Source organism: Hordeum vulgare, chromosome 7H (genome assembly GCF_904849725.1).
Source record: "Hordeum vulgare subsp. vulgare chromosome 7H, MorexV3_pseudomolecules_assembly, whole genome shotgun sequence".
NCBI classification, from domain to species: domain Eukaryota; kingdom Viridiplantae; phylum Streptophyta; class Magnoliopsida; order Poales; family Poaceae; genus Hordeum; species Hordeum vulgare.
In genome coordinates, this window is record NC_058524.1 from 138,712,014 (window position 1) to 138,784,102 (window position 72,089).

General features: G+C 44.0%; 2 protein-coding genes across 2 annotated transcripts; both read right to left on the minus strand.

Annotated features, from left to right (window-relative positions):
* Nucleotides 1-15,172: 15,172 nt before the first annotated feature.
* On the minus strand, nucleotides 15,173-18,012 carry LOC123412412 (aspartyl protease family protein At5g10770-like). The gene is made up of 3 exons (XM_045105352.1): nucleotides 17,841-18,012; nucleotides 16,182-16,726; nucleotides 15,173-16,067 (listed from the first exon to the last, which is right to left on the minus strand). Exons 1-3 carry the CDS (start codon nucleotides 18,010-18,012, stop codon nucleotides 15,327-15,329), a joined length of 1,458 nt encoding a protein of 485 aa, XP_044961287.1. The 3' UTR covers nucleotides 15,173-15,326.
* A 13,895-nt stretch (nucleotides 18,013-31,907) lies between these two features.
* On the minus strand, nucleotides 31,908-33,408 carry LOC123413272 (aspartyl protease family protein At5g10770-like). Its single transcript, XM_045106212.1, has 2 exons — nucleotides 33,300-33,408; nucleotides 31,908-33,157 (listed from the first exon to the last, which is right to left on the minus strand). The coding sequence occupies exons 1-2, from the start codon at nucleotides 33,406-33,408 to the stop codon at nucleotides 31,908-31,910; spliced, it is 1,359 nt and encodes a 452-aa protein (XP_044962147.1).
* Nucleotides 33,409-72,089: the final 38,681 nt, after the last annotated feature.

Below are 72,089 nucleotides of genomic sequence, written 5' to 3' on the forward strand. Positions count from 1 at the left end.
CCGGCGACGAGCGGCAGCGGCGGTCCTCGTCGGGCTCCGGTGAAACTAGAGCTAGAAGAGGGGATCGACGGGGGAAACTTAGGGGAAATGACCGCATGCTCACGGGGAGTGCAGAGCAGAGCTTAGACGGCTCGGGGAAGGCATGGGGGCGACGAATCGACAGGAGAGGTCCGGCGGCCGGAGGTGGAAGACGACGGCGTTGCGGGCGTTGCAGGGCTCGAGGAAGCTTCGGCTTCTGCAGAGATGACCAGGGCGATGAGGCGGAGCTAATGGCGTGCTCTGGGAGGGAAACCTATGGCCAGGGGCATGGGCAGCTCGAGCTCGAGCTCGGCTCTAATGGCGGCAGCAAGGAGGAGGAGGAGATCCGGGAGGAGGAAGAGAACCGAGGCGGGGAATGGATAGGGGAGGCTCTGGGGAGCTTATCCCCGTCGTCGCCAGCGCGAGGCGGCGGCCAGGCAGGCACGCAGGTGCGTGGCCGTGCCGGAGGGGGCGGCGGCCACCTCCTGCTGCCTACTGGCGCGAGGGAGGGGACGAGCGGGGAGATGGGCCGGGCCAGGCTTGGCGACACGTAAGTTTTTTTCCATTTTCTCTGTTTTTTTGTTTTTCTGTTTTGCTAATTATTGTTTTGCCAATTAAATCAGCTCCAAAATAAAAAGTAAAAACTATTTTAGACCTCCTGAAATATTTGTTATAATATCCCCAACCATTTCCAAGGTTTTCAACATTTTTGGAAAATTATAGTTTCTGATTTCAATTTTTAAATTTGAAACCAGTGGCTTTTTGCATTAATTTAAAATGCTTAAAGTGTCAAGAAAATAGTTTTCTCCAATGCTCATTTACTTTCATGATTTATCAGAAAGTTTGAACATTTCTTGAGGCCATTTTGGGTTCATTGATTTTGAACTAGTTTGAAATTTCCTTTAATTGAAATGGTGGCTAGGGTTTTGAGTTTTTCCTTTGCCACTTTGTTGTTTTTGTTGAAACTTCTTAGATGCAAATGCAAAGAAGACATGAGCACAATGCTATCTTGCTTGAGGGTTAGGGATGTGACAGGAGGACTCTTCCTAGGATAGAAATTAAAGCTTTGCACGAAAATATTAGTGAGGAGGAGGTATTTTGGACACTTATCTTCAACAAATGCGGTAAGGCCTGCGTTCTCCACCAAGTATTAAAAATCCTCATAAATACCGGCGGCACGTAAGAACACATTGCTTGGCCACTCGCACGCTCGAACTTCTGCAGCTCGGGGGACCGGATACTTGGGTTTCTTCTTCTCATTTTCATCTTCCTTGGGGTCATGGCTTGAAGAGCTGATACGTCTCCAACGTATCTACTTTTCCAAACTCTTTTGCCCTTATTTTGGACTATAATTTGCATGATTTGAATGGAACTAACCTGGACTTATGCTGTTTTCAACAGAATTGCCTTGGTGTTATTTTTGTGCAGAAATCAAAGTTCTCCAAACGTCCTAAAAATTTACGGGGAGCAGTTTTGGAAAATATCAAAAATATCTGCGCCAGAATCCACCTGAGGGGGTGGGCCAGTGGGCCACAAGCCCCTGCTCCGCCACCACCCCCCTGGTGGCGGTGTGCAGGCTTGTGGGGCCCACAGGCACCTGCCGCCCCCAATTCCAGCTCTATAAGTTGTCTTTCGTCCCAGAAAAAATAGAAAGAGAAGTTTTCGTTGTGTTTTCGATACGGAGGCGCTGCCACCACCTGTTCTTCATCAGGAGGGCAGATGTGGAGTCTGTCTTGATCTCCGGAGAGGGGAAATCGTCGCCATCGTCATCATAAACCTTCTTCCCTCTCCAATTCCTTGAAGCTCTTTGTCGTTCGTGAGTAATCTATTCGTAGGCTCGCTGGACGGTGATGAGTAGGATGAGATCTATCATGTAATCGAGTTAGTTTTGATGGGGATTGATCCCTAGTATCCACTATGTTCTGAGATTTGATGTTGCTACTACTTTGCCATGCTTAATGCTTGTCACTAGGGCCCGAGTGCCATGATTTCAGATCTGAAATTATTATGTTGCCACCAATATATGTGTGTTTTAGATCTGATCTTGCAAGTTGTAGTTACCTACTATGTGTTATGATCCGACAACCTCAGAGTGAAAATAACCGGAACCACTCCCTGTGATGACCATAGTTTGAGGAGTTCATGTGTTCACCAAGTGCTAATGCGTTGGTCCGATTCTTTATTAAAAGGAGAACCTAAATATCTCATAGTTTCCTTTTGGACCCCGCTGCCACGGGAGGGATGGACAATAGATGTCATGCAAGTTCTTTTCCCTAAGCACGTATGACGACACACGGAATGCATGCCTACATCACATTGACGAACGGGAGCTAGCCACATATCTCTTCATGTTATAGTTGTTGCACGATGAATATCATCCAAACAAATCACCGACCCAATGCCTACGAGTTTGTCCTACTGTTGCTACTGACGTTACTTGTCTTGCTCTGCTGCTACTACTGTTTCTACTGCTGTTACTTGTCTTGCTCTGCTGCTACTACTATTGCTACTGCTGTCACTTGTCTTGCTCTGCTGCTACTTTTGCTACTACTGTCGCTTGCTACTGTTTCTACTTGCTACTGCTGTCACTACTATTGTTCCTTGCCACTGCTATTGCTTGTTACACTCCCGATACCCGCTACTTCGTTGTCACTATTGTGCTTGCAGATACTAATCTTTCAGGTGTGGTTGAATCTGACACATTCAGCTGCTAATACTTGGGAGTATAGTCTCACCTCCTAAGGCTTACTTACAAATTTGGGTCGAATACTCTACCCTCGAAAACTGCTGCGAACCCACGCGCTGGTGGGCCATCAACAAGATTCTTCCAGTTTCATTGTCGGGGAGTGCTAGCAGCATTCTTGTGGTGCCGTTGCAGGAGAAGGTTAGTTGTTATAAGCATTCGTCTAGCTAACACTAGAGATTGGAGGATCATCACTTTTCTGGAGCCATTGCCAGGAAAGCACAGCTGACGTCATGAGCCTCTTAGGAACCTCCTCATCTTTTCCCTTTTCTTTCTCTGAAAAGTTCTGAAATTTTTAGTGACTCAAAAGAAAAGTGAACAAGGCTCAGCAAAACTCATAGCAACTACTCCTACAAGTTCCTAGAAGCCATATCATGCATCAAAACTACTTGGGACCAACTAAAATTAACATGCAAAGCTCAAGAACAAGGTCACTAAGACAACAAAAATATGCAACGAATAAAGACCTAGAGAAAAAACTAATTGGACCAACGGAGGAGTCACATACCAAGGAACAATTCCCCAAAACAGTTTGGTGAATGGGGCTTTGCACAAGGAGATCGAAAAACGCAGCAAGAAGACAAAGAACACGGTTTTGAGCTGTGGAATGATTTTTTCTGGAGGTAGGAGAAGGAGATGGGAGCTAGAATAAGTGGAGGGGGCCACGTGGGTCCCACAAGCCTCGAAGGCGCGGCCAGGGGGTTGCCCGCGCCTCCTGGGCTTGTGGCCCACTTGTGCATCCCCGTGACTAGCTCTCTATCTCAGAATTTTTAAAAAATTCCTGAAAAAATCATACTTGAATCTCAGGGCATTTGGAGAACTTTTATTTTCGGGACACTTTTCTAAGGGACGGAAAAAGCAGAAAACAGGAAAAACTAAAGCTAAATTTAGCACGTTTCTTCTAAAGAACACAAAATAAAAGAATGGGAAGAGAAGGTTGTGACTCCTAGATTCGTCCATCTCATGGTCAACAAAAGAAATCTGTCAATGAGGTTGATCAAGTCTCCTTGACAAACTTTTTTTGAATCACATAATCCCGGAGAATTTTTGAATAATCACTAGGTTACCTCAATGGGGATTTGCATATCCCCAACAAGTAAATCATACTTCATCTTGACAGTAGGTATAGGGCATTCAAAGCTTCCAATAAGAATGATGAAGATTTCTCATTACCATTGATACAATGAACTCGATATTGTTTCTTCGGAAAGTGCACCGTATGCTTATTACCATTAACATGGAAAGTGACATTGCCTTTGTTGCAATCAATAACAGCCCCTGCAGTGTTTAAAAAGGGTCTTCAAAGGATGACCGCCATGGCATCATCCTCGAGAATATCCAGAATAAAAAAGTCCGTTAAGATAGTAACGTTAGCAACCACAACAGGCACATCCTTGAAAATGCCGATAGGGAAATCAGTTGATTTGTCGGCGATTTGCAAAGACATTTCAGTAGGTGTCAACTTATCCAATTCAAATCTACGGTATAAAGAGAGAGGCATAACACTAACACCGGCTCCCAGATCGCATAAAGCAGTTCTAACGTAGTTTCCTTTAATGGAGCAAGGTATAGTGGGCACTCCGGGATCACCTAGTTTCTTGGGAGTTCGACCCTTGAACGTGTAATTAGCGAGCATGGTGGAAATCTCAACCTCAGGTATCCTCCTTTTATTAGTCACGATATCTTTCATGTACTTAGCATAAGGAGACATTTTGAGCATATCTGTCGAACGCATTTCCAAAAAGACAGGTTTAATCATTTCAACAAAGCTCTCAAAATCCTCATCATCCTTTTTCTTGGATGGTTTGAGAGGAAAGGGCATGGGTTTCTGAACCCATGGTTTTCTTTCTTTACCATGCTTCCTAGCAATAAAGTCGTTCTTATCATATCTCCTATTCTTAGGTTGTGGGTTATCAAGATCAACAAGTTCAATCTCCACATCCTTATCATTGCTAGGTTGAGCATCAACATGAACACCACTATCAATATTATCACTAGGCTCATGTTCATCACCAGATTGTGTTTCGGCATGAGAAACAGAGACATCGTTTGGATTCTCGGGTGTAACTGCAGCAGGTTTGCTAGCATGCAAGTTCCTATCATCTTTATTTTTCTTCCTAATACCAGGATGACTATGTGCATCAGTGTTAACTCCTTGAGGATCTTGTTCAATTCTTAGGATGACCCTCAGGATACAAAGGTTCCTGGGTCATTCTACCACCTCTAGTGACAACTCTAACAGACTTATCATTCAACTCATTGAGCAAGTCATTTTGAGCCTTAAGTACTTGTTCTACTTGAGTAGTGACCATAGAGGCATGTTTACTCAGAAGCTTAAGGTCATTGACATTTCTATCCACACAAGCACTTATATGATCAATCATATGATCATTTTGCCTCAATTGTCTGCTAACATAATCATTGAAACTTTGTTGTTTGGCAACAAAGTTATCAAATTCATCTAAGCATAAGCTAGCAGGTTTATCATAAGGAATATCACTCTCATTGAATCTACGAAGAGAATTTAACTCTACTACCTGTGTCGGGTTATCAAGACCATGTATTTCTTTGATACGTGGTAGATTCTTAACATCTTCAGATTTAATACCTTTCTCTTGCATAGATTTCTTGGCTTCTTTCATATCTTCAGGACTGAGGAATAGAATACCTCTTTTCTTCGGAGTTGGCTTCAGAGGTGGTTCGGGAATAGTCCAAGCATTATCATTGCTCAAGATATTATTCAATAGAATTTCAGCTTGTTCCACAGTTTATTCCCTGAAAACACAACCAACACAACTATCTAGGTGGTCCCTAGAAGCATCGGTTAGTCCATTATAGAAGATATCAAGTATTTCATTTTTCTCAAGAGGGTGATCAGGCAAAGCATTAAGTAGCTGGACAAGACTCCCCCAAGCTTGTGGGAGACTCTCTTCTTCAACTTGCACAAAGTTATATATATCCTGCAAGGCAGCTTGTTTCTTATGGGCAGGAAAATATTTCTCAGAGAAGTAATAAATCATATCCTGGGGACTACGCACAGAACTAGGAGCAAGAGAAGTGAACCAAGTCTTAGCATCACCCTTTAGTGAGAAAGGAAACAACTTAAGTATATAGTAGTGGTGGATCTTTTCCTCATTCGTGAATAGGGTGGCTATATCGTGCAGTTTGGTAAGATGTGCTACAACCGTTTCAGACTCATAACCAAGAAAAGGACCAGATTCGACCAAAGTGATTAACTCAGGATCGATTGAGAATTCATAATCCTTATCAGTAAAAAAGATAGGCGAAGTAGCAAACTTAGGATCGTATTTCATTCTAGCATTTAGAGATTTTTCTTTCCACTTGCGCACTATATTCTCAAGATCATAGCTATCCTTACAATGAAGAAAGTCTTTAGCTACCTCTCCCTCCATAACATAACCCTTAGGTATATCAGGCAATTCATAGGTCTAACAGGTGAAACATCAGGTTCTACTTCAATAATTTCATCAGTTTCAGAAGTATCATCACAATCAGCAGTAACTCTAGCAATTTGTGCATCCAGAAATGCACCCAGTGGAAAATCATTATCAAGCAAAGCATCATCATAGGCATCATGGATAGCCCAAGTAGCATCATCGAGCACAGGCGACAAATCAGAATTACCAATAGGTGGTGGTGTCGAAAATTTACTCATAACTGAAGGTGAATCAAGTGCAGACCTAGATGGCAGTTCCTTACCTGTCCTCGTAGTTGAGGGCAAGACTTTAGTTTTTGGATCTCTCGGATTCCTCATAGTGATCAACAGACGTAAATCCCAAGTGACTCAGAGAATAGAGCTATGACTCCCCGGCAACGGCGCCAGAAAAAGGTCTTGATAACCCACAAGTATAGGGGATCGCAACAGTTTTCGAGGGTAGAGTATTCAACCCAAATTTGTTGATTCGACACAAGGGAAGCCAAAGAATATTCTCGAGTATTAGCAGTTGAGTTGTCAATTCAACCACACCTAAAAGACTTAGTATCTGCAGCAAAGTTTCAGTAGCAAAGTAGTGTGATAGTAACGGTAGCAGCGGTAACAGTAGCAATAGTGACAGCAGTAGCGGTAACAGTAGCAGCAGTGACAATAGTAGCGGTAAAGTACCTTAGCAAGGACCAGTAGGAAAAGACTCATATGCATTGGATCGGTGATGGATAATTATGCCGGATGACATTCATCATGTATCAGTTATAACATAGGGTGATATGTAACTAGCTCCAGTTCATCAATGTAATGCAGGCATAAATTCCGTATTTAGTCATACGTGCTTATGGAAAAGAACTTGCAGGACATCTATTGTCCATCCCTCCAGTGGCAGCGGGGTCCTAATGGAAACTCAAGGATACCATGCCAACTTTCAACCTTTTCGTAGTTCATTTGAAATGCATGTTTTAACAGACAAGTTTCTGTATGAAATCCTGATACTTCGAAAGAGATTGTCCGTTTTATACACGAAGTGCATCCAGTTTTTGCCGTAACCCTCTCAACTTTCTTGCATATGCTATGTGGATGAAATGATGATACCATGCCAAATTCTAACCTTTTCAAAGTTCATTTGAAATGCTTTTCAATTTCGGGGTCTTATAGCTCAAAATAATCAGTAAATGCAAGAAAAATAACATATGAAGTCAGAATGGGATGAAAATTAATGATGTAAGTAGAAACCAAATAAAATAAAATAAACTTTAATAAAATAAGAAGTCCGGACGAAAGGAATTATCATAAAAGAAAATAAATAAGTAATTAGAATTTTGTTACAAACTTTAATAGCAAAAATAATTATCATAAAATAAAATAAAAAAGTAATTAGAATTTTGTTACAAACTTTAATAGCAAAAATAATTATCATAAAATAAAATAAATAAGTAATTAGAATTTTGTTACAAACTTTAATAACAAAAAGAATTATCATAAAAAAAATAAGTAATTAGAATTTTGTTACAAACTTTAATAGCAAAAAGAATTATTATAAAAGAAAATAAATAAGTAATTAGAAACAAAAAAGAAAGCAAAAAAACTAGAAATAAAAAATTAAACAAAGCACCGCACCGAGCCAGCACACGGCCTTTGGTCCCGGTTGGTGCCAAAAAAAATTTAGTTGTAAGTATAAAGAAAAGAAAAAAAAATAAAGCAAAAAACGAAACAAAAATAATAGAAAAAAATCAAAAAATAGATGCGAATTTATAGAGAAAATTCAACCCAAATTCAAAGTGCTAGTTAGCTTAACTCGCCAACTAGCACTTTAAATTTAGGTTTAATTTTGTCTTTAAATTCGAGCTCGATGTTGCAGCCGTGCTGGAGCTTATAAACAGGTTCGGGAGGCCTTCGCTTGGCTTGGTGGGACTAAACATCCAACCGCACCGCGGCTGTGGCAGGCACATGCCTTTAGTCCCGGTTTGTGGCTCCAACCGGGACCAAAGGCCTGTGCTTCCCGCCCTTCGGGCTGCTGAAAGGAGACCTTTGGTCCCGGTTTGTGGCTCCAACCGAGACTAATGCCCCCTTTAGTCGCGGTGGGTGCCACTAACCGGGACCAAAGGTCTCTGTTTCCCGCCCTTTGGGCTGCTAAAAAGAGGCCTTTGGTCCCGGTTGGTGGCACTAACCGGGACCAATGCAACCCTTTAGTCTCGGTTGGTGCCACTAACCGGGACCAATGCCTTTGCTATGTAAGCCAACACTTTAGAAATTTTCAGATTTCACGGCTCCGCGAGCTCATCCACGCACGACGACGCCGTGAGCTCTTCCACGCACGACAACGCCGCGAGCTCATCCATGGCGCCGCCAGGCTGCCCCGTCGCCGTCGCCCGTCGCCCTCCGCCCCCCGAGCCCACGCCGTCGCCCGTCGCCATCGCCCAATGCCCCCCGCTACCGTCGTCGTCGCCCTCCGCCGCCCCCGAGCCGTCGCCCATCACCGTCGCCGTCGCCTTGCCCTCCGCTCCCCGCCGCCGTCGCCATCGCTCTCGCCACCCACGTCGTCGCCCCGGCCGCCGCCGCCACGGCTCTGTTCATTTTATTCATATAATTTGTATTATTTTTTAGTTCATTGCATTTTTTTCATATATATATAATGTATATATGTATGTGGTAGATATATGATGAATGGATGTGGCTATGTATGTATGATTATAATGTTCATAGCATTTTCTTTGTTTATATATGTTTTTTTCATATATGTATTAATTTTTTATTTAGGTTAGAAGATATCGATTTTAGGTTAGTCCTTAGTAGTTGAACTAGTTGATTTAATAAAACTACTTTATTAAATTTTAATATATATAGAAGTAGCTTATTTTTAGTAAAAACTACTTTATTTTTTTATTTATTGTTTTTAATTTTTGACTAGTTTAACCTCCGCGTTGCTGAAACTGGATGGCTAAAAGAATTTCCAGTTTCATCAATGTATGATCATACCGAAACTGGATGGCTAAAATAATTTATTTACAACTCGAGATAAAGATTATAAATCTTGTTTCTAATATCCATACAAATATAAGGTTACTACTTAACTTTTTCTCACAAAATTGTTTTTCAAGATCTTGTAGTGCACAATACATGATTAATTCAGTACAAATACGTTGTGGCATATGTACCGGTATGATACTAAAAGTGTTCTACGTTCAGCTTGCTGGTAAGAAAAGCACCTCCTACGGATATGAGCAGAAAGATGCTTGTGATAGGGATAAACATAGTGAAGGGTAGATATCTTTTAGTAGTTTCAAATGGTTTACCTAAAAAATATATAGATAATTAGAATTCGGTTTAAATACTTTATTGATCAAGCCATTTATTACAAGCACAACCACAAAACATAAATCTAAACATTGTTGTACTTATGCATCACAATACAATTTTGTGGAAGAATTTCAAGATAATGTGCTATTTATTCAACAAACAACAGTTTTATTAAGAAAAAGTAATATGTCACTCATTAGTAACACGTAGCTTTGTGTAGATATTGTTGGATAACGTAGCATAAATTCAAAAAAATTCCTACGCATATTCAGATCTTTCTATGGAGAGACCAGCAACGAGAGAGGGGTGAGTGCATGTTCATACCTTTGAAGATCGCTAAGCGGAAGCGTTACTAAAACACGGTTGATGGAGTCGTACTCGCGGCGATTCAGATCGCGGTGTGATTCCGATCTAGTGCCGAACTACGGCACCACCGCGTTCAACACACGTGCAGCCCGGTGACGTCTCCCGCACCTTGATCCAGCAAGGAGGAGGGAGAGGTTGGGGAACATCTCCAGCAGCACGACGACGTGGTGTCGATGAAGAGACGAGGTCTCCCGGCAGGGCTTTGCCAAGCACCGATAGTGAGGAGGAGAAAGAAGAGCAGGGCTGCGCCGAGGGAGAGGGAAAACTGTGTCTCCAAAAGCCCAAAAGTGCCCACTATATATAGGGGGAGGGAGGGTTGTGCCCCCTTGAGGGTTTCCCTCTCCTGGGAAGGGCGGCAGCCCTAGAGGGGGGGAGGTGCGGTGGCCAAGGGGGGAGGAGGGGTGGCGCACCCTTCTAGTGGGCCTTAGGCCCACCTGCGCTAGGGTTCCCCCCCCCCCTCTCCCTTCTTCTTGCGCCATGGGCTGAGTGGGGGGCGCACCAGCCCACCTAGGGGCTGGTTCCCTCCCGCACTTGGCCCATCTAGCCTCCCGGGGTCGTTGCCCCCTTCCGATGGACCCCCGGGGCCACCTCCGGTGGTCCCGGTGGTCAAGGTACGTTACCGGTGACGCCCGAAACACTTCTGATGTCCGAAACCATCCATCCTATATATCAATCTTTACCTCCGGACCATTCCGGAGCTCCTCGTGACGTCCGGGATCTCATCCGGGACTCCGAACAATTTTTGATAACCTCGTATAACGATTCCCTATAACCCTAGCGTCATCGAACCTTAAGTGTGTAGACCCTACGGGTTCGGGAGACAGGTAGACATGACCAAGACACCTCTCCGGCCAATAACCATCAGCGGGGTCTGGATACCCATGGTGGCTCTCACTTGCTCCACGATGATCTCATCGGATGAACCACGATGTCAAGGATTCAATCAATCCCGTATACAATTCCCTTTGTCTGTCGGTATAGAACTTGCCCGAGATTCGATCGTTGGTATACCTATACCTTGTTCAATCTCGTTACCGGTAAGTCTCTTTACTCGTTCCGTAGCACGTCATCGTGTGACTAACTCCTTTAGTCACATTAAGCTCATGATGATGTTCTACCAAGTGGGCCCAGAGATACCTCTCCGTCACACGGAGTGACAAATCCCAATCTCGATTCGTACCAACCCAACAGACACTTTCAGAGGTACCCGTAGTGCACCTTTATAGTCACCCAGTTATGTTGTGACGTTTGATACACCCAAAGCACTCCTACGGTATTCGGGAGTTGCACAATCTCACGGTCAACGGAAAAGACACTTGACATTAGAAAAGCTTTAGCATACGAACAATACGATCTAGTGCTACGCTTAGGATTGGGTCTTGTCCATCACATCATTCTCCCAATGATGTGATCCCGTTATCAATGACATCTAATGCCCATGACCAGGAAACCATGATCGTCTATTGACTAACGAGCTAGCCAACTAGAGGCTTGCTAGGGACACATTGTGATCTATTTATTCACACATGTATTACTGTTTCCTGTTAATACAATTATAGCATGAACAATAGACGATTATCATGAACAAGGAAATATGATAATAACCATTTTATTATTGCCTCTAGGGCATATTTCCAACAGGTATTAATACCATTTGTGCACATTCATAAGCAAACTGAATACATGCTTAAATATGCGGATGTCCATCTGAATGTAGTGACTTGCAAAGAGCATGAAAAATCCATGGCCTGTAGGACCATGGTCCAGTTTTTAGAAGCGTCACTAATACCTATATTTTATTGTTTCTATAACCAAGATCATTGTCTTATCCTTGACTTGCAAAGAGCATGAAAAATCCATGGCCCATAGGACCATAATTGTCTCATATAGTCAACACGCACTCTCTCTAAATACTGTGATGTGGTGATGTGGTAATTTGTTATTTATTTTTAGAAGCACGCTGATATAAGAAGTAGTTTATTTTTAGCAAGAAAATTAATAGAACTAGTTTATTTTTTTAGTTCATTTTATGATGCCTATCCCGCATCCTCGTCGTCGACTCGGCGGAGGACACCTGCTTGATCAGAGGGGCCCTGTCCGGGACTGGGCTCCGCCCGGCTGGTATTGGGAAGTGCTACCTTCCGGGGGGCGTAGGTTGGTGAGGAGCCAGCCCGTTGTTGACCCGATCCTTGTTTGGTGGTGGTCGCGTGGGCTAGTGACGGTGCCGAGGCTTCCGGACACCGCGGAGGTGGTACATCACCGTGTCAGCGAGGAGGACGAGCATGTCCATCGCTACATGGTTGCGTTGGAGGGGAGGTTCGACAGTACCTGGCAGGTTCTTCAGGCATCTCACTGGAGCTATGATCCTGTGATGGTTCCTTCTCTTTGGGTGTCCACCGCCCGTGACGATACCCGTCGGGCGCTACGGTTCTAGCTGTATTAGTGATGCTATATGTATGCCAAGAGATGATGTAGTTTTGCTTATAATTGAATGCATGCTAATTTGAATACTACTTTATTTTACGATTTGGTTTTCCTTATTGAATGCTCAAATTGGAAAAGTACTCCTACTTTGAATGCTAAAATTGGAGAGCACTATGCAGAAAAGTCCTACCTAATACTGATGATCATGTTGTTGTAAATGTTGTATGACAATGTTGTAAAGGGTAGTAATTGGTCTCTTCAGCTGCTTTTCAGAGATGGAGTTCTTCACGATTATACTTTAGAAATCCTCCAGCAGGCAGGTGCTGTCGGACAATTTTGTGAAGATGCTGGACGGCCATCGGCCACAGAACATGAAGCTGAGGCAGGCCGGCAACGGGCTTCACAAGCTGTGGGACGTGGAGGTGGTGTTCGACACCGATGGAAGCATGTACCTAGATCGTGGCTGTAAGCAGTTCGTCCGTGCCTACGACCTGCGGCACGGGTACTTCCTTGTCTTCAGGTACGACGGCAACGCCATGTTTGCCGTGAAGGTGTTCGACACGACTATGTCTCGGAGGCGCTACCAGGACGACGACGATGCAAGTACGCTCTGTCTCTTCTTCCTCTCCATTAGGCTATGTTCACACCCGTTTTTAAAAAAACTTTTTTGCATTTGGCAAGGCAATGGGAGCAGGAGCAGTGATAACTCAAAATGTTGTAAAGGGTAGTAATTGGTCTCTTCTGCTGCTTTTCAGAGATGGAGTTCTTCACGATTATACTTGAGAAATCCTCCAGTAGGCTAGTGCTGCCGGACAATTTTGCGAAGATGTTGGACGGCCATCGACCACAAAACATGAAGATGAGGCAGGCCGGCAACGGGCTTCGCAAGCTGTGGGACGTGGAGGTGGTGTTCGACACCGATGGAAGCATGTACCTAGATCGTGGCTGGAAGCAGTTCGTCCGTGCCTACGACCTGCGACACGGGTACTTCCTTGTCTTCAGGTACGACGACAACGCCACGTTTGCCGTGAAGGTGTTCGACACGACTATGTGTGGGAGGCGCTACCAGGACGACGATGCCAGTACACTCTGTCTCTTCTTCCTCTCCATTAGGCTATGTGTCACACCCATTTTAAAAAAACTTTTTTGCATTTGGCAAGGCAATGGGAGCAGGAGCAGCGAGTACTGCGACAGGTGCTATGTCTACGACAGCAGCGACTCTGGCTACAGCAAAAGTAGCAGTGACTCTGGTTACAACAAAAGTAGCAGCGGCGATGGCGTCGCGATGGTGATCCCACAGCTGGGCGACAGGGCCATGCCAATTGTGAGGAGTACATCCCACAACCTGGCCTGGGGCTTCGCCGCTCTAAGCGCATCAGGATGATGAAGGAGAAGGTGAAGAAGCAGGAGTGAAGATCTTAAGAACCTCATGGAGCTTTAATCTTTATAGTGTAAACCTTTTAAGTAAGATAGTGTTGAACTGCTACTGCACTTTTAAGTATGATGGTGGTGTGCCTGATGAAATTTTGTGCATGCTCATGGATGCTCATGGATGAAAGATAAAATTATTTCTTTTTGTGCTTGCTCATGGATGCTCCTTGGTTGGTTTATATAAAAACCTAAATTAACCTTTAAACCAGCCCCTTTCAAAAAAAACCTCAGCTTCAGCCAGGTGCTGACGCGGGGATGCCTTTTGGTCCCGGTTGGCGTCACCAACCGGGACTAAAGGCCCTCCTGCCTGGCCTGGCCGCAGCGACCACGTGGAGGCCCATCTATCCCGGTTGGTGTAAGAACCGGGACTAAAGGCCGAGGGCATTAGTAACGACCTTTTAGTCCCGGTTCCAAAACCGGGACAGAAGGCCCTTCCGAACTGGGACAAAAGGCCCTTTTTCTACTAGTGACATGTGGTCATACAAAGTGTGCGGGGGTGCTGAAGCAGTGTTGACGAGTACCAGATTGAAGTTGGTGAATGGGTCTATCGGTGCTAGTTGATGGACAAAAGTTGACCATGAAGAATCTGAAAAAGTGACGAAAAATCTGAAATTGTCAAAAGGGAAGGGAGTACATGGTCGTATATTTTGAGGTGTTAATAGCACATCAAAAAGTGTGGATGACAAGTACAGAAGGAGGTGGAGTGCTATAGCCGTGGGACATGTTAGAGACTATCTAGGAAAAAGGTGAGACAATTGTGAATTTGCCTCAGGGTGACACAGGGCGACGGTGAAATTCCTTCAAGTTTCACACCAATGGTCAAGAAAGAGCGAGGCTGTTGAGTATAGATAACTCTTATATGTGTCATCCAATATGCGGGTTGTTCACTTTCTCGCAGGTCGGTGATTAGTGCGTGATGGCGTTGAACGGATACTCAAGAAGTTTGGAGCTCAAAGTAAGAGTAATAAGGAACTTAACTTTGCTAGAGTGTTGACTGTGAAGAAGACGAGAAGGGACTACACTTGCGCGTGGAGTCATATGAAGACTGTGAGTAGCAGCGATGCTCATGGCGTATCTTAAGTCCAATGTACATGGATGTTTGACACATGGACGAATCCAAGGTGATGGGATATTCGCCAAGCTGGAGTTTGTTAGAATTGTGTCAGATATTGTGTAGGTTACAGTTGAACTCTGAGGAGTCTTGTGTTTAGGCAGGATATGAAGTCATGTCCTAATAAAACATGTCGACATGGGATGTAGTTTTGAAGATTTCATCGAAACAAAGTCAAAGGCGAAAATAAATCATCAATCGAATTAACGGTTTAAGATATAAAAGTTTTTGATTTCCGATCATTTAAAACTAATCCGATGACAGAAAAGAACATGCAAGCCGCCGTTTGAGATGTCCGCCATGCAGCGCTTCTAAATAGAATTTCCCAACATTTTTCATATTCAAAGTAAGCACCCATCGGCTCAACCTCTTTATTCATACTTGAAAACCGAAAACAAAAGTACACGATACTGACACATGCAGCAGGTACATATATAGAGTGACGGTACGCGTTGATAGGCTACTTTTCTATACGCGGAAGGAAATCAGCAACTGAAGGGAACAAAACCAATCTTCTCGGACGCAACATTGTAGATCACCTCGGCGGAACGCTGCTGCGTATTGCCGATGGCGGAGAAGGGGAACTCACCGGCCGCGAACGCGAGGCACCCGTAGGCGGGTTGCGCCGCGTCAGGGAACATCATGATCCCGAAGAAGTCGAGCTCGAACACTGCTCCGTCGCTGAACTTGAACGACACCCCCGGTATAAAGATCGCGCTCTGGCCAGAGAAGTCGTAGCAGGTGTCGAGTTCTTGGAAGGGCGGCGCCGGCTTGTTCCCCTTCATGGTGAACTTGAAGCGGTCGCGGAGCAAGGTGTAGGCCTGGTCGGGGATGTAGGTGAGGGTGGTGCCGGAGTCGAGCAGTGTGCCCTTGCTGGTGAACACGGACGGCGGCACCGGCAGGACGTAGCCACCGATGTTGATGGACGCGAGTTCCACGAAGTAGAAGGAAGGGTACTCCGGCTTCTTGATCATCGCCGTGTACTGGACCTTGCCGGTGTCCGGGGCGGCGCCGATGCTGAGGAACCCGGGCCTCGTCATGTTGTGAGACGGCAGACAGTAGGAGAAGGTGCCGTCGAACGAGGAGGCCGTCTGCGAGGCCAGCGAGAGCTGGCCACGGCCGAGGCCAAGCAGCCCGTCGGTGGTGCCGAAGTCACCCAGGTTGGTGGTGCCGCATCCGAACGGGAAGCTGGAGAAGGTACGCGACGAGGAGAAGGTCAGCGTCTCCTGGGAGAGCGCGCCAGACGTGGAGGATCCATCGCCATAGCCGATGGTGTAGAGGCAGGTGGTGCCGTTGCACATGCCGCCGGCCACCGAGCACTCTGGCGTGCCGCAGCGCACGACGTTGTAGGTGGAGGACTTGGTCGGGTCGAAGAGCGGGTCGCGCTGCTGGTAACAGTGGCCAGTGCACGGCTTGCACTGGACCCACGACAGGTCGCTGCCGGTGTCGAAGAGCAGAGCAGATGGCTGAGGCGGCGTGCCGAAGCCAACGACGACGATGAACTCCGTTATGTTGTAGCCGCTGGTCCCCGGGACGTCCGGGATGGTGACGGACGGCCCCTCCGCTGGCGCAGGGGCCGGCGGGAGGTATATCGGAGGAAAGGCAACCGCTGGTGCAGGAGGCATCCCCTCTGATGGAGCGGGGTTTGGCGGGAAGAACATGGGTGGGAAGGCTGACATCGGAGGCATGCCATTTGCTGGTGCTGAACCTGGCGCGGGGCTTGGCGGGAACATCGGAGGCATGGGAGGCATCGCCGAAGGGTCAGACCTTTGGCGGATGGTACTCAGCCGGGCTCTGTCGTGGCTGACGATGTCGCGATTGCTTCCAGCCTGCTCGCCCGCGCCGCAAGATGGATGGATGGCGAACTTGTTGCCAGAAGCCTCACCTACGAATCATTTACATATCACATGTTACATATACGAGTTGCTCTTCTTTTGTAATATACAGGTACAAAATACATTTGAAAAAGTAAATGTTCTTTTTATGCCCAAATGATAAGTGTCACACACGTGACACTAAACACTTCGGTCTTGACCTTTTCTAGAACTAAAATTGTCATAAAAAATTCAAAACAACTAAAACTTGCCACCCGAAAGGAAAGTTGACATCCTCATGTTAGTAAATTCAACATAAAAACATTTGAAGTTGTTATGTATTTGTGTCATATGTGTGACACTTATTAGGGTCGTTTTTATAACATTCTAGTAGGGCCTAATATTTTATCATTGATTGCAACATTTTTGTTGGTAGCTTAGTTAAATGAGGGCTTGGGCATTATCGACAGCTTAACTACCAAACTAACCGCTTGGTATTCTAAGACCTATTTGTGCCTATATTAAAACTTTGGCATGTTCACCAAATTATAGTACGTGTACTGATCTAGTGGATTGATATAGTTGTATATATATAAAAAAACAGCTGTACATATAGACTTGTTTCACACTCTAGACACAAGTTCTTCTATGCGGAGTTGTCCACGCGAAGTTGCGGCAGAAAGCCCAGCAAGTAGGGACAAGAATTGTTTTATTTCATAGTGTAACATAATGTTTAATCAATATTTCTGGTTTTAAAAGTGTATTTTCATATTTAAAATAAAAATAAAAACACGGCACAGTTCTCAAAGAAAAGATAGGTGATGAATGCATGCATGATACTCCTTCCGTTTTTAAATATAAGTTTTTTTAGAGTTTTTATTAAAAGACTACATGCGAGTATATATATAGACATATCTTAAATTATAGATTCATTAATTTTATTTTGTATGTAGTCTTCTATTAAAATATCTAAAAAAACTTATATTTAGAAACAGACGAAGTATATATTTATATCTTATGTATGGTAGGAAAAATAATTCTCCCCGAAAAAATCAACACTTCTTTTTAGAACGAGCGAAGCATCATCAGTTTGTACGGTAGTTTCATACCCGTAGTACCCCATACCTTTTCTTTCTTTTAACATGGTTTTTCTCACAGGTGTATACGTAGTACCCCGATCCATACCTGAAAACGAGGAGGGATCATAGCACTGGGCTCGAGCCTGCTTGGAGCCGAGCACCTGGTCGAGGCTGACGGAGAGGTAGCGCGTCGGCCGAGCCGCCAGAGCGATGCCGCAGAGGAGGGCCAGCACCAGCAGGCCGTAGAGGAGCGACGACGGCCATCGGGACGACGCCATTGCTTGCACAGCTCAAGGTTGGTTTCGTCTCGCACCGGTGAATGAATGGGGCTGCAGTGTATCGAATCCTTATATAGGCAGACGCGGGGTGTCGTATCAGGTCCGACACAATCACGAAAAAACAAAAAACAGGCGTCGCTGTTGCCAAGGCCTGCGCCTCGGACGCGCCGAGAAGGAGCTTGGCTGCGGCCTAGGCGCGATGCATCCGATGAGGATGATGCAACCATCTGCGTCGGATGGCCGTCGGCTGAAGTTTTTATCGCTTGTAATATTATACTGTTATGTGCTTACAAGCTGGGATCTTTTGGAGAAGGCATTGGCCAAGTGGGGATTCTCTCAGCAGTGGATCCCTCGCGTGATGGCATGCGTCTCTTCGATAAAATATTCGGTGAAGTTCAATAGAAAACTGTTGGAGTCCTCTTCCGATCTTCCCCATCCACGGAGCTCCCTCAAGGTGACCCGTTATCACCCTTTATGTTTCTTTTTGTAGCTGATGCTCTTTCATCTTTGATAAATACAAGAGGATGGTCTATAAGGGGTAAAAACTTACAGTTCTGCGCCTGAAATCTCACACCTCCTATTTGCGGACGCCTCTCTTGTGTTTTTCCATGCGTCAAAACATCAAGCTATCTTGGTTCAAGGTTTGTTGAACACTTATGCGACGACGACTGGCCAGCTGATTAACCCGTCGAAGTGTTTCATCCTTTTTTCAGATCATTGCTTACCTAGTGTGGTTGAGGAGGTTAAGAGCGTCTTGGAGATTACCCAACAGGTTTTTTAGCCCAAGTATTTGGGTCTCCCGGTCCCTAAGTGGAGGATGCACAAGGGAAATTTTGAAACACTTCAGAAACGTCTAAGAAAGAAACTCACTGATTGGAGTGAGCAATACACCTCGTGAGGAAACAAGAAGATTCTTATAAAGTAAGTGGCTCAGGCTATCCCAACTTATATATGTGATGAGTGTGTTTAGGCTCCCAGCCTCCATTTTTGATGAACTAACACACATGATTCGTCAGTATTGGTGGGGTGTTGAGAATGGGAAGAAGAAAATGACATGGATGAGTTGGGACAAGTTGCGGCTCCCTAAATCCATGGGGGGCATGGGCTTTAGGGATATGAGGGCTTTCAATGAGGCCCTACTGGCCAAACACGCCTGGAGGATTCTGGACTCGCCGAACAGTCTTTGTGCATGTTTACTGAAGGCAAAATATTTTCTGTCAGGCTATCTCCTGGACAAGGTCTTCCCTTGCACTCGCTCCGCTGTTTGCAATGGTATTCTACATGGCCTCGAGCTGTTGAAGAAGGGTATTGTATGGCGGGTGCGCAATGGCGCATCCGTTTGTACATGGAGAGACCCCTGTATTCCGCGTCCCTACTCCTTTCAGCCCATTACCCCGAAGGGTAATTGTCGGCTTAACCATGTGTCTGACTTCCTGGACTACAATGGAGGATGGTGTGTTGACCGCTTGAGACGCTTCTTCTGACCTATGGATGTTGATCACATCCTGACGATCACAACTTCACCTCGACAGCAGGCTGACTTTCTATCTTGGTTACCAGAGAAGGATGGTACATTCACAGTGAAAAGTGCCTATTGTATAGCCACACAAGATCACAACTTGACCTACTCGCCGGGTGCATCAAGCTCTAATCCATATGACAATCACACGCTTTGGAATTGTGTATGGAAGTCAGTTGTTCCCCTGAAGATGAAGATCACTGGTTGGAGGGTGATGACCAGGACGCTTCCTACACAACAATGGAAGAGATACTGGCACCTGTACACACGTTCAACATGACATGTTTGCGGTATAGAGGAGGAGAATTCCTTTCATGCGTTGGTCTCATGTTTGCAGGCTCGCATCCTGTGGGTAAACATGCGAAGGAGGTGGCATCTCGCACGCGATGATCTTGTGGTTGATAATGGCAAGGAGTGGTTCATGCATCCACTAGTGGGGACGGGGCCATTAGCCCCGGCCCGTAAGGGGCTTTAGTCCCGGTTCACCAACCGGGACTAAAGGGGCGGCACTAAAGGCCTAACCTTTAGTCCCGGCCCTGTTACAAGTCGGGACTAAAGGTGCTCCACGTGGGCGCCTCGTAGCGCCCCAGGGGCAGGACCTTTAGTCCCGGTTCGTTACACGGACCGGGACTAAAGAGTTTCAGATTTTACTTATTTTTGGGTTTTTTGAATGAATTTTTTTTTTGGGTTTTAGGGTTTTAGGGTTTAGGTGTTCAGGAGATTAACGTGATGCCTCGTTTGGTGTTCGGGAATTAGTTTTCATATAATTTAAATAGAAATAATTATGCACATATATATAAGATTAATTTATCTTACAAGCGAGCATAGATATACAATTATATGGAGATCTGAATTATCGGGACTAGAGCCCGTCTATTCGATTACATGGACGAACATTAGTAATGGCCCCTAGCTACACTAAATCGTCCTTTGTCATCTATAGCTTCCGTCCTCAGAAAGGTCGCAAGCTCCTCTGCAACAGCAATCGCGCGTTGCTCTGGTAGGACCTTCGTCCTCATGGCCGTGTACTATATAAGAAGAGGAGATGAATATGAATATCAATCATGATAACAAAGAATGACGGGTAAAAATAGAGGTGTGAATGTTCATTGCTTACGTCGAATCTGTGATCCTTGTGCTCACAGGTAAACGTGCGAATGGTCTCGCAAACATAGTATCCGCATAGATGCGTTCCCCGTGGCTGATGGTCACACTTTACGAGAATAGAATATATATAATAAAAATAATAATCTAGCATCATAAATGTATTGAAAATAGAAGTATATCATACTACTACTTACCTGAGCCGCTCTAAAGGTCAGCTTCTCAGGAAAGATACCGGGAGTCACGCACTTGAACCGCTTCCAAACCGTGCCCGACAAGGATAATGATTTGCTAAGTTTTTCATTAATTGATATATCAGAAAATCATCGAAAGAGACCGATAGAGCGCAAGAATGATTGAAATTACCCTTGGAGCATGTCCTGCAGGCTTTGGAACTGTTCCAAGGGTCTCGATAATGGGTCGAAGGCATCAACTCTTCCCTTATCAATTTCAATGTCCAACAGAATCCAATGGAAGCTGCACATGTATATATATATATATATATATATATATATGTGTGTGTGTGTGTGTGTGTGTGTGTGTGTGTGTGTGTGTGTGTGTGTGTCAGTAACTTATCAATTACACTTATAAGTGAATGGACACAACAGAGTAAAGACCCTCACCTGAAGTTGTATGGAAACAGTATATGGTCACAGAAATTTTGATCTGTTAGAAACCTTAGAAGGTTTTCCTCCGTCTCCTTGGGTTTATCAGTTAGCGTCGCTATATGTATTTTATCTGGGTCAATAGACCCAATATTTAGGATGTTCTTACTTTTACAATCCAGAATCTTCATTCTGCATAATAGAGTACAAGTTATATATAGACAATGAATTGAAATAACTAAACAAGTTATATGTAGACAAGGAATTGAAAAACTTACAGACAATAGCAACTCATAAGCGATTTGTCGAGGGCGTCGCCATTGTACATCTGGAAGAGTTCATCAAAGTCGATATGGATTTCTTCGGGGCGGCCGTAGTACTCCCGTGGGACACTCACCACGATCATGGTTCTCCCATTCTTTGATTCACTTAATTACCATGTATGCAAGTAACGCATATTTGTTGGGAGATCATCTTTGCTGACCAAAGGCTCTCCCATGACATACTGTGGCTTAGGAGCTACCACAACCTTGGGTAACATGTCGTCTTGGGAAGTCAGAACATCTTCAACCGAGACACCCCATTCAGCCGCCCACTTCTTTGCTAATTCAAAATCTTGCCCCTGCACCGGAGGGGGAACACTCTCGGTTAACACCTTGAGGGGTGGGATCGACTGTTTGGCCTGTTGTCCAAGCTGAGGAACGTCTGATTTTTTCTTGCTTGTAGTTGAACTTGATTTTCTCCCACTTGCACTTGCACGTGATCTGCTCTTTTTCACTTCCTTCTGCAATGTGCGTGTATAGTCATCAGGCTTATGGTGTAAGTCATACTGTGATGGAAGGGTCGTGAAGTCTTTTGCAAATGCTATTTGCTTCTCGGTGTATTCCGGGCGGGGTTCGGGTTCCTTCTTTTTCATCTGCGCATCATGATATTCCTTTGCTATCCTGGCGTTTTCCTCGGGGGTACGATCATAAGGTCTGATAGGAAGATTAGCATGAGGTACCTTTGGGAGGGGCGACCGTTTGCGCTTTGGGGGGCTCCGTCGCTTAGAAATCGTCGGTGGAGCGTTCTTGGTGGCACGCTCCCGCTTAGTATCCGGAGCGGGCGGCGGCGGAGACGGACGACCCAAGTCCGGCGGCGGTGATCGAGATGGACTCGTGTTGTGCTGGCCGACGTCATGTGGAGGGCTTGGAGGTAATGGAGGTGTAGGTGACCTGCGACGACTCTCAGGCGGTGTTGTCCTTGGGGCCGAGCCTGGAAGCTTGATGTAGTTCTTGTACCATAGGATGACTCCACCCAGTACTTCTCCGAGTGTCCTCTCATCTTCGGGTCCAGCTATGTCGAGCTCCATATCATGAAACCCCGCCATGATTTCATTCACCCCGACTTTAGCAAAGCCAGCTGGAATCTCACGGCCATGCCAGCGTGCATCAGGGCCAGAAGGTAAAGCTTGTCCGACGGCCAACTTCATGGATATGTTCTTGAATTTCTGATGGAGTTCACATGATGTTGACTCCTTGATTCCATCCACGGGGTAGCCGGGACCGCCCTCTATCATTCTTCGTGCATCGTCGGGCGGGGCCTCAGATTCAGCCACGCTGCTTTTCCGCTTAGATGGGGCGCCGGTAATATCAAGTGCAGGATCTTCCTGGCGCGCTACTCCTCTAAGCTCATCAATCTGCTTCTGTTGCTCGTTAATCCTGGCAAGCAACTGGTTGAACTTGTCATTCTCCTCATCCTGCTGCAGCTTCTTTGCTCTCTCTCGGCTTCTGTAAGTGTCTTGGTCTCTGGCAAACCCAAGCCACCACGGGTAAGAAGGACCGAAGCCTCGCGTTCGTCCTCCATGTTCGTCATTGCCGAGGGCCAGTGTGAGCAAATCTTTCTCTCTATCTGCAGTGAACTTTTTTTCCCTCCTTAATTTCTTTCACTATCCTTTTCCAATTCTCCCTGTGTATCCTAAGACCGTCACTGCAGATGAGGTCCCTTGTTTTTTCGTCGTACGAACCACCATGCGCAAGGAACCAATTTCTTGCTCTCAATTCCCACTCATCACGGAGTGGTTCAGGTACGATGCCTTTATCTAGCAGATCTTGCTCTTTCTTATCCCACTTTGGGATGGCAGTCTCACAGCCCCCTGGCCCCAGCTTGTGGTGATATTTCTTCTTGTCGGCATTTATCTTGTTCTTTTCTGACAATGCCTGGGCATCTTCTGACTCCTTGTACTCTTGAAATGCCTTCCAATGATTCTCCTGCTTGGCTAGATACCCCTCAAATACTGGCACTTTCTTTGTCTTCAGATAGTTTTTCCATAGCTTCTTCTTCCAGCTACGGAACAGTTTGGCCATCTTCTTTAGATTCCACTGCTTGACTTTGGCCCTCAGTTTGTCTGCGGCATCTTCATTCTCACATTCTGGCAGGTTGAAATGTGACATGAGATCATTCCAAAGATTATCTTTGTACCTTTCGGTGACATAGTCACTATCGGCTGCCCCTTTGCGCTGGTTCCACTCTCAAACGCTGATCGGGACGTGATCCCTAACGAGAACTCCGCATTGCTTCTTGAATGTGTCAGCAACATTCTTAGGAAGTTTGGGTTCGCCCGTAGGCAATATCACCTCAAAGGTGTAATGCGTTCGTGCATCCAACTTTCCAGTCGGGCCTCGTTTCGTAGCTTTGCTCGATGTGGAGGCCTAAGAGGGAGAAACATTCGTTAGATGAATGTATATGTATACAATATAGAGCTATCTCCAATATTTTTCACATATTACAAGTGATTGTCGAACTTCATATGTATACCTCGCCGGACTTTATTATTTCTTCACCGGCTTCTCCACCGGCTTCTCCATCAGTGGAGCTATCACTTTCTCCGTCATTGGACCTATCTCCTGCCCCATCGGCTTCATCTTCGTGTCGCTCGACCTCCATTCCATATCCGGAGGGGTTTATATATGACGACGGAGATTCATCTGGTTCAACGTCGGGGTTGTCTTTGATTATATCTTCGAGAAGTTCTTCCTTTTCGAGGTTCCTGATATGTGGATCCATAGTTCTGCAAAAAACGGACATTTGATTAACTAATAAACTAACAAACTATATAAGAGGGGTTGGAAACTTCGAAGTGTCGTTTTATATAGGAGGACCTTTAGTCCCGGGTCTTGGCTAGAACCTAAACTCTAAAATACCAGCCGGGCGGAGCCCAGTCCCAGACACTTAAGCATATACAATAGCAAAATTAAACTAGTTCTATTAATTTTCTTGCTAAAAATAAACTATTAACACTTAAGCATATACAATAGAAAAATTAAACTATTAACACTTAAGCATATACAATAGCAAAATTAAGCAATAATCTAAGAAACACTATTAACACTTAAGCATATACACTATACAATAGCAAAATTAAATGACAAAAAAAATATTTCTTTTGCTTGTAACCCTAAACTAATTTTTCCTCTTCTTCTATTTCTCCTCTTCTTCTACTTCTTCTTCTTCTACTACTTCTCCTCTTCTTCTACTACTTCTCCTCTTCTCTTCTCCTCCTCTTTTAATTTTTTTCTCTTCTTCTACTTCTCCTCTTCTTCTATTTTTCCTCTTCTTCTCATCTCCTCCTCTTCTTATTCTCCTTTTTCTTCTTTTCTTCTTCTCCTCTTCTTATTTTCCTTTTTCCTAATTCTACATATTACTAACCCTAATAATCTAGCACAAACCTAATAACAACAGGAATTAAATGACAAAAAAATCTTTCTTCTTCTTTTCTTCCCTTTTTCTTCCTTTCTTCTCCTTTTTCTTCCTTTCTTCTCCTTTTTCTTCCTTTATTCCCTTTTTCTTCTTTTCTTCTCCTTTTTCTTCTTTTCTTCTCCTTTTTATTATTTTCTTCTCCTTCCCTTTTTCTTCCTTTCTTCTCCTTTTTCTTCCTTTCTTCTCCTTTTTCTTCTTTTCTTCTCCTTTTTCTTCCTTTCTTCTCCTTTTTCTTCTTCTCTTCTCCTTTTTATTCTTTTCTTCTACTGGCCGGAGTGTTGGGGAGGAGGGGGAGGGGGGCTTACCGGCCGGAGGTGTCGACGGCGCGCGGCGAGGAGGACGGCGGCGCGCGGCGAGGAGGACAGCGGCGACGAGGAGGACGGCAGGCGGCGGCGAGCAGGACGGTGGGCAGCCTGACGGCGTCGTCGAGTTCGTCGCTGTGCCGCGCCGGGCACGAGAACGAGGAAGAAGGAGAGAAGGAAATGCGATTTGGGTTGAAAATTTTCTAACTCCCGCTTATATAGGTCGATCTTTAGTCCCGGTTCGGGGCTCGATCTGGGACTAAAGACCCCCTTTAGTCCCGGGTGGAGCCACGACCCGGGACTAAAGGCCCTTTTTCGGTAGACCAAAAGGCGGGAAGCAGGGGCGTGTCGTGGAGCATTAGTCCCGGTTTGTGGCAAGAACCGGGACTAAAGGTTAGGCTATTAGTCCCGCTTTTAGACAAAATCCGGGACTAAAGTGTTGCCTATATAAACCCTCGCCCCTGCCCACCCTCTCCCCTGTTTTTTGGTTGTTGAAGTGTGACCATGTCATGCTCTTGCCACTCTAGTTCATGCACATGACGTGTTCGATGAAATGCCCGAGCCACTCTACTTAAGCTTTCTCCTCTCCAAGCTCGACCTCCAAGCTCCATTTTCCTTAATATTTCTCTAGGTTTGGCCGTGCACCAACTGCACAAGTGTTTTAAAAGGTTAGCTACTTCATCCTTTCATTTGTCACTGCTAGTGTAGCTCATTTCAAATGCTCAAATTAACTTCTTAGAGTCTGCACATGCGTAGGGTGTCGTCCCATGCCCGTCCTCACCATTGTCGATCGCCCCGCGCCGATCTCATCGCGAGCACCACCGTGGTGAGCCTCTTGTTCTTATCTTATTTTTAAAATAAATAAAAAATCTTACTTGTATGATTTAGATACATACTTGTATAAATTACTCACTTTCATTATTTTTTGTTATTATATAGTGCGATGGTTTTGGTATCCGCCTCCGTCGGCCCTCGTCCTGTCTATGATTCGGATGTGGTATATATTATCTTTTATAACTATTTGTTTTATTTAGTGTTTATGACAATTATGACGACCAACATGACATATATTTTTTAATCTAGGAGGTATGTGAACCGGAAATTCCAATCCACATAGAAATTCTTGTCGAGAAGTTAAATTTGGTTGAAAAAGAAAACAAATACTTGAATAAAAAATTGAAAATAATTGAGGATAAGAATATGGAACTGGAGTTGCATGTCGCCGATGTCATCGATGATCGCAAGATGAAGATCGATGTGATGCGGTTGAAGATGGATGCAATGCGCTTGAAGATGGATGAAATGCGCTTGAAGATTAGGAATATTAGAAAATATGCCATTGATAAAGAGGCTTGGTATCATTATGTTGTTGGGTCAATTGTTACCTTAGTTGCGATTTTGATCACAGTTTTTGTTTTATTTAAATGTTTTACATAGTTGTATGTTGTTTTATGAGAGAAATTTATGTATTTATTTTTTGCAATAATAACATTTGATCACTACTGTTCTTTGGTTTTAATGTGATGATGAACTTGTATTAATTTGATCACTACTGTTCTTCGTGCATTTACTTTTTTTTTTGAGCTAGTTGACCCTGAAATTGAAAAGCACTACAAATGAACTCTGAAAATGTTGAAAGTTGGCATGCTATCATCATTTCACCCACATAGCATGTGTTCAAAAGTTGAGAGGGCTATGATAAAAACTGGATGCACTTCGTGTACAAAACGGACAATCTCTCTCGAAGTATCAGGGTTTCGAACGAGAACTCATCTCTTACAAAGGGATTCCATTTTTTGAACTTATTTGAACTCCATACTTTTTGTGTGTTCAAAATGCACCATTCAAAGGCACATCACAAAATTTCAACAATTTCTGACTTCATTTGGTATTCTTCGTGCATTTACTTATTTTTTTTGAGCTAGTTGACCCTGAAATTGAAAAGCACTACAAATGAACTCTGAAAATGTTGAAAGTTGGCATGCTATCATCATTTCACCCACATAGCATTTGTTAAAAAGTTGAGAGGGCTACGACAAAAACTGGATGCACTTCGTGTACAAAACGGACAATCTCTCTCGAAGTATCAGGGTTTCGAACGAGAACTCATCTCTTACAAAGGTTTATTAAAATAATTTTTGCGTATTTGAGAATTTGACAAAACTATGAAAATGAAAAGTGTTTGAAATTTAGTACATTCCATACATGCATTACATAAAAGGTTTAATACATTATTACATTATTGCACCAATATTCCTATCTATTATTTCTGTTTTCTTCTTGGTCGTAGCCATGGAGAATCTTCATCATTCAGTAGGATGCTTGGGTCAGTTTTCACTTTGAAGGGCGGAATTTCATGAAACTTATTATAATCTTCTGACATGTCTGTCTTGTCATCTACTCCCACGATGTTTCTTTTCCGTGAAAGAACTATGTGGCGTTTTGGCTCATCGGACGATATCTTCTTTTGCTGATTTCTTTTTCTCGTTTTTGTAGACATGTCCTTCACATAGAAAACCTGAGCGACATCATTGGCTAGGACAAATGGTTCGTCCATGTACGCAAGATTGTTGAGATCCACTGTTGTCATGTCGTACTTTTTGTCTACAACTACCCCACCTCCTGTCAGCTTCACCCATTTGCACCGAAACAAAGGGATCTTAAAAGTAGGTCCATAGTCAAGTTCCCATATCTCCTCTATGTACCCATAATATGTTTCCAAACAGTGCCCATTCTCGTCTGTTGCATCAAAGCGGACACCACTATTTTGGTTGGTGCTCTTTTTATCTTGGGCAACCGTGTAAAATGTATTCCCATTTATCTCATACCCTTGGAAAGTACATATAGTCGAAGATGGTGGCCTGGCCAAACAGTACAGCTGATCTCCAACGGTGTCGTCATTCATGAGATGTGTCTGCAACCAACTGCCGAAAGTCTTCTCGTGTTCCCCTTTAATCCAAGAGTCAGCCTTCCCTGGGTTTTCGGAGCGTAGAATATTCTTGTGACTAGCGATATACGGAGCCACCACGGTGGAATTGTGTAGAACTGTGTAGTGTGCTTGAGAGAAAGAATGCCCATCCATACATACTTTTGCTTTCCTTCCTAGTGTGCCTTTTCCTGTCAGCCTACCCTCATACCGAGATTCAGGAACACCAATCACCTTAAGGTCAGGAAGAAAGTCCACACAAAACTCAATGACCTCCTCTGTTCCATAGCCCTTGGAGATGCTTCCTTCTGGCCTAGCACGGTTACGAACATATTTCTTTAAGACTCCCATGAACCTCACGAAGGGGAACATATTGTGTAGAAACACAGGACCGAGAATTCTAATCTCTTCGACTAGGTGAACTAGGAGGTGTGTCATTATATTGAAGAAGGATGGCGGGAACAACAACTCAAAGCTGACCAGACATTGGACCACATCAATCTGTAACCCTGATAGACTTTCTCGATCGATTACCTTGTGAGAAATTGCATCGAGGAATGCACATACCTTCACAATTTCCAGGCGAACATTTTCCGGTAGAATTCCCCTCAATGCAATTGGAAGCAATTGCGTCATAAGCACGTGGCAGTCATGAGACTTTAGGTTTTGGAATTTTTTGTCTTTCATATTTACGATTCCCTTTATATTCGACGAGAAGCCAGTCGGGACCTTGATACTGAAAAGGACTTCAAAGAAGATTTCCTTCTCTTCCTTAGTAAGAGCGTAGCTGGCACGCCCTTGAAACTGCCCTGGATGCATGCCATCTCTTCCTTTATGACGTTCCTGGTCCTCCCGTGCTTCCGGTGTATCTTTTGACTTCCCATACAAGCCCAGGAAGCCTAGAATATTCACGCAGAGATTCTTCTTCAGGTGCATCACGTCGATTGCCGAGCGGACCTCATGGACTTCCCAGTAGGGTAGCTCCCAAAATATAGATTTCTTCTTCCACATGGGTACGCGCTTATCACGGCCGTTAGGAACAGGTTGGCTGCCAGGACCCTTTACAAAGATTGCTTTTAAATCTTTGACCATATCAAATACTTTAGCACCAGTACGGATGACAGGCTTCCCCCGGGGTTCTGCCTTGCCATTGAAATGCTTGCCTTTTTTCTTTAAGGGATGCTTGGGCGGAAGAAAACGATGATTGTACGGGTACACATTCTTCCTACATTTGTCCAGATATATACTTTCTGTCTGATCCAAACAGTGCGTGCATGCATTGTATCCCTTGTTTGACTGTCCTGAAATGTTACTAAGAGCAGGCCAATCATTGATGGTTACGAAAAGCAACGCACGAAGGTCAAATTCCTCTTGTTTGTGCTCGTCCCACACACGTACACCTGGTTCGCCCCACAGCTGTAAAAGTTCATCAACTAATGGCCTTAGGTACACATCAATATTGTTGCCGGGTTGCTTTGGACCTTGGATAAGCACTGGCATCATAATGAACTTCCGCTTCATGCACAACCAAGGAGGAAGGTTGTAGATACATAGAGTAACGGGCCAGGTGTTGTGACTGCAACTCTGCTCCCCAAAAGGATTCATGCCATCTATACTCAGACCTAACCATAAGTTCCTTGCGTCAGCTGCAAATCTCGGGAAATCTCTCTCGATTTTTCTCCACTGCTGATCATCAGCGGTGTGCCTCAACTTATCGTCTTTCATACGATCTTCCATGTGCCATCGCAACAACTTCGCATGATCTTTATTTCTGAACAGACGTTTCAACCGTGGTATTATAGGAGCATACCACATCACCTAGGCAGGAACCCTCTTCCTGGGTGGCTCGCCCTCAATATCACCAGGGTCATCTTTTCTGATCTTATACCGCAATGCAGTGCATACCGGGCATTTATCCATATTCTCGTACTTCTCACCGCAGTAGAGGATGCAGTCATTAGGGCATGCATGTATGTTCTGCACGTCTAATCCTAGAGGGCAGACAAGCTTCTTTGCTTCGTACGTGCTGGCGGGCAATTCGTTCTTTCTTGGAAGCATCTTCTTCATCAGTACCAGCAACTTTTCGAATGACGAGTCAATCACACCGGTCTCTGCCTTCCACTTCAGCAATTCCAGTGTGCTACCCAGCTTCTTCTGGCCATCTTCACAAGTTGGATACAACAATTTGTTGTGGTCCTGTAACATCTGCTCGAACTGCAACCTCTCCTTTTCTGTGTCACAACCTCGCCGTGCATCAGAAATGACCCGACCAAGATCATCAGCGGGCTCATCTGGTTCCCGTTCTTCATCCTGATCTTCTTCTTCATTGTCTTCCATTGCGGTATCAGCATACTCAGGGAACATAGATTGGTAGTTGTCATCATCGTTCTCTTCTTCTTCATCGTCGTCTTCCATCATAACCCCTCTTTCTCCGTGCTTGGTCCAAACATTATAGCCCGACATAAAACCGGACCGAAGCAGGTTGCTCTGAATGACTCTTGAGGAAGTGTAATCCTTCTCATTCCGACATTCAACACATGGACAAAGCATAAAGCCACCACCATGCTTGTTCGCATCGGCTGCATCTCAAAAAGAATGCACGCCTTCTCTGTAAGCGGCTGTGCGTCGATCACCGTACATCCATGGATGGCTCATCTGCGTTATACGACAGTATATCAAATACAATCACGATCCTAAAAATTAGTACCGCACGGTCTAAACGAGGTAATATAGTTGCTAACCTTTTAGAATAAGTAGAAATAAAGAGGAAGAGGTTTAAGCGTGGCTCAGACATCTCATATCGTAGTTGTGTTCGGTAAAAATTAGTACCGCATCGCTCTAACACACATTTCAACAAACACCTCTAGTGCATCAAAAAAAAATAGAGAGCTAGCACACACCCACAATCCTCCATCCAAGAAAAATGCAAGGAAGAGGGGAGAAGGGGGCTGTGCTATATATAGGCAGAGGACTTTATCCCGGTTTGAGACACAAACCGGGACTAAAGGTGGCGCACATACGGGCTGCCCACCGCGTAGCCCTTTAGTCCCGGTTTGGGACACGAACCGGGACTAAAGGCTCCTTACGGACCGGGACTAAAGCCTCGAGTGAGGCATTGAGAATTGGGGCGACGTGGCCGGGCCTTTAGTCCCGGCCCAGAGGCAGACCGGGACTAAAGGGTTCCGGCCAAAGGCCCGTTTTCCACTAGTGATTTGTTCAATTCGTTCAGAGAGGGAGTACTTATAATGAATTTTTGTAATAGATCTGGATCATTTCGACACAACTAACTGTATAAACAAGCAAAAAGGATTTGCGGTCTACCAAACAAGCATTAAAAAAACGATGTCCTTTAAGTTTATGTTAAACTTAATTTAATTTTGGAGCGAACAACAATTTGCAGTGACCTTTATTTCTTTTAATTAATACCAAACACTTTTTGGTCTAGTGGTCAATACAGCATCTAAAAACAAGCAAGATGCCGAGCCAGCGTAACACTAACTTAAGTAGCTGCTGCTTATCCATCAGCTAGCTAGCGCGGAGATAACTCACCAGCGACTCTTGTGAGTCTTATTTGTTTTGTAAACCATCTAACTAGTGACTTGTGAGAGCCTTATTTTTGAAGAACCAACATAAGGATGTATGCATGCGATGCATAGATAAATGCATGCATGCTACGTGCTGCTTTTGACTGGCTTGGCCGATCAGCAGCGGTTGTCGACGAACCCGACCTTGCCTCCACGCAGATCGTAGACCACCTCCGTGTACGCCTGCGCCAGCGACCCGATGACGGCCACGCCCGACCCGTAGTACGCCGGCGCCGGCGCGAACGCGAGGCACGCCACGGAGAAGATGTTGTGGGGGTTGCTGAAGTACATCATCTGCTCGATCCCGAGCTCCAGGCTCGCCCCGCCCTCGAAGCTCAGCGTGATGACCGGCATGGTGACAGCGTTCAGGCCGGTGAGGTCGTAGCACGTGTCGAGCTCGCCCGACGACGGCGCCACCTTGTAACTGCTCATCGAGAACCTGAACACGTCGCGCAGGTCCTCGTACACGCGCGGCTTCAGGTAGGTGAAGGTCGTCTGCACCTCGATCAGCGCGTCGCTGGCGAGAGGCTCGGTGGGCATCGGGAGGTCCAGCCCGCCGATGTTCACGCCGATGAGCCTCAGGAAGTAAAGGTTCCGGCGGGGTGCTCTGCGGTGAAGGGTGGCGTAGCTCACGCTGCGGCCTGCGAGCTCCGGCCGGGTGGTGCCGAAGGAGAGGAAGCCCTGCGACTCGGCGCCCCTCGGCAGGCAGTAGGAGAAGGCGACTGTGTCCGGGGACAGAATCACCCGTGAGGCCAGCGAGTAGCGGTTCCTGCTGAGGTCGAGGACCCCCGACGAGCCGTCCTTCGGCACCTCGCTCATCATCTCCATGCAAAGGAACCTGAAGCCGTGCAGGGCGATCGACGGCGCCACCGTGAGGGTGTCCTTCTCCATGCTGGCGTTCAGCACGAGGGAGCCGTTCCGCGTCAGGCTGAACGTGCAGCCGGGGGTGGAGCAACCGGTAAAGGGGCAGCCTTCCCTTCGCCGGCCGCATGGAATGTCGTAAACGGATGATGACTGGGAGGGGTCGAAGACCTTGTCGCATGGGTCCCCGGCGGCGCACGGTTTGCACTGCAGAAGCGTGGCTCCGATGGTGGCCGTGTCGAATCCCACGGTGAGGTTCTGCGCCGGAGTACCCAAGCCCACGACAACGTGGTATTCCGATGCGTCCGGAAGATCCACAAGGGGGGTGCCGGTCGACGGGATCGTCAGGCCAGGGCTGTCCGCTGACTCGTCGAGGAGCCCCCGCAGGCGGACGGCGTCGCGGCTGAAGGCGTCGCCGACCGAGGGCATGCTCTGGCCCAGACCGGCGGCAGAAGGAGAGCAAGGGCTCAGCCGATGCGTCACAGCCAGTCCATTGCCACCATCTCCTGCAAGCCCTTGTAGACAAGTTAGCAACTTAACATAAAGAGCATACTCATTTGCAAAGCACATTATGAAGATTTACTACGAAATTCTCACCAGAAGGGTTGGAGGAGCAGGTTGATGGTTTCTCTGACTCATGGGTCGAACGTGTGATGACATGCTTTCCGCCATTGATGGAGCCTGTGCGATAGGAGCTGCCGAGATGAGGAGCAAGAACGAGCAAGCACATGAGCAGACAGGGAACCGCGGAGGCCATTGCGTGTAGCTAGTGGAGATCAGAAGCCGGGTGGTGGTTGCATGATACCTGGCGGAAGCCTGCCTATATATAGCCATATATGAGCTGATGAACACATGACGTACGTACGTCGAGGTTGCCGTCCGACTGATATGAGATATTGTATGTGGGCATACAAAATGGTTATATTTAGAGGCCTCTTGTTTATATGCTTCCACGATCAGCCCAAAGCTTCGCGCATGTGCATACGTTAAGTGGATAGGAATTAACGTCCGTGGTTCTAACAAGGGATGCTAAAATGGCACGACCAGCCGGCACAATGGGCTTCCGAATATATCCATATCAATACGTTCATTGGCAGTTGCAAAACTTTGATTGCTTTTCTCCACATAATTTAAGTGTTGTTACATTTTGCATCCTAATTGGCTTACCTTCATTGCCGGTCGCACAAGTAATTTTCTTTTTTACATAGGACGTTGTTACCTTGCATCGGCCAGGTGTATCGATTGGCACTCCATCACCATTTTGATCGTCTGCGCTCCGATGCGTTATGCTTGTCTGGTTTGTTAAATTATGATCTAAATTCTATCGTATTAGACTAGACATAGTACAAACGGTGTGGGCCTTTGCGTTCGTACCGACGTCTATGAGTACAACTCGTTTACTTGTCCTTCAAGGACTCTTATGCATTGTCCCTCATATATACTCCACGTAGTCGCATCTAAAGACGGTCTGTCGTCTCGTTCTTGTAATACTTCATCCTTATAGTGATTGCGCCTTCATGCGTCCGTGGTTTTCTCCCACAAGAGTTTCCACGTAAAATTTCGTGTCTCTCGTGTCTCGTTGATCTCGTTTTATCTAACAAGTGATATCAGAGCTGAGGTTTTATACATACGAGATCAAGACGAGAGCTAAGGTTTTCCACGCCGTCGCCGCGTCGGACGATCCGCTGATCCGAGCCGAGTTCAAGTGGGATTCATTGCTGCTGCCGAGGCGCTGCTGGTTGCTTAAGAACATGGTTAATAATACAGTCAACAATCGGCTATATATACGAAGTTGACATGTCATATAGAGTCAATCTAATAGCCTGCATATACAATAGTAAGTTTTAGATGTATACTACTTTAATAGTATTTGGCCCATCTTACAATCTCATAAAGTGTCTTGGGTCTCGTGCTGCAGCTGGCTACTCACGAAGAGCCCGCTTCTCTTCTCTCTCCTTCTTTCTCCTTCAACTAAGTATGAATATAATATTTTAATCCTTATAACGTGCTTATGTCACTTTATTGTATTTGCTCTTAAATACGTCCCTTAATCCCTTGTGATCGGTTTTGGTCCGCTCGCACCTTCAGTTGTGCTCCCGAGGATATCCGCAAGTTGCTGCAACTTGCCGAGTTCCAGATCAAGTTCCGCTGCTACTACAGGATCAATCAGCCACCACTTCGTGCAAGTATCCAACTCGTTTTGCTTCACGTGACCTGCTAGTACTAGTTGAGTAGTACCTTTCAGAAATACTTGTCCTAAAAATGAATGTATCTAGACTTATTTTAATTATAGATACATTCATTATATACATTTTTAGGACAAGTATTTTCGGACGAAGGGAGTACTAGATAAAAAAATTCTCATCAATTGCTACATCTACTCGAGAGCTACCAGGTGTTATTCATCTTATTCCGTTTCATCCGCATATTGATTCTATCAAAAAAATTCTACCGGCTTGTATTACTTTGTGTACAGAAATTCATATATTCATGGCTTTCATGAAGTAAGATCTTCCGCTGCTGGACCGTGACACAAGGTTTACCCTATGACAAGTCAAGATGCGGACGTTGTTGGCACAAGCCGACTATGATGATGCACTGGACAGTTTTGGAAAGAATAGAATTGAGGATTGGACTGCTAAGGAGAAAAGAAGGGACCGTAAGGCTTTATCACAAATTCAACTACATTTGCATAATAATATTTTGCACGATGTTTTAAGCGAGAAAACTGCCGTCGCTCTAGGGTTAAAGCTGGAAGGGATTTGCATGACAAAAGATCTCACCAGCAAGATGCATCTGAAGCAAAAATTATTCATGCACAGGTTACCGGAGGGAGTTAATGTTTTGAATCATATTTCAGAATTTAAAGAGATCATATCCGATCTAGCTGCAATGGAGGTTACGTATGATGAAGAAGATACTGCTTTAATGTTACTTTGTTCACTGCCAAGTTCTTATACCAATTTTTGAGACACCATATTATATAGTCGTGACACTCTCACGCTTAATGAAGTTTATGAAGCTTTGAACTCTAAGGAGAAGATGAAATTAATGGTGCCTCATGATGGTTCAAGTCCATCCCAAGCCGAGGGATTATCTGTTCGTGGCAGGACAAAGGAGAAGAAATCACATAATGAAAACTGTGGCAAAAGTAAGAACGGCCAGAGGGGCGAGTCGCAATCCAAAGACGAGAAGTAGTCTTGCAGGTATTGCAAGAGAGACGGGCATGACATCTCAAAATGTTTCAAGCTGCAGAACAAGGAAAAGAGGAATGGTACGTATAAACCGAAAGGTAACAAACAAGGTAAAAATTCTGCTAATGTTGCTCGTGATGATAGATCCGATGATGCTCTTGTTGTTATTGCTGGATGTGCCGAGACCAATGATGAGTGGCTACTAGACACTGCATGTACTTTTCATATGTGACCGCATAGAGATTGGTTTACTACTTTTGATTCTACCACTTCTGTTGGTTCCGTTTTGGGTTTTGATAATTCACCATGCAAGATTGAAGGCATAGGTTCCATTCGAATAAAAATGTTTGATGGCGCAATTAGAACTTTGACAGATGTTCGGTATATTCCGAAGATGAAGAGAAATCTTATTTCTACGAGTGCCCTTGATGCAAAGGGGTACAAGTATTAGGTGGAGATAGCGTTTTGAAGGTCACTGATATGTCTCCAACGTATCTATAATTTTTGATGGTTCCATGCTATTATCTTGTCAAACTTTGAATGTTTTGTATGCCTTTTATATCTTTTTTGGGACTAACTTATTAACTCAGTGCCAAGTGCCAATTCATGTTTTATATCTTTTTTGGGACTAACTTATAAACGGAGTCCCAATGGAATAAAACCATCGAAAAGATTTTTTCCGGAATAGAAGATACGTATGGGGCGTGAGAACCGAGGCAGAGGCCACCAGGGGAGGCCACAAGCCCCCTAGGCGCAGCCGGGGGGGCCGCGCCTAGCAGGCTTGTGGGCCCCCGTGGCTCATCTGCCCTACCTCTTCCGCCTATAAATTCCCAAAAAATCCAAAACTACGCGAGAGATCCACGAAAATACTTTTCCGCCGCCGCAAGCTTCTGTCTCTGCAAGATCCCATCTAGGGCACGTTCTGCTGCCCTGCCGGAGGGGGGATACGGATACGGAGGCCTTCTTCATCAACACCATGGCTTCTCCGATGATGCGTGAGTAGTTCACCATAGACCTTCGGGTCCGTAGCTGGTAGCTAGATGGCTTCTTCTCTCTCTTGGATATTCAATACAAAGTTCTCCATGATCTTCATGGATATCTATCCGATGTAATCTTCTTTTGCGGTGTGTTTGTCGAGATCCAATGAATTGTGGATTTATGATCAGATTATCTATGAATCTTATTTGAGTTTCTTCTGATCTCTTATATGCATGATTTCATACCCTTGTAATTCTCTTCGAGTTGTGGGTTTTGTTTGGCGAACTTGATCTATGATTCTTGCAATGGGAGAAGTGGTTGGTTTTGGGTTCATACCGTGCGGTGACCTCACCCAGTGACAGAAGGGGTAGTGAGGCACGCATCGTGTTGTTTGCAATCAAGGGTAAAAAGATGGGGTTTACATCATTGGTTTGAGTTTATCCCTCTACATCATGTCATCTTTCTTAAGGCGTTACTCTGTTCGTCATGAACTCAATACACTAGATGCATGCTGGATAGCAGTCGATGTGTGGAGTAATAGTAGTAGATGCAGACAGTATCGGTCTACTTGTCTCGGACGTGATGCCTATATGTATGATCATTGCCTTAGATATCGTCATGACTTTGCGCGGTTCTATCAATTGCTCGACAGTAATTTGTTCACCCACCGTAATATTTGCTATTTTGAGAGAAGCCTCTAGTGAACACTATGGCCCCCGGGTCTACTTCACACCATATTTTCAGCCTTACTCTTTTACTTTGTTGCACTTTCCTCCTTCAGATCTCACTTTGCAATCAATCTTGAAGGGTTTGACAACCACTTTATAGTGTTGGGTGCAAGCTCTTTTGTGTTTGCGCAGGTACTCTGGACTTGACGAGATTCTCCTACTGGATTGATACCTTGGTTCTCAAACTGAGGGAAATACTTACTGCTCCTATGCTGCATCACCCTTTCCTGTTCAAGGGAAAAACCAACGCAAGCCAAGTCTCCGTCAACGTGCCAATTTCTGGCGCTGTTGTTTGAGAAGTAGCAGAAGGATTTCTGGCGCCGTTGCCGGGGAGGATAAAGTCAAGAACCCATCCAAGTAAGTGTCGCAAACTCATCTCTTGCATTTACTTTTTTTCCTCTCGTTTTCCTCTCCCCCACTTCCGAAAAACAAAAATTTACAAAAACATTTGCCTTTTTAGTTTGCCTTTTTCTTTCGCCCTTTTCTCTCGCTTGCTTTCTGTTCGCTTGTGTGCTTGCTTCCTTGCTGAAGTCACCATGACCGAAAACACCAAACTTTGTGACTTCTCGAATACGAATAATATTGATTTTATTAGTACTCCGATTGCTCCCGCCACTAGTGCGGAATCATACGAAATCAATGCTGCTTTGCTGAATCTTGTTATGAAAGAGAAATTCTCCGGCCTTCCTAGTGAAGATGCCGCATCCCATCTTAATACCTTCATTGAGCTTTGCAATATGCAAAAGAAGAAAGATGTGGATAATGATGTGATTAAATTGAAGCTTTTTCCGTTCTCATTGCGAGATCGAGAAAAAACTTGGTTTTCGTCTTTGCCCAAAAATAGTATTGATTCTTGGAACAAGTGCAAAGATGCTTATATATCCAAGTATTTTCCGTCGGCTAAGATTATCTCTCTCCGTAATGATATCATGAATTTTAAGCAACTTGATCATGAACATCTTGCACAATCTTGGGAGAGAATGAAATTGATGATTAGAAATTGTCCCGCTCATGGGTTGAGTCTTTGGATGATTATACAAATCTTTTTATGCTGGCTTGAATTTCGCTTCTAGAAATATCTTGGACTCCGCCTCAGGTGGAACGTCCATGGAAATCACGTTATGAGAAGCCACAAAACTCCTAGACAATATCATGACGAACTACTCTCAGTGGCACACTGAAAGGTCACCTACTAGTAAGAAGGTACACGCTATAGAAGAAATTAACTCGTTAAGTGCTAAGATGGATGAGTTAATGAATTTGGTTGCTAGTAGAAGTGCTCCTTTAGATCCTAATGATATGCCCTTGTTTTCCTTGATTGAGAGTAGCAACACTAGCTTGGACGTTAATTTTTTGGTAGGAATAATTTTGGCAACAATAATGCTTTTAGAGAAAACTATGTTCCTAGGCCTTTTCCTAGTAACCCCTCTAATAACTTTGGTAGCTCCTATGACAATACTCATGGAAATTACAATAGATTACCCTCTGATCTAGAGAGTAATATCAAAGAGTTTATCAACTCACAAAAGATTTTCAATGCGTCCATAGACGAAAAACTACTCAAAATTGACGATTTGGCTAGGAGCGTTGATAGAATGTCTAGTGATATTGATGCTTTGAAAGATAGATGTGCTCTGATGTCCCACAAGCGTATGGGATCGCAACAGTTTTCGAGGGTAGAGTATTCAACCCAAATTTATTGATTCACTCACAAGGGGAAGCTAAAGGATATTCTCAAGTATTAGCAGCTGAGTCATCAATAAAACCGCACCTGAAAGATTAGTGTCTGCTGCTACTACTATGGTCATCTCCGGGAGTGGTTCCGGCTATTGTCACTCCGGGGTTACCGGGTCATAACACATAGTAGGTGACTACGGGGGTGTTTGGTTGGGCTTCCAGCCAGCTTCCGGCTTCCGGCTTCGAAGCCAAAAGCTCCTATTTAGGGGCTTCCAACTGTAGCTGTGGCTTTCGGCTGCGGCTGTGACAAGGCCGAAAGCCACAACTGCACCCGGAAGCCCCTAAATAGGAGCTTTTGGCTTAGAAGCCGGTAGACGGAAGCTGGCTGGAAGCCCAACCAAACACCCTCTACAACTTGCAAGATAGGATCTAAAACACACATATATTGGCGACAACATAATAGGTTCAGATCTGAAATCATGGCACTCGTGCCCTAGTGACAAGCATTAAGCATAGCCAAGTAGTAGCAACATCAATCTAGAACATAGTGGATACTAGGGATCAATCCCCGTCAAGAACTAACTCGATTACATGGTAGATCTCATCCAACTCATCACCGTCCAGCAAGCCTACGATGAGATTACTCACAAACGATGAAGAGCATCATGGAATTGTCGATGGAGAAAGGTTGATGTTGACGATGGCAACGATTTCCCCTCTCTGGAGCCCGAAACGGACTCCAGATCTGCCCTCCACATGAAGAACATGATGTGGCGGCACCTCCGTATCGCAAAACACGATGAAACCTTTTTTCTGATTTTTCCCCAGGCGAAACGGAAGATATAGAGCTGAGTTTGGGGGCGGTGGTGCCACATGGGCCCCACAAACCCTCATGGCGCGGCCATAGGGGGTGGCCACGGCCCAGGGGCTTGTGGTCCACTGGCACGCCCCCTCACGTGGAACTTTGCGCAGGTATTTTTCTTATATTTGAGAAAAAATCTCCGTAAATTTTCAGGACATTCCGATAACTTTTATTTCTGCACAAAAACAACACCATGACAATTCTGCTGAAAACAGCGTCAGTCCGGGTTAGTTCCATTCAAATCATGCAAATTAGAGTTAAAAACAAGGGAAAAAGAGTTCGGAAAAGTAGATACGACGGAGACGTATCAACTCCCCCAAGCTTAAAGCCTTGCTTGACCTCAAGCAACTCAGTTGACAAACTCGGAGAGACAAAAGAAAAACTTTGGCGAACTCTGTTTGATCTTGTTGTTGCAACTATGTCTAACTCATAACCAGAATTTCAGCAACATCACAATCAAACCACATAAGCAAATGACATCTAGGTCTCACGGTAAACTCATATCAATGGCATAATCAACTGGCGAGCAAATAATAATAAGCCTCAAATGTCAACACTTCAATCGAAACAACATGAAGCAGTATGAATAGATGGTATCTCGCTGATACGTCTCAAATGTATCTATAATTTTTGATAGTTTCATGCTGTTATCTTGTCAACTTTGGATGTTTTATATACCTTTTGCATCTTTTTTGGGACTAACTTATTAATTTAGTGCCAAGTGCCAGTTCCTGTTTTTTCTTTGTTTTTGACTCTTTTCAGATCTGATTTTGGAACGGAGTCAAAACGGAATAAAATCCCCGAATAAATTTTTCCAGAACAGAAGAAGATCGGGGGACTTGAGGGCGAAGGCAGGAGGCCCACACGGAGCCCACAAGCCCTGTTGCCGTGGCCAGGGGGCCCGGGGCGACCAGGCTTGTGGCCTCCCTGGCGCTCCCCTGCCCTAGCTCTTTGTCCTATATATTCCCTAAAATCCCAGAAAAAATCAAGGCGTCCACGAAACCACTTTTCCGCCGCCGCAAGCTTCCGTTTCCGCGAGATATCATGTGGAGACCCTTCCTGGTGCCCTGCCGGAGGGGACTTTGGAGTTGGAGGGCTTCCACATCAACATCATTGCCTCTCCAATGACTCATGAGTAGTCCACTTCAGACCTACGGGTCCGTAGTTAGTAGCTAGATGGCTTCTTCTCTCTCTTGGATCTTCAATACAAAGTTCTCCATGATCTTCATGGAGATCTATCCGATGTAATCCTCTTTGGTGGTGTGTTTGTCGAGATCCGATGAATTGTGGATTTGTGATCACATTATCTATGAATTATATTTGAGACTTTGCTGATTTCTTATATGCATGATTTGATATCTTTGTAAGTCTCTCCGAGTCTTGGGTTTTGTTTGGCCAACTAGATCTATGATTCTTGCAATGGGAGAAGTGCTTGGTTTTGGGTTCATACCGTGCGGTGACCTTTCCCAGTGACAGAAGGGGCAGCAAGGCACGCGTCATGTTGTTGCCATCAAGGGTAACAAGATGGGCTTTCATCATACATTTGAGATTGTCCATCTACATCATGTCATCTTTCTTAAGGCGTTACTCTGTTCTTATGAACTCAATACACTAGATGCATGCTGGATAGTGGTCGACCTGTGGAGTAATAGTAGTAGATGCATAAAGTATCGGTCTACTTGTTTTGGACGTGATGCCTATAGATATGATCATTGCCATAGATAATGTCATGACTTTGCGCGGTTCTATCAATTGCTCGACAGTAATTCGTTCACCCACCGTCTACTTGCTTTCATGAGAGAAGCCACTAGTGAACAGTACGGCCCCCGGGTCTATTCACAACTATCGTCTCCACTTTTACTTTTACTTTGCTTTGTTTCTTTTTGCTTTCAGTTCTCACTTTGCAAACAATCTATATGGTATTGACAACCCCTTCATAGCGTTGGGTGCAAGCTCTTTGTGTTTGTGCAGGTACTTGTGACTTGACTCGATCCTCCTACTGGATTGATACCTTGGTTCTCAAACTGAGGGAAATACTTACCGCCACTGTGCTACATCACCCTTTCCGCTTCAAGGGAACACCAACGCCAGGCTCCAAGGCCGCGGGGAAATCCTTTGCATATTTGCCAAGGAAGTCCCTATAGGCGTACCCGTAGCAGAAGGATTCCTGGCGCCGGTGCCAGGGAAGGTCTTTTGTTGCCGTAGCAGAAGTATTTCTGGCGCCGTTGCCGGGGAGAGGTCAAGTCAAGATCTATCCAAGTAAGTGTCACAAACTCATCTCTTGCATTTACCTTTTTTGCCAGTTGCCTCTCGTTTTCCTCTCCCCCACTTCACATTTGTCATTTTCATTTGCCTTTCTCCTTTGCCGTTTTCTTTTGCCTTTTGCCGTTTTCCTTTGCCAGTTTTCTTGCTTGCTTGTGTTCTTGTTTGTTTGTTGAAGTCATCATGGCTGAAAACACCAAACTTTGCGATTTTATTAGTACTCCGATTGCTCCCGCCACTAGTGCGGAATCATATGAAATCAACGCTGCCTTGCTGAATCTTGTTATGAAAGAGCATTTTTCTGGCCTTCCTAGTGAAGATGACGCATCCCATCTCAATACTTTCATTGAACTTTGCGATATGCAAAAGAAGAAAGATGTGGATAATGATGTTGTTAAATTGAAGCTTTTTCCGTTCTCTTTGCGAGATCGTGTGAAAACTTGGTTTTCTTCTTTGCCTAAAAATAGTATCGATTCTTGGAATAAGTGCAAAGATGCTTACATATCCAAGTATTTTCCGCCGGCTAAGATCATCTCTCTTCGTAACGATATCATGAACTTCAAGCAACTTGATCATGAACACGTTGCATAATCTTGGGAGAGGATGAAGTTAATGATTAGAAATTGTCCCGCTCATGGCTTGAGTTTGTGGATGATTATACAAATCTTTTACACTGGTTTGAATTTCTCTTCTCGCAATATCTTGGACTCCGCTTCAGGTGGAACGTTCAAGGAAATCACGTTAGGAGAAGCTACAAAACTCCTAGACAATATCATGACCAACTACTCTCAGTGGCACACTGAAAGGTCACCTGCTAGCAAAAATGTACACGATATGGAAGAAATTAACTCGCTTAGTGCTAAGATGGACGAGTTGATGAATTTGGTTGCTAGTAGAAATGCTCCTTTAGATCCTAATGACATGCCACTATCTTCCTTGATTGAGAGTAGCAACGCTAGTTTGGACGTTAATTTTGTTGGTAGGAACAATTTTGGCAACAACAATGCTTTTAGAGGAAACTATGCTCCTAGGCCTTTTCCTAGTAACTCCTCTAACAATTATGGCAATTCCTACAACAACACTTATGGAAATCATAACAAATTACCCTGTGATTTAGAGAGTAATATCAAAGAGTTCATCAACTCTGAAAAGATTTTCAATGCGTCCATAGATGAAAAACTACTAAAAATAGACGATTTGGCTAAGAGCGTTGATAGGATGTCTTGTGATATTGATGCTTTGAAAGTTAGATGTGCTCCTCCCAAGGTCAACTTGGATGAAACTTTAAAAGCTATGTGTGTCTCCATGAATGAGAGCAAAAAATGAACCGCCCAGATTCGCGCTAGGCATGAATGGTTTAAAAGGGTGCGTTCTAGTGATGCAAATCACGAAGATCTTAAAGTGCTTGGTGTGACTCCTCTTGAATCTTTGTTTTTGCGTGTCAAACCTATTGATGAAGGGGCTGGATATGAATCCACTTTTGTTGAAAAATGCCCCAATGATTCGGAGTCCACCTATCTTGATGATAAAGGTGTGGAGAGTGGAGTAGAAGAAATCAAAATATTGGGTAGTAATGAAACTCCCACTTTGGATTTCAAGGAATTCAATTATGATAATTGCTCCTTGTTTGAATGCATTTCCTTGATGCAATCCATTGCAAACTCTCCACATGCTTATAGCCAAAGCAAAGCCTTTACCGCTCATATCGTAGATGCTATGATGAAATCTCTTGAAGAGAAGCTCGAATTAGAAGTCTCTATACCTAGAAAACTTCATGATGAGTGGGAACCTACTATAAAAATCAAAATAAAAAACTATGAATGTAATGCTTTGTGTGATTTCGGTGCTAGTGTTTCCGCGATTCCAAAGTCTTTATGTGATATTCTTGGTTTTCATGAGATTGAAGAGTGTTCTCTTAATTTGCATCTTGCGGATTCTACTGTGAAGAAACCCATGGGAAGAATCGATGATGTTCTTATTGTTGCAAATAAGAGCTATGTACCCGTGGATTTCATTGTGCTTGACATAGATTGCAATCCTTCATGTCCCATTATTCTTGGTAGACCTTTCCTAAGGACTATTGGTGCTATCATCGATATGAAGGAAGGGAATATTAGATTTCAATTTCTTCTAAAGAAGGGCATGGAGAATTTTCCTAGAAATAAAATAAGATTTCCTTATGAATCTGTGATGAGGGCTACTTATGGTTTGAGCACCAAAGATGACTATACGTGATTCCATCACCTTATGCCTAGCTAAGGGCGTTAAACAATAGCGCTTGTTGGGAGGCAACCCAACGAATCTATCCTTTTTCTTTCTGTTTTGTGTTTTCCACACTTTCATAATTCTGTTATGATTGTGTTTCTTGTGTTTCTTTTGCGTTTGTGCCAAGTAAAACCGTTATGATTAGTCTTGGGGATGATCGTTTGGTCATGTTGGAAAAGACAGAAACTTTCTTCTCACGAAAAGAATTTTCATTTTTTTTCTGTAAGAGATTTTGACTTGATTCTTTTTGCTGCTGATTTCTACACAAATTCTTCAGACTGTCGTAATTTTCCAGAATTTTTGAAGTAACATAAGTATACGAAGTATACAGATTGCTACAGACTGGTCTGCTGTTAATAGATTCTGTTTTTGTTGAGTTGGTTGATTATTTTGATGAATCTATGGATAGTATCGGGGGGTATTAGCCATGGAAGATTGAAAATACAGTAACCCAACATCAACATAAGTAGAATTTAAGTTTGCTACAGTACCTAAGGAAGTGGTGCTTTGCTTTCTTATACTAATGTTATCACGAGTTTCTGTTTAAGTTTCGTGTTGTGAAGTTTTCAAATTTAGGGTGAAGTTCTTATGGACAAAAAGATAAAGAGTGGCAAGGGCTCAAGCTTGGGGATGCCCAAGGCACCCCAAGTTTATTCAAGGATGCTGTAAAAGCCTAATCTTGGGGATGCCCCGGGAAGGCATCCCCTCTTTCGTCTTCAATCCATCGGTAACGTTACTTGGGGATATATTTTTATTCACGACATGTTATGTGTTTTTCTTGGAGCATCTTGTATCGTAGGAGTCTTTTATTTTTGTTGTGTCACAATCTTCCTTGCTGCACACCTAGAGAGAGAGACATGCACTCACCATGATTTTGTCGAGCTTCACTTATATCCTTTGGTTAGACAATTCAGCTCACATGTGCTTCACTTATATCTTTGGAGCTAGTTTATTTTGCTCTATGTGCTTCACTTATATCTTTTACAGCACGGAAGCGCGTGGCGTGGTAGTTGATCTATGCTATGAAAGTAGTCTCAAAAGGGATAGTTATCCAAAGGGATATGAAAACTTCCACCTTCATGTGCATTAAATAGTTAGAGAAGTTTGATTCATCTCAATTAGTTTTGAGTTGTGGTTGTGGTAATATTGAAGTTATACTAGTAAAGTGTTGTGAATCTAGAAATACTTGTGTTGAAGTTAGTGATTCCCGTAGCATGCACATATGGTGAACCGCTATGTGATGAAGTCTGAGCATGATTAGTCTATTGATTGTCATCCTTTGTGTGGCAGTCGGGATCGCGCGATGGTTTATACCTACCAACCCTTCCCCCAGGAGTATGTGTTGAATGCTTTGTTTTGATTACTACTAAAACTTTCGCAACAAGTATATGAGTTCTTCATGACTAATATCGAGTCCATGGTTTAGATGCACTTTCACCTTCCACCATCACTATCTTCTTTAGTGCCGTGCAACTTTCGCCGGTGCATAAAACCACCATTGGCCTCCCTCAAAACAGCCACCATACCTACCTACTATGGCTTTTTCAAAGCTATTCCGAGATATATTACCATGCAACTACCACCATGACATGTGCCACCACTTCTACATTGCCATTGCATGATCATAAGATAGCTAGCATGATGTTTCCATTGATGTCTATGCCATGCTAGATCATTGTCACGGTACACTACCGAAGACATTCCATATAGAGTCATCATTGCTCTAAGTTTTGAGTTGTAAGTGTGATGATCATCATTGATGGAGCATTGTCCCATGTGAGGAAATAAAAGAGGCCAGCGAAGCCCATTTACAAAAAGAGGCCAAAGATTCCCACCAAAATAAAAATAAAGAAATAAAAAAATAAAAAATAAAAAAAAGAGGCCAAAGAGCCCACCAAAATAATGAGAGAAAAAGAGAGAAGGGACAATGCTACTATCCTTCCACACTTGTGCTTATTAAGCACCATGATCTTCATGATTGAGAGTCTCTCGTTTTGTCACCACCATATAGCTAGTGGGAAATTTTCATTATATAACTTGGCCTGTATATTCCAATGATAGGCTTCCTCAAAATTGCCTTAGGTCTTCGTGAGCAAGCAAGTTGGATGCACACCCACTAGTTTTCTTTAAGAGCTTTCACACACTCTTAGCTCTAGTGCATCATTTGTATGGCAATCCCTACTCATTCACGTTGATATCTATTGATGAGCATCTCCATAGCTCGTTGATATGCCTAGTCAATGTGACCGTCTTCTCCTTGTTTGCCTTGCAACGTCCACCCCACTCCATTCCACTTATAGTGCTAAAACCATGGCTCACGCTCATGTATTGCGTGAGAGTTGAAAAAGTTTGAGAAAGTAAAAGTGTGAAAACAATTAGTTGGCCCATACCAAGGTTGTGCATGATTTAAATTCGTTGTGCAAGGATGATAGAGCATAGCCAGACTATATGATTTTGTAGGGATAACTTTCTTTTGGCCTTGTTATTTTGTAAGTTCATGATTACCTTGCTAGTTGGCTTGAAGTATTATTGTCTCCACGTCAATAGCAAACTATTGTTTTGAATCTAATGGATCTAAACATTCACATCACATAAGAGGAGTTACAAAGGACATCTATGCTAGGTAGCATGAAAGCATCAAAAATTCATTCTTTATCACTTCCCTACTCGAGGACGAGCAGGAGTTAAGCTTGGGGATGCTTGATACGTCTCAAACGTATCTATAATTTTTGATAGTTTCATGTTGTTATCTTGTCAACTTTGGATGTTTTATATACCTTTTATATCTTTTTTGGGACTAATTTATTAATTCAATGCCAAGTGCCAGTTCCTGTTTTTTCTATGTTTTTGACTCTCTTCAGATCTGATTTTGGAACGGAGTCCAAAGGGAATAAAATCCCCGAAATAAATTTTTCCAGAACAGAAGAAGATCGGGGGACTTGAGGGCCAAGCAGGAGGCCCACAGGGAGCCCACAAGCCCTGTTGCCGCGGCCAGGGGGGCCGCGGCGACCAGGCTTGTGGCCTCCCTCGCGCTCCCCTGCCCTAGCTCTTTGGCCTATATATTCCCTAAAATCCCAGAAAAAATCAGGGCGTCCACGAAACCACTTTTCCGCCGCCGCAAGCTTCCGTTTCCGCGAGATCTCATCTGGAGACCCTTCCCGGTGCCCTGCCTCTCCAATATCAACACCATTGCCTCTCCAATGACTCGTGAGTAGTCCACTTCAGACCTACCGGTCCGTAGTTAGTAGCTAGATGGCTTCTTCTCTCTCTTGGATCTTCAATACAAAGTTCTCCATGATCTTCATGGAGATCTATCCGATGTAATCCTCTTTGGCGGTGTGTTTGTCGAGATCCGATGAATTGTGGATTTGTGATCAAATTATCTATGAATTATATTCGAGTCTTTGCTGATTTCTTATATGCATGATTTGATATCCTTGTAAGTCCTTCCGAGTATTGGGTTTTGTTTGGCCAACTAGATCTATGATTCTTGCAATGGGAGAAGTGCTTGGTTTTGGGTTCATACCATGCGGTGACCTTTCCCAGTGATAGAAGGGGCAGCAAAGCATGCATCGTGTTGTTGCCCTCAAGGGTAACAAGATGGGATTTCATCATAGATTTGAGATTGTCCATCTACATCATGTCATCTTGGTTAAGGCGTTACTCTGTTCTTATGAACTCAATACACTAGATGCATGCTGGATAGCGGTCGACTTGTGGAGTAATAGTAGTAGATGCTGAAAGTATCGGTCTACTTGTTTTGGACGTGATGCCTATAGATATGATCATTGCCATAGATAACGTCATGACTTTGCGCGGTTCTATCAATTGCTCAACAGTAATTCATTCAACCACCGTCTACTTGCTTTCATGAGAGAATCCAGTAGTGAACACTACGGCCCCCGGGGCTATTCACAACTATCGTCTCCATTTTACTTTTACTTTGCTTTGTTTCCTTTTTGCTTTCAGTTCTCACTTTGCAAACGATCTATAAGGGATTGACAACCCCTTCATAGCGTTGGGTGCAAGCTCTTTGTGTTTGTGCAGGTACTTGTGACTTGACTCGATCCTCCTACTGGATTGATACCTTGGTTCTCAAACTGAAGGAAATACTTACCGCCGTTGTGCTACATCACCCTTTCCGCTTCAAGGGAACACCAACGCAAGGCTCCAAGGCCGTGGGGAAATCCTTTGCATATTTTCCAAGGAAGTCCCTATAGGCGTAGCCCATAGTAGAAGGATTCCTGGCGTCGTTGCGAGGGAAGGTCTTTTGTTGCCGTAGCACTCGCTAGCTCTTTCTGAGATCGCAAAATATAAATGCAGAGCACCTTAAAAGACCAAGGGCTGACTAAACATTGTAATTCGTGGCAATGAAGATCCAGTCATAGTCATACTCAACACAGTTAAAAGCAAAGCATAAAAATGACAGAGGTGCTCTCTAATTGGTGCTTTTTGTAAGAGCAGTATGACTCAACAGGAACATAAATAGACAGGCCCTTCGCAGAGGGAAGCATTGATTTGCAGAGGTGCCAGAGCTCAAGCTTTGAAAACAGAGATAATAATTTTGGGTGGCATGCTTTCATTGTCAATGCAATGACTAAGAGTTCTCAACATCTTCCACGCTACACATGCTATAGGCGGTTCCCAAACAGAAAAGTAAAGTTTTGACTCCCCCACCACCAATCAATCACACTCCACGGCTAGCCGAATCCTCGGGTACCATCCATACCAACAACAATCCTGGGGGAGTTTTGTTTGCAATTATCTTTTCGATTTGAGCATGGAACTGGGAATTCCAATTACCGGCCCCTTTCTCGTGAGTGATAGTGAATAAACACATATCGAGGATAACACGCCTAGCATGGAAGATACCAATAGCCCCATGTCACCACATGAGCGGTTCGGGCATGCAAAACAGATTATTTCTTGAAGATTTAGAGAGTGGCACATGCAAATTTACTTGGAACGGCAGGTAGATACCACACATAGGTAGGTATGATGGACTCATATGGCACAACTTTGGGTTTATGGAAGTGGATGCACAAGCAGTATTCCCGCTTAGTACAAGTGAAGACTAGCAAAAGACTGGGAAGCGACCAACTAGAGAGCGACAACAGGCATCAAAATGCATTGAGAGTAACTAACATTGAGTGCAAGCATGAGTAGGACATAAATCACCATGAACATGAACATCATAGAGGCTATGTTGATTTTGTTTCAACTACATGCGTGAACATGCGCCAAGTCAAGCCACTTGAAACATTCAATTGAGGATACCATCCTATCATACTACATCATAGTCATCTCAACATTCATGTGGGCAACCAAGACAAACCATTATAAGCTCCTAGCTAAGTAAGCATGGCATAAGCAACTATGATCTCTAAGTTGTCATTACAAACATGTTTCTCTCACAACAAAGCTGAATCAGGCATGAAGAGCTAGTCATATTTACAAAAACAAAATAGATTAAGTTCATACCAACTTTTCCAGGCTCAGTCACTTCATCATATATCGTCATTATTGCCTTTCACTTGCATGATCGAACGATGTGAACAATAATAAGAGTGCTCGTGCATTGGACTAAAGCTGGAATCTGCAGGCAATCACAAAGGAGAAGACAAAGTAATATGGCTCTTTGAAAGCTAAACAGGTATGCATGCAAGAGCCACTAAACATTGTAACCAATATCTTCTACCTTGACCCAAAGAAAAAGAAAACTATTTACACGGGAAAGCTCCCAACAAGCAAAAGAAGAAAAAGAAAATATTTTTGGTTTTTCTCAAACTAGACAGACACACGAAAAGAAAACGAGAAAAAGAAAATAAACTAGCATGGATGATACAGTGGCAAAGTGTGAACACCGGCTAACAAAGTGAAAGCATAAGCAAGAATGTAAAGTCGGTGAGAACATGTACTCCCCCAAGCTTAGGCATTTGGCCTAAATTGGTCTACTCCCAAGGAGGGAAATAACCGGCTCCGGGGTACTCCGGAGTGGACTGAGGATGCCACTGCTGTGTGAGCTCCTCTGGATCCCACTGATGAACTGGCGTCTGGTACTCGACTGGCGGCTCGGGCATGGGCACCTGTGGTTGGGCCAAGCCCCAATATGCGTAGATGTTCGAGGGCATAATCGTGTACCTGCCTGCATGAAGATTGAACAAAGAAGGAGCAGCCAAAGTAATAGTCTCACGAGTACCCTGACTAAATACCAAGTTATAAATCATCCTTCTATTTATATCTCTATCAAGAAAGTCATGGCGAATCATGCTAACATAATCTAGATATCTCTCGGGAAGAAGAATCTCTTCTTCCTCCTCCATTCTAATAGTGTTGGGGAACATCGCATGGGAAACAAAAAATTTCCTACGCGCACGAAGACCTATCATGGTGATGTCCATCTACGAGAGGGGATATTCGATCTACGTACCCTTGTAGATCACACAGCAGAAGCGTTAAGAAACGCGGTTGATGTAGTGGAACGTCCTCACGTCCCTCGATCCGCCCCGCGAACCGTCCCGCGATCAGTCCCACGATCTAGTGCCGAACGGACGGCACCTCCGCGTTCAGCACACGTACAGCTCGACGATGATCTCGGCTTTCTTGATCCAGCAAGAGAGACAGAGAGGTAGATGAGTTCTCCGGCAGCGTGACGGTGCTCCGAAGGTTGGTGATGATCTTATCTCGGCAGGGCTCCGCCCGAGCTCCGCAGAAACGCGATCTAGAGGTAAAACCGTGGAGATATGTGGTCGGGCTGCCGTGGCAAAGTTGCCTCAAATCAGCCCTAAAACCTCCGTATATATAGGTGGGAGAAGGGGGGCCTTGCCTTGGGGCTCAAGGAGCCCCAAGGGGGTCGGCCGAGCCAAAGGGGGGGAGTCCTCCCCTTCCAAACCGAATCCAACTAGGTTTGGGAGGAAGAGACCTTCCCCTTTTTCCCACCTCCTCTTTTTTTTCTTTTCTCTTTGATTTTCTTCCTATGGCGCATAGGGCCTTCTTGGGCTGTCCCACCAGCCCACTAAGGGCTGGTGCGCCACCCCCAAGGCCTATGGGCTTCCCCGTGGTGGGTTGCCCCCCCGGTGAACACCCGGAACCCATTTGTCATTCCCGGTACATTCCCGGTAACTCCGAAAACCTTCCGGTAATCAAATGAGGGCATCCTATATATCAATCTTCGTTTCCGGACCATTCCGGAAACCCTCGTGACGTCCATGATCTCATCCGAGACTCCGAACAACATTCGGTAACCAACCATATAACTCAAATACGCATAAAACAACGTCGAACCTTAAGTGTGCAGACCCTGCGGGTTCGAGAACTATGTAGACATGACCCGAGTGACTCCTCGGTCAATATCCAATAGCGGGACCTGGATGCCCATATTGGATCCCACATATTCTACGAAGATCTTTATCGTTTGAACCTCAGTGCCAAGGATTCATATAATCCCGTATGTCATTCCCTTTGTCCTTCGGTATGTTACTTTCCCGAGATTCGATCGTCAGTATCCGCATACCTATTTCAATCTCATTTACCGGCAAGTCTCTTTACTCGTTCCGTAATACAAGATCCCGCAACTTACACTAAGTCACATTGCTTGCAAGGCTTGTGTGTGATGTTGTATTATCGAGTGGGCCCCGAGATACTTCTCCGTCACACGGAGTGACAAATCCCAGTCTCAATCCATACTAACTCAACGAACACCTTCAGAGATACCTGTAGAGTATCTTTATAGTCACCCAGTTACGTTGCGACGTTTGATACACACAAAGCATTACTCCGGTGTCAGTAAGTTATATGATCTAATGGTCATAGGAACAAATACTTGACACGCAGAAAACAGTAGCAACAAAATGACACGATCAACATGCTACGTCTATTAGTTTGGGTCTAGTCCATCACGTGATTCTCCTAATGACGTGATCGAGTTATCAAGCAACAACACCTTGTTCATAATCAGAAGACCCTGACTATCTTTGATCAACTGGCTAGCCAACTAGAGGCTTGCTAGGGACAGTGTTTTGTCTATGTATCCACACATGTATATAAGTCTTCATTCAATAAAATTATAGCATGGATAATAAACGATTATCTTGATACAGGAATTATAATAATAACTATATTTATTATTGCCTCTAGGGCATAATTCCAACAAATAGGTATCTCAAAGTGTCTAGCAAGACGAATAGCATAGATACCTCCATAGACAACACCTTGAGAATGGTTCAGGTTCAACCGTTGAGCTACGATAGCGCCCAAGCTATAAGTTTTCTCATTATAAAGTGCTTCGCGCAAGACCGCAAGATCTGGGGAACTAAGTGACCCAGCTTTCCCACGACCAATCAAACATTTTCCCACAAATAGTGAGAAGTACCGAAGCACGGGAAAATGAATGCTAGCAGCTCTAGCGCAAGACACTCCTCTCTCCTCTCCTACAGCAATCGCACCGATGAAACCTTCTAGGTCCCGTGGACGAGGTTCATGAATATCCCCAACATAAGGTAATTTGCAAACATTGCAAAACTCCTGGAGTGACATGCGCTGGGGGACATCATAAAGTTTAAACTCAACGATAGGAGGATTCTTCCTCGGATAGAAGTTAAAGCTTTGTACAAAGACATTAGTGAGGAGGAGGTATTGCGAACACTTATCTTCAACGAAGGCGGTATGGCCTGCGTTCTCCACCAAGTGATAAAAGTCCTCATAAATTCCAACGGCGCGTAAGAACATGTCGCTTGGCCACTCGCACGCTCGAACTTCCGCGACTCGAGGGACCGGATACTTGGGCTTCTTCTCACTCCCATCATCCTTGGGGTCATGGCTTGACGAGCCTCTTAAGAACCTCCTCATCTTTTCCCTTTCTATCACTGAAAATTTCTGAAATTTTAGTGATTCTAAGGGAAAGTGAATAAGGCTCAATGAAACTTGTAGCAACTACTCTAACAAAGTGCCTAGAGACTATATTACGCATCAATCTACTTGGGACCAGCTAGAATCAGCATGCAAAGCTCAAGAACATGGTCACCAAGGCAGCAAAAATACGCGGAGTATAAGGCACTAGAGTAAAAACTAATTGGACCAATGGAGGAGTCACTTACCAAGGAGTAATTTCCCCAAAACGGTTCGTAGAACGGTGATTTGAGCAAAGAGATCGAAAATCCCAGCAAGAGGAGCAAGAACGCGGGTTTGAGCTATGAAACGATTTTTTCTGGAGGAAGGAGAACTGGATGGGAGCAAGAATGAGTGGAGGGGGTGCCTGTGGGCTTCACAAGCCTAGGTGGCGCGGCTAGGGGGGTGCCCGCGCCCCTAGGGCTTGTGGCCCACTGGTGTGGCCCCCAGACAGACTCTTTGAACCAGTATTTTTCAAATATTCTAGAAAAAATCATACTTGATTTTCACAGCGCTCGGAGAACTTTGATTTTCGGGGTATTTTTCTACCGGACGCTAAAACAGAAAACAGGGAAAACTAAACTAAATCAATCATTTTTCTTCTAAGCAACCTAAAGTGAAAGCTTGGAACAGAGGTTTGTGACTCCTCGATTCATCCATCTCATGGTGATCGAAAGAAATCCGTCAATGGGGTTGATCAAATCCCCTCGATAAAACTTCCTCGAATCGCAAAAGAAGACGGAGGATTTTCAAATAGTCACTAGGTCACCTCAATGGGGATGTGTATCTCCCCAACAAGCAAATCATACCTCATCTTGACACGAGGAATAGGGCATTCAAAGCTCCCAATAAGAATCGATGAAGTTTTTTCGATAGCATTGATGCAATGTATTCGATATTGTTTCTTTCGAAAGTGCACCGTATGCTCATTACCGTTGACATGGAAAGTGACATTGCCTTTGTTGCAACCTATAACAGCCCCTGCAGTGTTTAAAAAGGGTCTTCCGAGGATGACAGCCATCGCATCGTCCTCGGGAATATCCAAGATAACAAAGTCTGTTAAGATAGTTGTGTTAGCAACCACATCAGGCACATCCTCGCAAATGCCGATAGGGAAAGCAGTTGATTTGTCGGCCATTTGCAGAGGGATTTTAGTGAGTGTCAACTTATCCAGTTCAAGCCTAGGATAAAGAGAGAGAGGCATAACACTAACACCGGCTCCAAGGTCGCATAACACAGTTCTAACGTAGTTGCCTTTAATGGAGCAAGGTATAGTGGGCACACCGGTATCACCTAGTTTCTTTGGAGTTCCACCCTTGAAAGTGTAATTGGCAAGCATGGCGGAGATCTCAACATCAGGTATCCTCCTCTTATTAGTCACAATATCTTTCATGTACTTAGCATACGGAGACATATTGAGCATATCAGTCAAACGCATCTGCAGAAAGACATGTCTGATCATTTCAACGAATCGCTCAAAATCCTCATCATCCTTTTTCTTGGATGGTTTAGGAGGAAAGGGCATAGGTTTCTAAACCCACGGTTCCCTTTCTTTACCGTGCTTCCTAGCTGCGAAGTCATTCTTATCGTATCTTCTATTCTTAGGCTGTGGGTTATCAAGATCAACACTAGGTTCAATCTCCACATCCTTTTCATTGCTAGGTTGAACATCATCATGAACATCACTATTGATATTATCATTAGGCTCATGTTCATCACCAGATTGGGTTTCAGCATCAGAGACACAGGCATCATTTCGAATCTCAGGTGTAGCAGCAACAGGGTTGCTAGTGTGTAGGTTCCTATCATCTTTCTTCTTCTTTCTAGGATGACTAGGTGCATCAGTGCTAACTCCTTGAGAATCTTGTTCAACTCTCTCCAGATGACCCTCAGGATACAGAGGTTCCTGGGTCATTCTACCGCCTCTAGTAACGACTCTGACGGAATTGTCATTCAACTCATTGAGCAAGTCATTTTGAGCTTTAAGTACTTGTTCTACCTGAGTAGTAACCATAGAGGCATGTTTACTCAGAAGCTTAAGATCATTGACATTTCTGTCCACACAAGCACTTAAATGACTAAGCATACGAGCATTCTTTTCCAATTGTCTGCTAACATAATCATTGAAACTCTGTTGTTTGACGACGAAGTTATCAAATTCATCCATGCATAAGCTAGCAGGTTTATCAAAAGGAATATCACTCTCATCAAACCTACACAGAGAATTTACTTCTACTACCTGTATCGGGTTATCGAGACCATGGATCTCTTCGATAGGTGGTAGATTTTTTACATCTTCAGATTTAATGCCTTTCTCTCGCATTGATTTCTTGGCTTCTTGCATATCTTCAGGACTGAGGAATAGAATACCTCTTTTCTTCGGAGTTGGCTTAGGGGGTGGTTCGGGAATAGTCCAAGCATTATCGTTGATCAAGAGGTTATTCAGTAGGGTCTCAGCTTGTTCTACAGTTCGTTCCCCAAAACCTCAACCGGCACAACTATCTAAGTGGTCTTTGGAAGCATCGGTAAGTCCATTATAGAAGATATATGGATTTCATTCTTCTTAAGAGGGTGATCATGCAAAGCGTTCAGTAGCTGGATGAGCCTCCCCCAAGCTTGTGGGAGACTCTCTTCTTCAGCTTGAGCAAAGTTGTATATTTCCTGCAAGGCAACTTGCTTCTTATGGGCAGGGAAATATTTTTCAGAGAAGTAGTAGACCATATCCTGGGGGCTACGCACACAAACAGGAGCAAGAGAAGTGAACCAAGTCTTAGCGTCATCCTTTAGCGAGAAAGGAAACAACTTGAGCATATAGTAGTGGCGGATCTGTTCCTCACTAGTGAATAGGGTGGCTATATCGTACAGTTTGGTAAGATGGGCTACAACCGTTTCAGATTCATAACCATGAAAGGGATTAGATTCGACGAGAGTGATTAACTCAGGGTCGACAGAGAATTCATAATCCTTATCGGTCACAAAGATAGGCGAAGTGGCAAACTTCGGGTCGTATTTCATCCTAGCGTTCAGAGATTTTTCTTTCTATTGCGCAAAAGTTTCTCAACACCATAGCTATCCTTACACGCAAGAAAATCCTCAACTATCTCTCCCTCCATAACATAGCGCGTATCAGGCATAACAGGCAGTTCAGGCATAGTAGCAGGTTCTACTTCAATAGTATCAGCAGTCTCAGAAGTATCATCACATCTACCAGCAACTCTAGCAATATGTGCATCAAGGGCACCAAGTGGCAAAGCAATATCATGCATAGCATCATCAGGCATAGTATCAAGCATAGCATCATAAGCAGCAGAAGTAGCATCATCAAGCACAAGCGACATATCAAGATTTCTAGCAGGAGGCGAAGTCACAAACTTACTCAAAACTGAAGGTGAATCAAGTGCAGAGCTAGATGGCAATTCCTTACCTCTCCTCGTAGTGGAAGGCAGGATTTTAGTTCTTGGATCTTTCGAATTTGTCATAGTGATTAGCAGACGTCAATCACTAGTGACTCAGAGAATATAGTTGTGCTTCCCGGCAACGGCGCCAGAACAAGCCTTGATGTCCCACAAGCGTATGGGATCGCAACAGTTTTCGAGGGTAGAGTATTCAACCCAAATTTATTGATTCGCTCACAAGGGGAAGATAAAGGATATTCTCAAGTATTAGCAGCTGAGTCGTCAATTCAACGACACCTAAATGATTAGTGTCTGCAAGCAAAGTATCAGTAGCAAGGTGGTACGATAGCAACGACACGAGGAAAAGCTTTGGCAATTCCTAGCAGTGGCGCCAGAAAAGGCCCTGTTGACGGGATGTTAGCGCCAACGAAGTCTTGCAACAAGTAACAACGGAGTAGCAAGGAACAGTAGTAGTAGCAGCAGCAAAGTAACAAGTAACAGCAGTAGTGACAGCAGCAAAGTGACAACAACAGCAAAGTGACAGGAGCTGCAAAGTAGCCCAATCCCTCTTGTATCAAGGGACAAGCCTAGGCAAAGTAGCATAGCGAGGAGCAGTAGTAAAAGACTCATAGGCAGTGGATCGGTGATGGATGAGTGTGACGGATGTGATTCATCATGTAACAGCTATAACACGGAGAGATATGTGACTAGCTCCCGTTTGTCAATCTAATGTAGGCATGTATTCCGTATGTAGTCATAGGTGCTTAGGGAAAAGAACTTGCATGACATCTATTGTCCATCCCTCCCGTGGAAGTGGGGTCCTAATGGAAACTATGAGATATTAAGGTTCTCCTTTTAATAAAGAACCGGACCAACGCATTAAGGTTCTCCTCGCTATGCTACTTTGCCTAGGCTTGTCCCTTGATACAAGAGGGATTGGGCTACTTTGCAGCTCCTGTCACTTTGCTGTTGTTGTCACTTTGCTGCTGTCACTACTGCTGTTACTTGTTACTTTGCTGCTGCTACTACTACTGTTCCTTGCTACTCCGTTGTTACTTGTTGCAAGACTTCGTTGGCATGTATTCCGTATGTAGTCATAGGTGCTTAGGGAAAAGAACTTGCATGACATCTATTGTCCATCCCTCCCGTGGAAGTGGGGTCCTAATGGAAACTATGAGATATTAAGGTTCTCCTTTTAATAAAGAACCGGACCAACGCATTAACACGCGGTGAATACATGAACTCCTCATACTATGGTCATCTCCGGGAGTGGTTCCGGCTAATGTCACTCCGGGGTTCCCAAGTCATAACACTTAGTAGGTGACTACAACTTGCAAGGTAGGATCTAAAACACACATATATTGGCGACAACATAATAGGTTCAGATCTGAAATCATGGCACTCGGGCCCTACTGACAAGCATTAATCATAGCCAAGTAGTAGCAACATTAATCTAGAACATAGTGGATACTAGGGATCAATCCCCGTCAAGAACTAACTCGATTACATGATAGATCTCGTCCAACTCATCACCGTCCAGCAAGCCTATGATGAGATTACTCACGAACGATGAAGAGCATCATGGAATTGTCGATGGAGAAAGGTTGATGATGACGACGGCGATGATTTCCGCTCTCGGGAGCTTGAAACGGACTCCAGATCTTCCCTCTAGATGAAGAACAAGATGTGGCGGCGCCTCCGTATCGCAAAACGCGATGAAACCTTTTTTCTGATTTTTTTCCAGGCGAAACGGAAGATATAGAGCTGATTTTGGGGGCGGTGGTGCCACGTGGGCCCCACAAGCCCTCATGGCGCGGCCATAGGGAGTGGCCGTGGCCCAGGGGCTTGTGGCCCACTGGCACGCCCCCTCACGTGGAACTTTGCGCAGGTATTTTTCTTTTATTCCAGAAAAAATCTCCGTAAATTTTCAGGACATTCCGAGAACTTTTATTTCTGCACAAAAACAACACCATGGCAATTCTGCTGAAAACAGCGTCGGTCCGGGTTAGTTCCATTCAAATCATGCAAATTAGATTCCAAAACAAGGGCAAAAGAGTTTGGAAAATTAGATACGACGGAGACGTATCATGCTCCTCCCAAGATCAATATGGATGAAACTTTGAAAGCTATGTGTGTTTCCATGAGTGAGAGCAAAGAAAGAACCGCCCAAATTCGTGCTAGACATGAATGGCTTAAAAGGGCGTGTTCTCGTGATAAGAATCATGAAGATCTTAAAGTGCTTGGTGCGACTCCCATTGATTCTTTGTTTTCTTGTGTCAAACCTAATGATGATGGGGCTGGATATGAATCCACTTTGGTTGAAAAACTCCCCAATGATTCGGAGTCCATCTATCTTGATGCTAAAAGCATTGAAAGTGGAGTAGAAGATATTAAAACTTTGAGTAGTTATGAAATTACTACTTTGGATTTCAGGGAATTCAATTATGATAGTTGCTCCTTGATTGAATGCATTTCCTTGATGCAATCCATGCTAAACTCTCCACATGCTTATAGCCAAAACAAGGTCTTTACTGATCATATCGTCGAAGCTATGATTAAATCTCTTGAAGAGAAACTTGAATTGGAAGTTTCTATCCCTAGAAAGCTTCATGATGAGTGGGAACCTACAATCAAAATCAAAATCAAAAACTATGAATGCAATGCTTTGTGTGATTTGGGTGCTAGTGTTTCCGCGATTCCAAAGTCTTTATGTGATGTTCTGGGTTTTAATGAGATTGAGGAGTGTTCTCTTAATTTGCATCTTGTGGATTCTACTCTCAAGAAACCCATGGGAAGGATCAATGATGTTCTTATTATTGCAAATAGGAACTATGCACCCGTGGATTTCATTGTGCTTCACATTGAGTGCAATCCTACATGCCCTATCATTCTTGGTAGACCTTTCCTAAGGACTATCGGTGCTATCATCGATATGAAGGAAGGGAATATTAGATTTCAATTTACTTTAAATAAGGGCATGGAGCATGTTCCTAAAAATAAAATAAGATTGCCTTATGAATCCATGATGAGGGCTACTTATGGTTTGAGCACCAAAGACGACGATACGTGATTCTATCGCTTTATGCCTAGCTAAGAGCGTTAAACAATAGCGCTTGTTGGGAGGCAACCCAATGAATTTATCTTTTTCTTTCTGTTTTGTTGCGTCCACACTATCATAATTCTGTTATGATAGTGTCTTTTGTGTTTCTTTTTGTGTTTGAGCCAAGCAAAACCTTTATGACTAGTCTTGGTGATGGTTGTTTGATCCTGCTGGAAAAAGACAAAAACTTTCGCTCACGAGATTTATTTCCATGTTTATTCAGAAAGAGATTTTGAGTTGGTTATTTTTGCTGCTGGTTTATATGCCCTTATCCCACGCAGTCGTAATTGTTCAGAATTGTTGAGGTACCACAATTATATGAAGTATACAGATTGCTACAGACTGGTCTGTTTTTGACAGATTCTGTTTTTGTTGAGTTGGTTGCTTGTTTTGATGAAACTATGGATATAACGGGGGGTAATAGCCATGGGAAAGTGATAATACAGTAATCTAACACCAATATAAATAGAAATCAAGATTGCTATAGTACCTAAAGAGGTGGTAGTTTGTTTTCTTGTGGTAATGATATCACGAGTTTCTGTTTAAGTTTTGTCTTGTGAAGATTTCAAGTTTTGGGTGATGTTCTCACGGACAAAGGGATAAAGAGTGGAAAGAGCTCAAGCTTGGGGATGCCCAAGGCATCCCAAGACAAATTCAAGGACACCAAAAAGCCTAATCTTGGGGATGCCCCGCTAAGGCATCCCCTCTTTCGTCTTCAATCCATCGGTAACATTACTTGGAGCTATATTTTTATTCACCACATGATATGTGTTTTGCTTGGAGCGTCTTGTATCGTAGCAGTCTTTTATTTTTGTTGTGTCACAATAATCCTTGCTGCGCAGCTTTTGAGAGAGACATGCACTCATCGTGAATTTGCTAGAATGCTCATTGTGCTTCACTTATATCTTTTGAGCCTAGATAATTTTGCTCTATGTGCTTCACTTAGATCTTTTAGAGCACGGCGGTCCGTGACTTGGTAATTGGTTTGTTCTATGAAAGTAGTCCCAAAGGTGATAGGTACCCAAAGAGGATACAAAAACTTCCATCTTCATGTGCATTGAGTAGAAAGAGAAGTTTGATTCCTCTCAATTAGTTTTGAGACGTGGATTTGGTAATATTAAAGAGTTATGTTAGTAGGGTGTTGTGAATCTACAAATACTTGTGTTGAAGTTAGTGATTCCTGTAACATGCACGTATGGTGAACCGCTATGTTAGGAAGTCGGAGAATAATTGATTTATTGATTGTCATCCTTTGTTTTGCGGTCGCGATCGCGCGATGGTTAACACCTACAAAACCTTCCCCTAGGAGTATGCGTTTAGCACTTTGTTTCGACTACTAATAAAAACTTTCGCAATAAGTATGTGAGTTCTTCATGACTAATGTGAGTCCATGGTATAGATGCACTTTTACATTCCACCATTGCTAGCCTCTCTAGTACCGCGCAATTTTCGCCGGTGCACAAACCCACCATATGCCTTCCTCAATACAGCCACCATACCTACCTACTATGGCATTTTCATAGCCATTCCGAGATATATTGCCATGCAACTCCCACCGTTTCGTCTCATGACTTGTGTCGTCCCTCTCATATTGCCATTGCATGATCGTAAGATAGCTAGCGAGATGTTTCAACGTCATACGCCAAGCTAGATCGCTGCACATCCCGGTACACTGCCGGAGGCATTTCCTATAGAGTCGTCATCTTTCTGAGCTTTGAGTTGTGAGTAAATAAAAGTGTGATGATCATCATTATTAGATCATTATCCCATGTGAGTAAATAAAATAAAAAAAGAGAGGCCAAAGTTTCCTACAAAAAAAGAGAGGCCAAAGAGCCCAAATAAAAAAAGAGAGAAAAAGAGACAAGGGACAATGCTACTATCTTTTTCCACACTTGTGCTTCATAATAGCACCATGTTCTTCATGATTGAGATCCTCTTGTTTTGTCACCACCATATACTAGTGGGAATCTTTATTATATAACTTGGCTTGTATATTTCAAGGATGGGCTTCCTCAAATTGCCCTAGGTCTTCGTGAGCAAGCAAGTTGGATGCACACCCACTAGTTCTCCTTTTGAGCTTTCACATACTTATAGCTCACATGCATCCTTTTTATGGCAATACCTCCTCATTCACATTGATATCTATTAATGGTCATCTCCATAACCCTTTGATACGCCGAGTCAATGTGACCATCTCCTCCTTTTTTGTCTCACAACCACCACCACACTCTATTCCATGTATAGTGCTATATCCATGGCTCACGCTCATGTATTGCGTGATAGTTGAAAAAGGTTTGAGAAAGTAAGAGTGCGAAAACAATTACTTGGCCAACACCAAGGTTGTGCATGATTTAAATTAGTTGTGTGGGGATGATGGAGCATAGCCAGACTATATGATTTTGTAGGGATAACTTTCTTTGGCATTGTTATTTCGAAAGTTCATGATTACCTTGCTAGTTTGCTTGAAGTATTATTGCTTTCATGTCAATAGCAAACTATTGTTTTGAATATTACGGATCTGAACATTCATGTCACATGAAAGAAGTTACAAAGGACAACTATGCTAGTAGCATTCCACATCAAAAATTCAGTCTTTATCACTTCCCTACTCGAGGACGAGCAGGAGTTAAGCTTGGGGATGCTTGATACGTCTCCAACGTGTCTATAATTTTTTATGGTTTCATGCTATTATCTTGTCAAACTTTGGATGTTTTGTATGCCTTTTGATAGCTTTTTTGGGACTAACTTATTAACTCAGTGCCAAGTGCCTGTTCCTGTTTTTTCCGTGTTTTTGACCCTTTTCAGAGGAGGATTTTAAACGGAGTCCAAACGGAATAAAACTTCCGAAAAGATTTTTTCCGGAACAGAAGATACGCAGAAAGCTTGGGAACCAAGGCAGGGAATCCCGGGGGAGGCCACAAGCCCCCATGGCACGGCGAGGGGGCCCGCGCCTCCCAGGCTTGTGGGCTCCCTGGGCCTCCCCTGCCCTAGCTCGTTCGCCTATAAATTCCCTAAAATTCCTAAAACAATCAGGGGATCCACGAAAATACTTTTCCGCCGCCGCAAGCTTATGTCTCCACAAGATCCCATTTGGGGCACGATCTGGTGCCCTGCCGGAGGGGAGATTCGGATATGGAGGGCTTCTTCATCAACACCATGACCTCTCCGATGATGCGTGAGTAGTTCACCATAGACCTGCGGGTCCATAGCTAGTAGCTAGATGGCTTCTTCTCTCTCTTCGATCTTCAATACAAATTTCTCCATGATCTTCATGGAGATCTATCCGATGTAATCTTCTTTTGCGCTGTGTTTGTCGAGATCCGATGAATTGTGGATTTATGATCAGATTATCTATGAATCTTATTTGAGTTTCTTCTGATCTCTCTTATGCATGATTTCATATCCTTGTAATTCTCTATGAGTTGTGGGTTTTGTTTGGCCAACTTGATCTATGATTCTTGCAATGGGAGAAGTGCTTGGTTTTGGGTTCATACCATGCGGTGACCTCACCCAGTGACAGAAGGGGTAGCGAGGCACTGATACGTCTCCAACGTATCTACTTTTCCAAACTCTTTTGCCCTTGTTTTGGACTACAATTTGCATGATTTGAATGGAACTAACCTGGACTGACGCTGTTTTCAGCAGAATTGTCTTGGTGTTATTTTTGTGCATAAATGAAAGTTCTCCAAACGTCCTGAAAATTTACGGGGAGCAGTTTTGGAAAATATCAAAAATACATGCGCCAAGTTCTTCCTCAGGGGGTGGGCCAGTGGGCCACAAGCCCCTGCTCCGCCACCACCCCCCTCGTGGCGGTGGGCAGGCTTGTGGGGCCCACAGGCACCTGCCGCCCCCAACTCCAGCTCTATAAGTTGTCTTTCATCCCAGAAAAAATAAAAAGAGAAGTTTTCATCGCGTTTTCGATATGGAGGCGCCGCCACCTCATGTTCTTCATCTGGAGGGAAGATCTGGAGTCCGTCTTGGGCTCCGGAGAGGGGAAATCATCGCCATCGTCATCATCAACCTTCTTCCCTCTCTAATTCCATGAAGCTCTTCGTCGTTCGTGAGTAATTTATTCGTAGGCTCGCTGGGCGGTGATGAGTAGGATGAGATCTATCATGTAATCGAGTTAGTTTTGATGGGGATTGATCCCTAGTATCCACTATGTTCTGAGATTTGATGTTGCTACTACTTTGCCATGCTTAATGCTTGTCACTAGGGCCCGAGTGCCATGATTTCAGATCTGAAATTATTATGTTGTCACCAATATATGTTTTTTTTAGATCCGATCTTGCAAGTTGTAGTTACCTACTATGTGTTATGATCCGGCAACCCCGGAGTGACAATAACCGGAACCACTCCCGGTGATGACCATAGTTTTAGGAGTTCATGTGTTCACCAAGTGCTAATGCGTTGGTCCGGTTCTTTATTAAAAGGTGAACCTTAGTATCCCGTAGTTTCCTTTTGGACCCCGCTGCCACAAGAGGGATGGACAATAGATGTCATGCAAGTTCTTTTCCCTAAGCACGTATCGACACACGAAATGCATGCTTACATCACATTGACGAACGGGAGCTAGCCACATATCTCTCCGTGTTATAGCTGTTGCATGATGAATATCATCCAAACAAATCACCGACCCATTGCCTACGAGTTTTTCCTACTGCTGTTACTTGTCTTGCTCTGCTGCTGCTACCACTGTTGCTACTTGCTACTGCTGTCACTACTTTTGTTCCTTGCCACTGCTATTGCTCGTTACACTGCCATTACTTGTTACTTTGCTGTTACTACTGTGCTTGCAGATACTAATCTTTCAGGTGTGGTTGAGAGTATTCCCTGACCTCCCGTCGTGCGAATCAACAAATTTGGGTCGAATACTCTACCCTCGAAAACTGCTACGAACCCACGCGCTGGTGGGACATCAACAACATTCTTCCAGTTTCATTGCCGGGGAGTGCTAGCAGCATTCTTCTGGTGCCGTTGCAGGAGAAGGTTCGTTGTCATAAGCATTCGTCTAGCTAACACTAGAGATTGCAGGATCAACACTTTTCTGGCGCCACTCCCGGGGAAGCACAGCTGACGTCAGGCACGCATCGTGTTGTTGCCATCAAGGGTAAAAAGATGGGGTTTTCATCATTGGTTTGAGTTTATCCTCTACATCATGTCATCTTGCTTAAAGCGTTACTCTGTTCGTCATGAACTCAATGTTAGAGCATATATCTCCATATGTGGTTTTGGAAATTGATGACAATTCCTATGGACTAATGGTTGCCTTAAGTTATATTTATAGGATTTGTCCATAGGCACTTCTTGAAGTCCATCTGTTGGGTTCAAGGAGTTTATATGATGACCAAGGTGGTATTCAAGGCATTATCCAAAGAATGGTCATAGAGACACAAGGTTGATCAAGATCGTCAGACAAAGAGTAAATCAAGATGATCAACACACAAAGCGTACAAGATGTACCGAGAGGGATCAAGTGATCCCATGGTATGGTAAGCATTGTCCATTAACTATTTGTGTACTAACCCATGGTCTTCCTGAGAGTTCTACGTGGGGTTAGGTGTGTTTCCATGGGCTTGCGTCAAGAGGAAGATCTCATACAACCCTTGGAGGATGACGTCAAGTGGTGGAGGATGGTGGCAATGGACTTGTGAAGATATGTTGAAGAGCGGCTCACCCATAGTGTGTATGGGGGAGCAATAAGCTAGTCTTCATCAAGCCAATGCAATCAAGAAAGGTGGTCCATCTTGAGGAAGCCAAGATCATCGTCATCTAGCTCAAGAGGACGAGGTGCAAGGTATAGGTTTTCCCTTAATAGGTTTTCTGTTTTAGGATAGATTGTCGTACTGTCAAGGGGGGCTCTCAAGTGAGTAGCTTGATCGTATCGCTCGTTGAGAGCTCAAACCATTTGCATCCTTGCATCATACTTCTTGGTTCTTGTTTCATATTTATCTTTGTGAGTTTTAGAGCTTATGGTCATCTTCATGACACGCTCGATTTCATGGAAAACGGAGTCCATATGCATCTTCTATGATGTTTTCGATGTTGAGAGTTTTTACCTGTCTTATTCGAAGAAGGGTTCTGACCATTTTCTTATGAGAAATTTCTCACTTGCTTATTATTGATATTTCTATCAAGATTGTTTTAGCCCATGTCGTTAGCTTTCCAACAAAGTTGGTTTCGTTGAATTCGGAGTCCGTATGCGAAAGTTACAGCAGTTTCAGTATCCAGCGGTAGTACCACTCCTGGTGCGAGCGGTAGAACCGCCCCCGGAGAGGTAGTACCGCCCCCGGAGCGGTAGTAATTTTTTACCACCGCTCCCTAGCGATAGTACCGCTCTAGGAGCGGTAGTACCACTCCGTCGGACTGGTTTTTGCATCCTTTTTGGCCTCAGAATGGTTGATGAACCTACCGAGCGGTAGTACCGCTCCATCAGCGGTAGTACCGCTCTGTGCGGGCTGTGAGGCTTAACGGTTGGATTTTTTCCCACCTATAAAAGGGGGTCTTCTTCCCATTGAACCTTATCTCTTTAGCTCGTGTTCTTCCCCATTGTTGACCTTCTTCGAGCTTGCTAACTCTCAATCCCTCCAATGATTCTTGCTAGTTCTTGAGGGAAAAGAGAGAGGAGATCTAGATCGACATTTCCACCAATCACTTTCTTCTCTAAGTGAGGGGAACCCATTGGGTCTAGATCTTGGAGTTCTTCGTGTTATTCTTCATTCTTCCTCTCACTTTCCTCCCTAGCATTAGTTGCTTTGGTGGGATTTGGGAGAGAAGGATTTGGGCACTCCGTGTGCCCTTGCAATTGCATTTGGTGCATCGGTTTGAGTTCTCCACGGTGATACGTGGAAAGGAAGTTTGAGAAGCTTATTACCTTTGGTACTTAGTACCCTAGATATTGTTCTTTGTGGATGCTTTGGCGTCCTAGAAGCTTGGTGGTGTCTCGGAGCTCAATCATTGTGGTGTAAAGCTCCGGGCAAGCGTCGGGGTCTCCAATTAGGTTGTGGAGATTGCCCCAAGCAATTTGTACGGGTACCAGTGACCGCCCCCAAGGTTTGCCATTTGTACGGGTTCGGTGACCGCCCTCAAGGGTCCCTTAGTGGAATCACGACATCTTGCATTGTGCGAGGGCGTGAGGAGATTACGGTGGCCTTAGTGGCATCTTGGGAGCATTGTGCCTCCACATCGCTCCAACGGAGATTAGCATCCGCAAGGGTGTGAACTTCGGGATACATCATCGTCTCCGCGTGCCTCGGTTATCTCTTACCCGAACCCTTTACTTATGCACTTTACTTTGTGATAGCCATATTGTTTATTGTCATATATCTTGCTATCACTTAGTTGTTTATCTTGCTTAGCATAAGTTGTGGGTGCACATAGGTGAGCCTAGTTGTTTTAGGTTTCGTACTTGACAAATTAAAAGTTAGTTTTATTCTGCATTTGTTCAAGCCTAAACCATAATTATTTGAAAGTGCCTATTCACCCCCCCTCTAGGCAACATCCACGTACTTTCACTCATTACACTAGATGCATGCTGGATAGCGGTCCATGTGTTGAGTAATAGTAGTACATGCAGAAAGTATCGGTCTACTTGTCTCGGACGTGATGCCTATATGTATGATCATTGCCTTAGATATCGTCATGACTTTGCGCGGTTCTATCAATTGCTCGACAATAATTAGTTCACCCACCGTAATATTTGCTATTTTGAGAGAAGCCTCTAGTGAACACTATGGCCCCCAGGTCTACTTCACACCATATTTTCAGCCTTACTCTTTTACTTCGTTGCACTTTCTGCCTTCAGATCTCACTTTGCAAGCAATCTTGAAGGGATTGACAACCACTTTATAGCGTTGGGTGCAAGCTCTTTGTGTTTGTGCAGGTACTCTGGACTTGACAAGATTCTCCTACTAGATTGATACCTTGGTTCTGAAACTGAGGGAAATACTTACTGGTCATGTGCTGCATCACCCTTTCCTCTTCAAGGGAAAAACCAACGCAAGACAAGTCTCCGTCAATGTGCCAATTTCTGGCGCAGTTGTTTGAAAAGTAGCAGAAGGATTTCTGGCGCCGTTGCCGGGGAGGATCAAGTCAAGAACTCATCCAAGTAAGTGTCGCAAACTCATCTCCTACATTTACTTTTTTGCCTCTTGTTTTCCTCTCCCCCACTTCTGAAAAACAATTACAAAAATATTTGCCTTTTTCGTTCGCCCTTTTCTCTCGCTTGCTTTCTGTTCGCTTGTGTGTTTGCTTCCTTGCTGAAGTCACCACGACTGAAAACACCAAACTTTGTGACTTCTCGAATACTAATAATAATGATTTTATTAGTACTCCGATTGCTCTCGCCAGTAGTGCGGAATCATACGAAATCAATGCTGCTTTGCTGAATCTTGTTATGAAAGAGCAATTATGTGGCCTTGCTAGTGAGTATGCCGCATCCCATCTTAATACCTTCATTGAGCTTTGCGGTATGCAAAATAAGAAAGATGTGGATAATGATGTGATTAAATTGAAGCTTTTTTCGTTCTCGTTGCGAGATCGAGCAAAAACTTGGTTTTCGTCTTTGCCCAAAAATAGTATTGATTCTTGGAACAAGTGCAAAGATGCTTATATATCCAAGTATTTTCCACCGGCTAAGATTATCTCTCTCCATAATGATATTATGAATTTTAAGAAACTTGATCATGAACATGTTGCACAATCTTGGGAGAGAATGAAATTGATGATTAGAAATTGTCCTGCTCATGGCTTTACTCTTTGGATGATTATACAAATCTTATACGCTGGCTTGAATTTCGCTTCTAGAAATATCTTGGACTCCGCCTCAGGTGGAACATTCATGGAAATCACATTAGGAGAAGCCACAAATCTCCTAGACAATATGATGATGAACTACTCTCAGTGGCACACTTAAAGGTCACCTACTAGTAAGAAGGTACACGCTATAGAAGAAATTAACTCGTTAAGTGCTAAGATAGATGAGTTAATGAATTTGGTTGATAGTAGAAGTGCTCCTTTAGATCCTAATGATATGCCCTTGTCTTCCTTGATTGAGAGTAGCAACGCTAGCTTGGACGTTAATTTTGTTGGTAGGAATAATTTTGGCAACAACAATGCTTTTAGAGGAAACTATGTTCCTAGGCCTTTTCCTAGTAACCCCTCTAATAACTTTGTCAACTCCTACAACAATACTCATGGAAATTACAATAGATTACCCTCATACCTAGAGAGTAATATCAAAGAGTTTATCAACTCACAAAATATTTTCAATGCGTCCATAGAGGAAAAACTACTCAAAATTGACGATTTGGCTAGGAGCGTTGATAGAATGTCTAGTGATATTGATGCTTTGAAAGTTAGATGTGATCCTCCCAAGATAAATATGGATGAAACTTTGAAAGTTATGCGTGTTTCCATGAGTGAGAGCAAAGAAAGAATCGCCCAAATTCGTGCTAGACATGAAAAGCTTAAAAGGGCGTGTTCTCGTGATAAGAATCACGAAGATCTTAAAGTGCTTGTTGTGACTCCCATTGAATCTTTGTTTTCTTGTGTCAAATCTAATGATGATGGGGCTGGATATGAATCCACTTTGGTTGAAAACGCCCCAATGATTCGGAGTCCATCTATCTTGATGCTAAAAGCATTGAAAGTAGAGTAGAAGATATTAAAACTTTGAGTAGTAATGAAATTACTACTTTGGATTTCAAGGAATTGAAATATGATAGTTGCTCCTTGATTGAATGCGTTTCCTTGATGCAATCCATGCTAAACTCTCCACATGCTTATAGCCAAAACAAGGCCTTCACCGATCATATCGTCGAAGCTATGATAAAATCTCTTGAAGAGAAACTTGAATTGGAAGTTTCTATCCCTAGAAAGCTTCATGATGAGTGGGTACCTACTATCAAAATCAAAATCAAAAACTATGAATGCAATGCTTTGTGTGATTTGGGTGCTAGTGTTTCCGCGATTCCAAAGCCTTTATGTGATGTTTTGGGTTTTGATGAGATTGAGGAGTGTTGTGTTAATTTGCACCTTGCGGATTCTACTGTCAAGAAACCCATCGGAAGGATCAATGATGTTCTTATTATTGCAAATAGGAACTATGTACCCGTGGATTTCATTGTGGTTCACATTGATCGCAATCCAACATGCCCTATCATTCTTGGTAGACCTTTCCTAAGGACTATCAGTGCTATCATCGATATGAAGGAAGGGAATATTAGATTTCAATTTCCTTTAAAGAAGGGCATGGAGCATTTTCCTTGAAAGAAAATAAGATTGCCTTATGAATCCATGATCAGGGCTCACTAGTGGAAATCATTTTTTTGCCGACTACCAAATCTTTGCCGTCTGTTGGCTGATGGCAAAGAGTGTCTTTACCGTCAGCTCCCACAAAGCAGACGACAAAGAACTGGCTGATGGCAAAGAAGGTCTTTGCCAGCAGTCAATTCTTTGCTGTCTGCCACAGACGGCAAAGAAGGGGCCAGCAGACGGCAAATATGCTCATTTGGCCGGGGAAACCTTAGGTCAAACTACGCCCTTCTTTGACGTCTGCTGGCGGACGACAAAGATGCCAGAGGCAGACGACAAAGAGTATAGACCCTTTGCCGTCCGCCAGCAGACAGCAAAGTAGACGAATCTACTAATGTCCGTCCCAATCCTCTCCCCGTCCCGATCATGTCAAACGCCACTCTTCCCCCCTCCTCTCCCCCGACCCCCACCACCACCACCACCGTCGCGCCGCCACCCCCGCCGCCCCCGGCGCCACCCCGGGGGCACACGGCCCCGCCGTCGCCGCCCCGGTGCCCACAGCCCCCGGAAGCACCCCCCCACCGCCCCCGGCGCCACCCCGCAGCCCCCGGCGCCGCCCCTGCAGCCCCAACACTGCCGGTGAGCCCCCACACCCCCACCCCCCATAGGAAATTTACTTGTTGTTATTTAGTTTTTTGGAGGAAGAAGAAGAAGAGGAGGAGGAGAAGAGGAGAAGAGGAGGAGGAGGAGGAGGATAAGAAGAAGAAAAAGAAGAAGAAGAAGAAGAATAAGAAGAGAAGAAAAAAATAAGAAGGAGAAGAAGAAGAAGAAGAAGAGAAGAAAAAAAATAAGAAGGGGAAGAAGAAAAGAAGAAGAGAAGAAGAAGAGAAGAAGATAAAAAGAAAAAAATAAGAAGGAGAAAAGGAGAAAAAAGAAGAATAAGTAGAAGAAGAGGATAAAGAAAAATAGAAATAGAAATAAGAGGAAGAAGAAGAAGAAGAGGACAATAGGAGCAGGAGGAGGAGGAGGAGGAGAAGAAGAAGAAGAAGAAGATAATAGGAGGAGGAGGAGGAGAAGAAGAAGAAGAAGAGGAGGAGGATGAGAAGAGGAGAAGAAAGAGGAAAAATGAAAAGAAGAAGAAGAGAAGAAGAAGGAGGAGGAGGAGGAGGAGAAGGAGCCCTCCTTCTTCTCCTTCTTCTCCTTCTTCTCTCCTCCTTCTTATTTTTTAGCTTGTTTAGCTAATTATCCTCCAAAGTGATATAATAAGCTAAAAACCTTGGTTAGCTCATGAATATTATATTGTTAGCTTGTTTTCCTAAAAAACGCCATAATTAGACATAATTAGAATATTTGTGTTGATCGGGTGGATTTACATGTGATAGTTGTCTCGTCGCAGTGAGGTCTGCTGTGCGAAGACCTCCCCGTGCGTTGTACGAGGTGCGCCCCTGCATTTGTGGGTCAGTACAAATTTTATCTCCTCCTCGCCCCTTCATTTACTGTGGCTCAGTTTCCGGATGAAACTTTCTAGATTTAGGTAATTAAATTAATTTATCTGTATGCGTGACCAGTATGCGTCTCCCGTTCGAAAGGGCGGCATCTATAAATATCGATGTCTTTGCATATTTATAACCGCCATCCTTTCGAATTGTCCAACATTATCCATGGACAGCCCGAGTATGTGTAGATTGGGTTCGTTTTCCCGTATGATGTGCTCTGGATCCGATGCGGAATTTCGTCAGTGCCTCCCTGTTGTTCTCCGGATGCACATCCTCTCTGTTTATTGCGGAGACGTGTATCAGGAGAACAAAGGGGAGGTGCTGCCAAAATTTTGCGTTGG

Bases quoted from the DNA above. Each gene is read 5' to 3' on its own strand.
- LOC123412412 (XM_045105352.1), bottom strand. From the start codon at position 18,012: ATGGCGTCGTCCCGATGGCCGTCGTCGCTCCTCTACGGCCTGCTGGTG. The intron at 16,727-17,840 runs GTATGGATCGGG...AATGATTCGTAG, and splicing joins TGATCCCTCCTCGTTTTCAG to GTGAGGCTTCTGGCAACAAG. The intron at 16,068-16,181 runs GTGCGCTGCGGC...GCGCTCTCCCAG, and splicing joins AGTCCTCCACCTACAACGTC to GAGACGCTGACCTTCTCCTC.
- LOC123413272 (XM_045106212.1), bottom strand. From the start codon at position 33,408: ATGGCCTCCGCGGTTCCCTGTCTGCTCATGTGCTTGCTCGTTCTTGCT. The intron at 33,158-33,299 runs GTTCGACCCATG...AAGGGCTTGCAG, and splicing joins CGGAAAGCATGTCATCACAC to GAGATGGTGGCAATGGACTG.